General features: G+C 42.2%; 1 protein-coding gene across 1 annotated transcript; it reads right to left on the bottom strand.

The window, feature by feature from the left end:
- Nucleotides 1-12236: 12236 nt before the first annotated feature.
- Nucleotides 12237-59969, bottom strand: LOC141134033 (vomeronasal type-2 receptor 116-like). Its single transcript, XM_073623653.1, has 4 exons — nt 59229-59969; nt 38171-38389; nt 27036-27159; nt 12237-13129 (listed from the first exon to the last, which is right to left on the bottom strand). Exons 1-4 carry the CDS (start codon nt 59967-59969, stop codon nt 12237-12239), a joined length of 1977 nt encoding a protein of 658 aa, XP_073479754.1.
- Nucleotides 59970-72089: the final 12120 nt, after the last annotated feature.

Raw genomic sequence — 72089 nt, 5'->3', positions numbered from 1 at the left:
CAGCAGTGAAATCTATGAAACTAGGTAAGGCCCCAGGACCTGATGGTTTCACTGCCCAATACTATAAAGCCTTTCTCCCCATCTTAGGCCCACGGCTGGTAGCCTTTTTCAATGCCCTGGGAGAAGATGCTAAGTTCCCGAGTGAGACTCTAAAAGCCCATATCTCTTTGATTTATAAAGATGGGAAAGACCCGAGCGCGTGCGGAAGTTATAGACCCATTTCCCTCTTAAATTTGGATCTAAAATTATTTTCCAAGATAATTGCCACCAGACTAGCACAACATCTCCAAAACCTAATACACTTAGACCAGGTTGGGTTTATACCCTCCAGAGAGGCAAGGGACAACACCATCAAGGCCCTCAATCTTATCCACGTAGCAAATGATAGCAAGACCCCTAGCATATTTGTAAACACCGATGCCGAAAAGGCCTTTGACAGGGTGAACTGGAACTACATGTTCTCAGTTCTCCGTCATATTGGCCTAGGAAACAAGATGTTGAAGTGGATCCAAAATATCTATTCCAATCCCTCTGCCCAAGTAAAAGTTAACGGTGTGCTATCAAACCCCTTTTCTATTGCCAATGGCACTAGACAAGGCTGTCCCCTTTCCCCCCTTCTATTTGCCCTATCCTTGGAACCCTTTTTATGCACTATTAGAGCAAACCCAGACATAACAGGACTTCAAATAGGTGACTCCCACTGCAAAATCTCAGCTTATGCTGATGATCTACTATTCTCCCTAACTAACCCTAGAATATCTCTGCCAAATCTCATGCAAGAATTCAAAACTTATGGAGCCATATCTCATTTAAAGATAAACTTCTCAAAGTCAGAAGCAATGGGCATTTTTATACCCCCCCTGACACTAAGGGACTTACAGTCTAATTTCAATTTTAAGTGGACGGATACTGCCCTAACATACCTAGGTACAAAGATCCCCTCTGACGTGTCACGTACGTTTGACCTGAACTTCCCACCCTTGCTGATTAAAACCCGGATTTTGCTAGAAAAGTGGAACGCAGGTTTTCACTCCTGGTTCGGGAGATGTAATCTTCTGAAAATGTGCGTTCTACCTAAACTTACTTACCTGATCCAAGCACTACCCATTAATATCCCATCCTCATTCTTCAAGCAGGTCCAATCCCTCTTCACCAGATTTATCTGGGCTCATAAGAAGCCCCGCTTAAAACACTCACAGCTCACGCTCCCCAAAAGAGAGGGAGGAATAGCATTACCTGACATTCGCCAATATTATCTAGCCTCTCACCTAGGACGAATACTGGACTGGAGGAGAAATAAAGCATTTAAACTCTGGGTCCTACTGGAACAGAACCAAACACTGATACCTTTAAAGAGTGCACTATGGTGTTTTGATGCCCTCCCACCTAAATTGAGGTCACATCCCTTGATAGGCACCACCCTGAGACATAGCTACCAAACAGCCATGCAGACCTCCCTCACAACAAAAAACTCGCCCCTACTCCCCATTCTTGGCCACCCAAACTTCACTCCGGGATTACATACCGTGGACTACAACAACCTTAGAGACTCAGGTAGAGACCACGCAGCCAAATTTATTGTAGAAGGACATTGGCCTTCCATACAGGACTTAACCAACCCGGCAGGTGACTACCATCTCTGTTTCTGGAAAGCTGCCCAACTGCACCACTTCCTCCACTCCCTTCCAAAAACACAAACGTTCGTCCGCCAACTAACAACGTTCGAGGAGCTCTGTTCAGGAGAAGGCCCATTGGCCCATATTCTATCCCAAACCTACTCACTACTAATCTCACCAAACGAACAACCCCCACCTCCTTACTTAGCTAGATGGGAAAGAGACCTGAACTGCTCGTTTTCAGTAGCACAGCGACAACGCATACTCACACTTGCCCTTAAGTCCTCGCTTTGCACTAAAATTCAGGAAACAAATTTCAAGCTCCTCACCCGTTGGTATTTGACCCCCTCCAGATTACAGAAATGCTTCCCTACCTCCTCGAGCCGGTGCTGGCGCTGCGCTGAGGAGGAGGGAACCTTGATTCACATTTTTTGGTCATGCCCGAAGTTGAAGGACTTCTGGGGAGAAGTCAGACAGATAACACAAAAATGCACAGAGTATAGTATCCCAGACGAGGCCGCGTTCTTTCTTCTACACCTTTCCTCGATCCCCATCAAGAGATATGAGAAATCTCTCACGCGTCACTTGCTCAATGCTGCGAAGACGTGTATCCCACTTTGCTGGAAACAATCCTCCCCACCAGCCCTCTCGTTGTGGCTGCGGAGAGTAGAAGATATAAAACATATGGAAGACCTGATCCTTACTGCTCAACATAAACAAGAAGCCTTTAAAAAAACTTGGGACATCTGGAACGCATTTATTTATTCCGAGGAAGGACAACGCTTACTTGGCTTATAACTTCTTCCCCATATGTATTGGGTAGACTCCGTTGAGCCCGGTATGCTGGCTTAACTACCGCCATGTCTCCTTCTTCTCTCCTCCTTCTCCCTCCTCCCATTACTTCTCTATTATTTCTCTTTCTTTCCCTAAACCCTCTCCTCTATCTCTCCCACCTCTTCTCTGGTCTAGGGACTTCGGTCCCTATTTTTCTATAGAAAATATGGAAAAAGTCGGGAGGGGAATACCCCGGAGCCGTAGATATCAACACTTTGTCTCGGGTTTCTTTATTTTTTATCTAAAGTATGCATATACTAGGAAGTCTCAAGCCTAAAAGTGTACTGTATTATACTCTGTACTGATTCAACCCTTGTATAACGACCATGACAAAGTGCTTTTTGTTTATGTTTCTGTATCGGGGCCCCACCCCTGTTTGGAGTTGAATAAACTTGATATTTGAAAAAAGAATGGAGACAGGCTAAACGTACTTTTGACCTTTGGGCAGAACAACATGAAGCGGCCAAAACGTCATACTCTAAGCTACATTTTCACAGATTTGGTAACAAGGCGGGCAAGCTGCTGGCCAAACTATGCTCAGGACCTAGACATCCTACCCACATCTCTACCCTCAGAGATGCGGCAGGCTCTCTGGTTACCTCGCCTGCCGAGATTAGTAAACTACTTGCAGAGTATTACACTAATTTATATAAAGCCGACCCGACTGACCAGCTTACTGCTGACGCTCTGCTGGCCAAAATACGTCTTCCCAAACTCCAAAATGCACAATTAGAGGCACTCAACGCCCCTATTACTGTAAATGATATCCGACTCACGATTAAATCCATGGCCTCGGCCAAAGCCCCAGGACCCGACGGATACACAGCAGAATTTTTCAAACTGACCAGCGACTTTATTCCCGATACCCTAAAACATGTATACGCAGCCATGTGGGATGGAGGGCCCTATCTTCCCACAGGGACGCAGGCTCACATCAAACTAATCTCCAAGAAAGGGAAAGATCCCCTTTTGCCCGGATCTTACCGTCCAATTTCTTTGATTAACGTTGATGTAAAAATCCTGTCTAAGATAATTGCATCGCGCTTAGCTCTCCTACTTCCATCTCTATTGCACCCAGCCCAATCTGGCTTTGTTTCAGGGCGATCAGCTACCCTAAACATTTGCAAGGTTTTAATGGTTTTAGAATATGCTAAAACCCACCCTGACCAAGACGTTGCCATTATGTCCCTCGACGCGGAAAAAGCCTTTGACAACATCAGTTTCTCCTGGCTTTTTAGAGTGATGGAACAATTTGGATTTTCGTGTCAAATTATGCGATTTTTATTGCAAATGTATGCCTCCCCAACTGCGCGTCTTGTCACCCCTGACTTTGTCTCTGACACGATCCCCCTAGCAAAGGGAACGAGATAGGGGTGCCCCCTGTCCCCGTTGTTGTTTAACATAGAGATCGAACCCCTATTTAGAATAATAAACTCGGATAATGGGATCAGTGGCATCACTTTAGGCGACCACACTCTTCGCTCAGCACTGCTTGCGGATGACATACTCCTATTCTCTACCAATCCCATATCAAACTTTGACAGACTCAAACAACTTTTTACAGACTTCCGACTCTGCTCGGGATTCTGCATTAATTTTGACAAAAGTGAGGTCTTAGCATTACACCCACACCTTTCCACTAAATGGAGACATCTATCTCCGCTAGCCATGGCCACTCAACATATTACGTACTTGGGTATTCAAATAGGACGTGAACAATCTTCTTTATATTTACTTAACTACCCCCCATTAATAACCAAAATTGTAAAGGAGCTGGAGGCTTGGGGGGGCCTTCCTCTCTCGCTTTTTGGGAGGTGTCACCTTTTTAAAATGGTGTCTTTTGCACGCCTGCTTTATCCAATGCAGACCATACCTCTCCTACTGAGACACTCTGATGTTCAAAAAATCCAGAAAGCCTTAACTGCTTTCATAAGGTCCTGCAAAAAACCACGCATCGCGCTGCAAAAATTATGGCTCCCGAAGAGCGAGGGCAGGGCGGGACTACCCAATCTGCGTTTCTATAACCTAGCATGTTTACTTAGACAGGGCCTAGATTGGTTAACTGGAGGATCTAAATATTCCAACTACACACTGGAGGACGCTATGGCGTACCCTTATGACCTTTCAGCCATCCTTCATTCCAATCCCAATGCTTTGCCCCCCCACCTCAAAACTAGTGTACTTATCAAAGATACGGTCATTGCCTGGAGAGAAGTCAGAAAGCTACTCAGACTGCCATCCAACATCTCCCGCCACCTGAAAATCCAAGGCAACCCTATGTTCCTCCCATCTACTTTACATAAAGCTTTTGGCCAATGGAAACTCAGGGACCTTACCAATGTCACATCCATTTATCATAACAAGCCTGGCGAATTTAAACCCTTTCAAACCTTGATGCGGGAATTCTCACTACCACCAACTCACGTTTTTTTCTATCATCAACTCATCGATTATCTGAAGTCTTGTTATGGTTCTAAGTCTCATCCTCTTGAAACATCTTGTATTGACACTCTTCTTAAAAGCAATAATTATTCTATCTCCAATATCTATTCATGTCTCATACAACACCAAGCACGGAAGTATTGTCTCAAACCTTTTCAAAAATGGTCTCACTTACTGGGAGACAACGACCTGCCAGAAAAAATCCTTGAGGGCTACAGACTTATCCACAATCTTATCACATCCGAAACATGGAGGGAGACGCAATCCAAAATTATTCACAGGGCCTATTTCCCATTTCGCTTCAACAAAGCGGACCCAACTCAAGCGCAATGTCCCTGGTGTGCCTTACCTCGCCCCACCTTGCTCCCCCGTCTCTGGGACTGCACTAAGATCATTACTTACTGGAATGATGTGATAGCCTACATCAACAAAATCCATAAAACACAGTTGACTAAGGACTGTCTCTTCTGCCTGTTCAGTGTACCTCCATCACCCCCATCGTCAACGATGGACTCACAAAATATTCCACAATGGGCTCATCTGTGTCTCCTAGTTGCTCGCAGAACTATTATGTCTCATTGGATCTCAGCAACACCACCTACTTTATCAGCGATTAAAAAAGCCTTGGCATCACTCTTCTATCTGGAGAGACTAGATACCATCACCCTTAATTTTCATTCTATCTCACGCTTTTTTAAGAGATGGAGAAGATACATGGAAGCTACATTCACTCAACAAACAATGATAGATATAATGCACCCATTCCGGTTCACAGATTGGTACCTAAGGAGAGATCTCACCAATTCCCTTGGCAACCTCAAAATACCTCCCACCTCTGACCCCTCCACCTTCAAGCCGCCGTAAGATGCCCACAAGCCCATATTGCTCTTTAACATTCACTATTTCCCTTTAATTATTTTTTGGTAATACCAGTCAGTTTTGCTGTTTTACCCAGACCAATGTATCTCATCTCTAGCCAGGTATACCCAGACGCTGCCTCCACTCCTGAAGGTACTAAGGTGTTAAGTTTCATTATCTCAAGCAATGTTTTGCTCAATAACGTTGATAAGACGGTAAATGTGAATTTTTGACCCCCCCCCCACCTTCCCCCCCTACCTGTATCTCAGTAGAAGATTTTCTTGCTGTTTGGAGACCTTACTTGTAATTGATTAATAACCGTCTTATACTCTGTTGTATACTACTGTATGCTATAAAACTCAATATATACATAAACACAAACTAAAAAAAAAAGGAAAACACAGACACAAAGAACATAACAGCAATTCAAATATAAATATACATGTACAATATGCATAAAGAGATGCATTCTGCAGACTGTTACAATGCAAAATATCAATAAAGGGTTCCCATCACAACCACCAAGCACCCCACTGATTTAAAGATCCTTCTTGCACACCCCAGATTCAAACCCTTTCAAAAAGGGTCTGTAACTTAATTGGGTATTGAGGCCAGGAGGTGAAGTGGCATTGAGTTCCACAATCCATCGGTCTTTACGCTGTAGGAGGAGTTTGTTCCAATCTCCTCCTCTCGGATTTTGATGGATACCAGAGGCGTAACTAGAACCTTCAGGGCCCCGGTGCAAGAAACTATGATGGGCCCCCCTGCCCCCCCTTCCATCCGAGCCCCGGGCTTCCAATTTTGGGAGGGTGTCCATGGACATCCTCCCAAAACCGTGCTACCCGCATGACCCCTGGGACATGCATCCAGCTCAATCACAGAGGCCCTTTACCATGTGATCAGCTGATCACATGTAAACAGACTTGCCGGTTATCCACAGCCCTTTACTCCCACGCTGTGTCTGTGTTAGGAAAGGACTGCCATTAACTGTCAAGAATGTCAGTAAATTGTTTACATTGATAATCAGTGTCCTAATCATCAGTGCCATCTATCAGTGCCCATCAATGCTACCTATCAGTGCTCATCAATGCCGCCTATCAGTGCCCATCACTTCCACCTACAAGTGTTACCTATCAGTGCTCATTAATGCCCCCTATTAGTGCCCATCAATTCTGCCTATCAGCACCACCTATCAGTGCTCATTAATACCGCCTAACAGCATCCATCAGTGCCACCTATCAGTACTCTTCAATTCTGCCCATCAAAGCCCATCAATACTGTCTGAGTTCTGCCTATCAGTGTTCCTCAGTGCCCATCAGTACCACCTATCAGTGCCCATCAATGCCTCCTATCAGTGCACATTAGTGCCTCCTATTAGTGCTGCCTATCAGTGCTCATCAATGATGCCTATCAGTGCTCATCAGTGCCTCCTATCAGTGCCCATCAGTGCCTCCTATCAGTGCCAATAAATGCCTCCTATCAGTGCCCATCAGTGCCTTCTATCAGTGTCCATCAGTGCCTTCTATCAGTGACCATTAGTGCCTCCTATCAGTGGCCATTAGTGCCTTCTATCAGTGCCCATCAGTGCATTTTATCAGTGCCTCCTATCAGTGCCCATTAGTGCCTTCTATCAGTGCCCATTAGTGCCTTCTATCAGTGCCTATCAGTGCCTCCCATCAGTGCTCATTGGTGCACATAAATTCCTCCTATCAGTGCCCATTAGTGCCTCCTATCAGTGCCCATTAGTGCCTTCTATCAGTGCCCATCAGTGCCTTCTATCAGTGCCTATCAGTGCCTTATATCAGTGCTCATCAGTGCCATCAGTGCCTTCTATCAGTGCCCATCAGTGCCTTCTATCAGTGCTCATCAGTGCCTTCTATCAGTGCTCATAAGTGAATGCTTTTAATTTCCATCAGTGCCATCTGCCTTCTCAGGACAGCACGGATCTGAGCGGAGATCGGTGTCTGTCATGGAACAGTAGCACAGAGACACCGGCATTAATGTTCTATTTGCCCGTCCGTCCTCTCTGGCAGGGGATGAGAGAGGACACACAGCTGATCTCACTGCTCTCCCTTCTCCCCCCTCCCCTCTCCTGTGTGTTCTGCGGGCAGTCAAGTATGAAGCTAAGGAACTCACATTTCCCACGGAGCACACAGGAGAGGGGAGGGGGGAGAAGTGAGATCAGCTGTGTGTCCTCTCTCATCTCCTGCGAGAGAGGATGGACGGACAAATAGAACGTTAATGCCGGTGTCTCTGTGCTACTGTTCCATGACAGACACCGATCTCTGCTCAGAGCCGTGTGTGAATAGCAACCCTGCTGGGCCCCCCCCCACAGTGGCGGAATACCAGGCCCCGTCACAAGTGCGACTGTTGCGACCCTGGTAATTCTGCCACTGATGGATACGGTCTAATATTAGAAAGTGGAAACTAGGGCATATTCTAGCATGGTGATGGCAAACATGTCTCCTCAAAGGGACTTCTGGGTTTGCCGTCAACATGCTGATGATGTGACGTCTTGCACATATGTGAAATTTCAGCTTATTTTTGCCAATGTAGAATCTGCAAAAACTGTAAAAGCAAAACTAAGCTGGAATTTTGCAAACGTGCAAGAGGTCACATCATTCCATAATTTCATTAACTATGACCGTGAATTAATATGTATTGTGGAATTATGATATTGGTTTTTATTAAAAATCACCTAGCATTAAATGCTATTTCTGTGATAATGTGAATTATGTCCTTTGGACAGTTATATACGCTTAAGCTCTGTACTCATAAAATTAATTTGTTCTTTTTTTAGGGTTGTTGCTCACTCTTTGGGCATTGATCATCACTTTCAATGCACAGCAACACCACCTGGGACTGCGCTGTGGTTATAAGAGCGGTGTACTTGTCTTTCTGATGTTCACCATTTATTTTATTATATTATTTTTTTTTATGAGTACGAATATCTCCTCAGGTTTCTTACTCATTCAGACTCCTCTGCAGCAGTCTAGTCCGCTTCCATCTTCGGCTATATACTAGGTGGTAGTCCCCTTTTGCATATCTGATACTTGACTTGTATGTTTGTTTTTACTTGACTTCAACGATGCTCATTTCTCTGACCCCGATGTTAATTTTGACGTGTGACTTTGTCTTATTATAGAATATCAATATACTACTTTGCATGAAATGCCCCTAAAGAAAGGACTTTACCTAGATCCAGAAACGCGTTGGGCTTAACATTGAAGGATTTGATACATATGATATATGATTCTGTTCTTGTTTTTTTTTTTGCATTTGATTATGGTGATGTATGCACCACATATTTTATATGAATAAATTTATATTTTCTAAAAATAATCCATTTGTTAGTTTCCCCTAAAGTCCCTGGAGAGTACTCCATATCTTCTATTGTCTAATTTGGGATGTTAACTATAAACGACAGATATTCTGCGCAGATAGACTAAAAATAATTGTTACAATTAAATCGAGGAATGCTAGCTGACACTTAAGGATAATTCAGAACGCCTCAATCAGATATTAAAGAAAATATAATGCAGAGCAATCAGATTAAACTAAACAGTCCATATCATCATCTATTGATGGTAAAACAATCTTGTATGTGAACGGATATGAAGTGCTGAAGAAGTCCTGCCCACAGGACATAACACGTACAGGGAGTCGCCATCTTCCTGGTTTGAAACCTGTTGTATGTATTACATGCTTGTTTGCTAACACTCAGCTGGAGTGCTTTGCTTGTGAGTAGATTTGCTTCTTTTTTATTATTTAATTAAATATTCAAACATTACACTAGATTGCCCCCTTCTTTTTCGTTCATATGTGTGATGTGACCATCGGCTGGATCATAAGCGATCAGTATCCCAGGTGTGGGTTAAATGCTGTATGATCTTTTACAGGTCGAGTCTATGAGGTGAGAGGCTGGAGTATCTGTGGTGGATGGGCTAAAATCACCGCTTTACTGTCTCTGTCCATGATTGCACCTTAGGAGGCTCTTCATATCCATTTACATACAAGATTGTTTTACCATCAATAGATTATGATATGGACTGTTTAGTTTAATTTGATTACGCTGCCTTATATTTTCTTTAATTTGGGATGTTGGCAACCTGTGGGTCTTCTCGGTTGGATCTCTATACACTATAGAGGGATGTGCTTTGTTATTTTTCATGTTCGAGGTTTACAACCACTTAAAATGTTTGTATTTAAAGCATAACTCCGAGCAAAATTTGTATTTCACCATGCAGTTTTATCTGTAGCCTTACTGCATGGATAAATAATTTTTTTTCTAGGGGTGAGCACAAAGCTCTAACTCACCTGACTCACCAATCTGCCAGAAAATTGCGCTCCCCCACAGTCCAGTTGAGGACTGATCCTGGATATGGAGCATGCTGACATCAGGGACAGTCCATTTTCAAGACCGCTGGACCACGGGGGACAGGAGCCAAAGGGAATGAACAAAACAAGCAGTTAACCCATTCAGTGCAGGCACAGACCCACTGCAAGGCAAAAAAATTATTTCTAACTTAACATGTTTTTTCTCAATACACCAGCAAAATGCTGAAATTAAGAATACTAGAGATAATGCTATAACTACTCCCACGCTGCAAAGACATGCTGATAGGTTAATTGACTCCTGTCTAAAATGGACCTAGTATATGTATTCATGTGAGTTAGGGATCTTAGATTGTGAGCTCTTTGAAGGTAAGGGACTTATGTGAATGTTCAATATATATAAAGTATCTCACAAATATGAGTACACACCTCACATTTTTGTAAACATTTTATTATATCATTTCATGTGACAACACTGAAGAAATGACACTTTGCTACAATGTAAAGTAGTGAGTGTACAGCTTGTATAACAGTGTAACTTTGCTGTCCCCTTAAAATAACTCAACACACAGACATTAATATCTTAACCGCTGGCAACAAAAGTGAGTACACCCCTAAGTGAAAATATCCAAGTTGGGCCCAAAGTGTCAATATTTTGTGTAACCACCATTATTTCCCAGCACAGCCTTAACTGTCTTGGGCATGGAGTTCACCAGAGCTTCACAGGTTGCCACTGGAGTCCTCTTCCACTCCTCCATGATGACATCACGGAGCTGGTGGATGTTAGAGACCTTGCCCCCCTCCACCTTCCATGTGAGGATGCCCCACATATGCTCAATGGGGTTTCTGGAGACATGCCTGGCCAGTCTATTGCCTTTACCCTAAGCTTCTTTAGCAAGACAGTGGTTGTCTTGGAGGTGTGTTTGGGGTCATTATGTTGGAATACTGCCCTGCAGTCCATTCTCCGAAAAGAGGGGATCATGCTCTGCTTCAGTATGTCACAGTACTTGTTGTTATTCATGGTTCTCTCAATGAACTGTAGCTCCCCAGTTCCGGCAGCACTCATGCAGCCCTAGACCATGACACTCCCACCACCATGTTTGACTCTAGGCAAGACAGACTGGTCTTTGTACTCCTCACCTGGTTACCAACACACACGCTTGACACCATCTGAACCAAATAAGTTTATCTTGGTCTCATCAGACCACAGGACATGGTTCTAGTAATCCATGTCCTTAGTCTGCTATTCTTCAGCAAACTGCAGGCTTTCTTGTGCATCATCTTTAGAAGAGGCTTCCTTCTGGGATGACAGCCATGCAGACCAATTTGATGCAGTGTGCGGCGTATGGTCTGAGCACTGACAGGCTGACTCCCCACCCCTTCAACCTCTGCAGCAATGCTGGCAGCACTCATACATCTATTTCTCAAAGACAACCTCTGGATAAGACGCCGAGCAGGCTCATTCAACTTCTTTGGTCGACCATGGCGTGGCCTGTTCTGAGTGGAACATGTCCTGTCAAACCGCTGTATGGTCTTGGTCACCATGCTACAGCTCAGTTTCAGGGTCTTGACAATCTTCTTATAGCCTAGGCCATCTTTATGTAGAGCAACACTTCTTTTTTTTCAGATCCTCAGAAAGTTCTTTGCCATGAGGTGTGATGTTGAACTTCCAGTTACCAGTATGAGAGAGTGAGAGCGATAACACCAAATTTAACACACCTGCTCCCCATTCACACCTGAGACCTTGTAACACTAACAAATCACAAGACACTGGGGAGGGGAAATGGTTAATTGGGCCCAATTTGGACATTTTCACTTAGGGGTGTACTCACTTTTGTTGCCAGCAGTTTAGACATTAATGGCTGTGTGTTGAGTTACTTTGAGGGGACACCAAATTTACACTGTTATACAAGCTGTACACTCACTACTTTACATTGTAGCAAAGTGTAATTTCTTCAGTGTTGTCACGTGAAAAGATATAATAAAATTTTTACAAAAATGTGAGAAGTGTAATCACTTTTGTGAGATACTGTATAGATGTGTAAAGCACTGTGTACAATTGACAACACTATATGAGCACCTGTAAAACATAAATAAATAAATATATAAGTAAATGCAAACAACTGATAACCCAGTGTTGCTCCATACATATTAGCGGAGAATTTTTTTTGTATTCAGGTCAGGTCTGAACAGAATTATGTAACTTTTTGGGAAAAATATACAGCCAAGAAGTCCAGAACTTGAGGCCATTATAGCAAAAACCTCCACAGCCACCATGTATTTCCCTCTGGTGCTCAAATAGGCTGGGATCATGGCAATCCAGACACTGCAGAACACCAGCATGCTGAAAGTGATGTACTTTGCCTCATTAAAACTGTCCGGTAATGTCCTGGCTAAAAAAGCTATAATGAAACTCACAGCTGCTAGAAGCCCCATATATCCCAGGACAGAGTAGAAGCCGATAACTGAACCCTCATTACACTGAATGATGATCTTCCCCTGATAAGAGTGAGTGTCCAGATCCTGGAAGGGGGGAGAAATAGACAACCAAGTGATGCAGATTATTACTTGAACCAGTGAGAAGACACAAATTATAAACTTAGGCAGTTTGGTTCCCATGAATTTCCTCCAGTGACTCCCAGGTTTGGTGGCTTTAAAAGCAATACACACCATGATACTTTTGGCAAGTAGAGAAGAGATGGTAACTGAGAATATGACACCAAAAGAGGTTACACGCAGCATGCAGGTTACATCTACTGGATGGCCGAAGAACAAGAAGACACAGAGGAAGCTCAGCATGATGGAGACCAGGAGAAGATAGCTCAGGTTCCGGTTATTAGCTTTAACAATGGGGGTGTCCTGGTAATGTATAAATATCACCAATATTAAACCAGCAAAAAGACAGCAGAGGATGGAGACAGCTGAAAATACTGCAACAATGGTATCAGCAGTGTATGAGAGAAAGTCCATCAATTTAGGAACACACCGATCCTTCTTCTCATTTGACCATTCTTCATCAAGACATTTCATGCAGTTTTCACTGTCTGCATAAAAAACAATGCAAACACAAAGAGCATCGGGGTCAGAGCTTCTGAGAAAATGAATTGTCTTGTGTTGCATCACAGCTAGCAATGGGATTTCCATCAGTGCATTGTGGAAGAGTAAAAGAAAATATAATACATAATAAATAACATATACTGTAAAGAAAATACAAATATAAATATAGCCTAAATATAAATTATAATGTAACAAATTACCTAAATATATAATCAATAAAATGTTAAAGAGATTAATTAATTTAAGATATAGAGATGGGGGACTGAGCTGACTGCCAAGTAGATGGCCGTGGTCAGCTCTGGAGTTAGACTCGCAAACATCGACTTACACAGCATCAGGGAAAGCCTGGAGCAATCGCCCGCTGCGATACAAGCTCCTCTAGCACCCACAGCACCAATGAGGAAACAAAAAAAAACAAGACGGTCCCCATAAATTAACTGACTTTATCCCGGTGGCTGGAGCTTCTACCCTGCAATATGGCACTCCAGTATGGCACTGGCAGATCTCTGGCACATAACAGCAGTGGGACGCCTAATGGAGGGCATGCAGGAGAAGACCTTCAAAAACTTCTGGAAAAGGTAATACCCACTTCTCAAATCACAGCACCCCATGCTCCAGCCAGAAAAAGCCCAAGTTTAAGCAGGTTAACTACTAGATAGACACTGAGAGGCATGCTCAAGAGGAGTGCAATTCCCAGGATGATACAAGGGAACTGCTGGAACCGATAGAAGAAATCCCTACCAGGCAGACTATCTTAGATACTACCATGAAGGAGATGTTGATCTCCCTTAGAGGCACTATTCATACAGATATGATGTCCTTTGAATCCCAAGTGAGAAAAAAGGTGGCAGAACTGGGGGACAGAGTTTACCATGTAAAAAATAAAATGGGTGTAGTGCGTCCTCTGCACAGTGTGCACCTAAAGCTACCTGAAGAAAATAGGTAGTGTTCTTCTGATCCTATTAGTACCACAGGCAGGCAGCTGCAGTATTTACAGTTAGTGTAGTGCGTCCTCGGCACAGTGTGCACAGTGTGCACCTAAAGCTACCTGAAGAAAATTGGTGGTGTTCTTCTGATCCTATTAGTATCACAGGCAGGCAGCTGCAGTATTTACAGTTAGTGTAGTGCGTCCTCTGCACAGTGTGCACCTAAAGCTACCAGAAGAAAATTGGTGGTGTTCTTCTGATCCTATTAGTAAAGCAGGAAGCTGCAGTATTTACAGTTAGTGTACTATGACCTCTCCACAGTGTGCACCTAAAGCTACCTGAAGAAAATTGGCGGTGTTCTTCTGATCCTATTAGTACCACAGGCAGGCAGCTGCAGTATTTACAGTTGGTATACTGCGTCCTCTGCACAGTGTGCACCTAAAGCTACCTGAAGAAAATTGGTGGTGTTCTTCTGATCCTATTAGTACCACGGGCAGGCAGCTGCAGTATTTACAGTTGGTGTACTGCGTCCTCTGCACAGTGTGCACATAAAGCTACTTGAAGACAATTGCTGTTGTTCTGATCCTATTAATACCACAGGCAGGCAGCTGCAGTATTTACACTTAGTGTACTGTGTCCTCTGCACAGTGTGCACCTAAAGCAGCTTGAAGACAATTGCTGGTGTTCTTATACTAATAATGCTACAGGCAGGCAGTTGATTCTGCTAGCTGCACTATCAGTATATATACACATCCCAGCTTTGTGCAGCTACATCTTACTGCAGGCCATTGGTATGTCTGGAAGGCCAACAAGGAGAGGCAGACAGTCACAAGCCAATAAAAGAGGGCAAGCAGGTTCTGTGTCTAGAGGCAACAGTGCTGGTCATGGAGACGGTGCATCCTCATCAGCACGTGGCCATGGGACACGCTTTTTTTCTGTCAGCTCTGCAGGGGCAGGTTCAGAGGTGGTTGACGCCATGCCAGCTTCAGGCAGGTAAGGGGGTTTGCAACAATGGCACAAACCTCCTCTCCGCCCTCTGACCGGGACAACTGACCCATGTGCCCTGTTTGGCTCACGTCCTTAACTTGGTGCAGTGGTTCTTGGGCAGGTACCCGGACTTACAGGATGTCCTGAGGCAGGCCAGGAAAGTCTGTGTGCATTTCCATAGATCATATAATGCCAGTGCTCGGCCGGCTGACCTCCAAAAGGAATTTAACCTGCCCAAGAACTGCCTAATCTGTGACATGCCCACCAGGTGGAACTCAATGTTGGCCATGCTGCAGCGGCTGCACACGCAGTAGAGGGCCATCAATGAGTACCTATGCAACTATGACACCAGGACAGGGTCAGGGGACCTTGGTTTTTTCCCCACGCCAGTGGGCTATGATCAGGGATGCATGCACTCTCCTGTCACCATTTGAGGAGGCCACGAGGATGGTGAGCAGTGACAGTGCATGCATCAGTGATACTGTCCCTCTTGTCCACCTGTTGGAGCATACGCTGGACAGGGCATTCGAGGCAGAACAGAGGGAGGAAGAGGAGAACTTCCTTACCTCTCAAGGCCCCCTTTATCCAGACAGTGTTCATGCGTGCCCGCCGATCACACAGGAAGAGGACGAGGTAGAGGAGGAGGAGGATTGTGTTAGCATGGAGGTGGAGCCTGGCACTCAGCATCAGCAGCAGTCTTCAAGAGATTTTCAGTCCCCAGAAACCCATGGACCTGTAGGTGGCAGGGAGGAGGTGGCTGCGGATCATGTCGCTCTTAGTGACCCAGAGGACTCTGGATCGAATGCATCAGAAAACCTATGCTGCATGGCCTCCCTGATCCTGCAAAGCCTCTGGAAGGATCTTCGTATTCATGGTATCAAGGGGAGGGATGATTACTGGCTGGCAACCCTCCTTGATCCACGTTACAAGGGTAAGGTTGCGGACCTTATCTTGCCGTCGCAGAGGGAGTAGAGGATGAAACATCTTCGGGAGGCAGAAAGGTTTGTGCAACGTGTTTCCAGAGCCAACGTGTTGCTGATGCTGTCTGACCGATGCGTTCAGACAATTTTTTAGTCGCAGGCCCAATTTCTGATCGGTTCCAGCAACCATCACCAGCGTCTGATTCACATGGTGCAGCATTACCTAGGGGCAAGATCAGACTTGGACACCTTTCCCACCGAAAATCCTCTGGGTTACTGGGTCTTGAGGATGGATCACTGCCAGAGCTTGCACAGTATGCAGTTGAGCTACTGGCCTGTCCTGCATCCAGCGTTCTTTCAGAACGCACATTCAGTGCTGACCTTCATAAAAATGAATCAGTCTTGGATCACCAGCTACCAAGCCCCTGCTGCTGATGTAACCGATTGATTTTTTTTAAATGTGAGATCCCTTCAAGACTGCCTATGCTGATGCTGCGTCAAAATCCTCTTCGTGCTCAATTTTCATACTGATAGCTTGTAAGAACATTTTTGGTTCTGGGCACCGCAACCAGTGGCCAAGGCCCAATTTTTCTGCCTCTGTTTAACAGGGGCATTCCTGCACTCCAACTATAGTATCTGTGAGGGGTTACAGTGTTGTGGCACCAGTGCCCCAGGCCCAATTTTTCTGCCCCTGTTTAACAGGGGCGTGTAATTACAATTTTTGATGCAATACTTTGCAGCAGGGCTCATTCCTGTGCTCCAACTAGAGTATCTGTGAAGGGTTGCAGTGTTGTGGCACCAGCATCAGTGCCCAAGGCCCAATTTTTCAGCCCCTATTTAACAGGGGCGTGTAATTAAAATTTTTGATGCAATACTTTGCAGCAGGGCTCATTTCTGCGCTCCAACTAGAGTATTCGTGAGGGGTTCCAGTGTTGTGGCACCAGCACCAGTGCCCAAGGCCCAATTTTTCAGCCCTTATTTAACAGGGGCGTGTAATTAAAATTTTTGATGCAATACTTTGCAGTAGGGATCATTCCTGTGCTCCAACTATAGTATCTGTGAGGGGTTGCAGTTTTGTGGCACCAGTGCCTAAGGCCCAATTTTTCTGCCCCTGTTCAACAGGGACATGTAATTACAATTCTTGATCTAATATTTCACAGCGGGGCCCATTCCTGCACCCACCAAGAGTAACTGTGAGTTCTTACAGTGTTGTGGCAGCACCACCACCACCACCACCAAAGGCCCAATTTTTCTGCCCCTGTTCAACAGGTGCATGTAATTACTATTCTTGATATAATATTTCACAGCAGGGCGCGTTCAAGTGCCCACCAAGAGAAACTGTGAGGACTTACAGTGTTGTGGCACCAGCACCACCACCACCACCACTACCAAAGGCCCAATTTTTCTACCACTGTTCAACAATGGCATGTAATTACAATTCTTGATCTAATATTTCACAGCACGGCCCGTTCCTGTGCCCACCAAGAGTAACTGTGAGGGCTTACAGTGTTGTGGCAACCTAAGGCCCCAAATTCTGCAGAGTATATAGGGCAGGCCCCTACTTTCAAATATCCAACTTACAAATGACTCCTACTTGCAAACGGAAGGAGACAACAGGAAGTGAGATGAAATCTACCCCTAGGGAGGGAAATTCTCTCCTGTAAGAGTTAATATGGGAAAAACGTGTCTCCTCTTCACTGATGCTTTATCACCAATCCTTGTTTCACTAAAAACCCCAAATTTTCAAAAAAAAATTGTCATTGGGACAGAAAGTGAGGTGAAATCTTCTGAAGAGGTGCACAGAAAGCAAAACAAATGTTACAGGGGTGATAACCCTTCCCTATGATTTCCAAAAAGCTTAAAATAGATTTTTTGGCTGGAGCTACACTTATACTTAACAACAAACCTACAGTCCCTGTCTTGTTTGAACCGCCTGTATACTGCTGTTCAGAGTATATAGGGCATGGTGGCCCCACGCCTTTCCTTTTTTTAATTTGGTTGCGGGGCTCCCCTTAATATCCATACAAGATCCAAAGGGCCTGGTAATGGACTGGTAATGGACAGTTTTTTTTTTATAATTGTATGTTTATTGAAGTTTTCAACAAAACAGGAAAAAACAAACACATTATAGAGAAATATCACTGTTATCTTATATTGAAAGGAAAAAGCATCTCTTAATGAACAATGTCATAGTCAGGAAAAGAAAAGAAAAAAAAAAAAAGAAACAAGGGGAGGGAGAATACACCATGGATCCTGTCACAGCATATATATAATAATAGTGGATATAAAAATAATATTATTCAGGTTAATCATTCAAATATGAAAGAGCTAGTTGCCTCTGGAACACTTGACAGCAGTTTAGGATAATGATTCAGGATTGAAAGAGGACTTATCCCAAGCATCCCATATCTTTGAGAATTGAGGCAAAGAATCATGTATTATGTATGTATTACTCTTTTGGCGGCTAAGAGAATATATGACAGCAGCTTATTGGCTTGTTTAGGTATTACAGGGACTGGAAAGCCTAGCAAGTAATGAACCGGGTCCTTTGGAAGGTCCATCTCCAATACAGAGTGAAGCACTGATTGGACCGAGGACCAAAATGGCAAGATTAACGGGCATTCCCAAAATATATGGTAGTGTGTTCCCATATCTCGTGAACATCTCCAGCATTTCTGAGATATAGAGGGGTCATATTTATGGATAACCTCCGGGGTCCTATACCAGAACATAAGGACTTTGTAAGCTGTCTCTCTCTGCTTCACGCATCTGGAAACTTTAGATATAGAAGTCCAGATCTTCTGCCATTGAGGGAGGGATATAGGGGTAGGAAGTAACTTGGTCCATTTTCGCATGTAAACATGAGAATCCATCGTAAGCTTTTTGGAATCATGGAGGATCTTATATATACAAGAAATGAGAACAGGTTGGTATGGACCTTGGGCACATAAAGCTTCAAAAGCATTGGGTTTTTCTAAGGTCAAGGCAGGTGATATAGAATGGAAGTAGTGTTTAAATTGAAGATAAGAGAAAAAGAGCTTTTTGGGTATATCAAATTTGGTTTGGAGTTCTTGGAAAGAAAGTATTTTGCGAGTTACAGGATGTACTAGGTGACGAAGCTGAAAAATGCCTGCTTGGGACCATGGATACATATTATTGTAGGAAAGACTATCCGGAATTTCCGGGTTGAAAATAACATTCAAGAGAGGTGGGCATGGAGAAGAGGGAAAGAACCCCTTTTTACATTTTTTCCAGATGGAGAGAGTAAACAACATCGGTCCTAAACAAATATGTCTGAGCTGAGATAAAGAAGTAGTTAAGTCAGCCCATAGCATTGACCAAGGGTGTACAGGGCTAGTAACTAGACATGTGCACACTGAAATATTTCGTTTCGGAATTTAGTTTTCGTCCAAAAAATATATTTATTTAGTTACTCCCGAAATTCGTTTTTATTTATTTCGGTTTTCGTTAAAAATTGCATTCGTCCAAAAATCCTAATTAAGGTCGAATCTGTCATTGAATGCTTATGGTGTCTGTCGAATGTTCAAAGAAGATTCGACGGAGCAGCTAAACTATGCGACGCCGTATAGTTTACCTGCTCCGTCGAATCTTCTTTCAACAGACACCATAAGCCAAAGTACGTGTGTACTTAGTTCTAGCTATTTTACTGCTCCTCCTCTTTGGTTACAATCAGCCAATAACATTCATCATCATCATTATTTTTATTTATCTTTCCTCCCCTACGTCGAATCTTTCCTCCCCTACGTCGAATCTTTTCTCCCCTACGTCGAATCTTTCCTCCCCTACGTCGAATCTTTCCTCCCCTACGTCGAATCTTTCCTCCCCTACGTCGAATCTTTCCTCCCCTACGTCGAATCTTTCCTCCCCTACGTCGAATCTTTTCTCTCTACGTCGAATCTTTCCTCCCCTACGTCGAATCTTTTCTCCCCTACGTCGAATCTTTCCTCCCCTACGTCGAATCTTTCCTCCCCTACGTCGAATCTTTCCTCCCCTACGTCGAATCTTTCCTCCCCTACGTCGAATCTTTCCTCCCCTACGTCGAATCTTTTCTCCCCTACGTCGAATCTTTCCTCCCCTACGTCGAATCTTTCCTCCCCTACGTCGAATCTTTCCTCCCCTACGTCGAATCTTTCCTCCCCTACGTCGAATCTTTCCTCCCCTACGTCGAATCTTTCCTCCTCTACGTCGAATCTTTTCTCTCTACGTCGAATCTTTTCTCTCTATGTAGAATAATCTTGGACTAATAGAGCTAAGGTTAGGCACATTCGACCACAGGTTTGATGGACAGATTGTTATTGTCATCATCATGTCGAATCTCCTATCTATATCAAACTGTTGTAGCAACGAAAATGAAAATAAAGCATTTATTTATGTTGGATCTTTCGTTTTTCGGACTCTGCACTTTCGTTATCGTTTGCTAAAACAATAACGAAAATACCTGAAATTCGGACCAAAATGCATTCGGACGAAAACGAATGCACATGTCTACTAGTAACACTCAGTTCCAATTCCAACCATCTGCTTGTCGCAAAGCGCGATGACCAAGAGATGATCGCTGTGAGATGGGTAGCATAATAGTATTTGCTAATATCAGGTGCTCCCAACCCCCCCTGAGAATGAGGAGCAAATACCACTGTGCCAGCAATCCTGTGTGCTTTATTGCCCCAAATAAATTTAGTGAAGGCCCGTTGAATATTTCAAAAATGTAACATAGGGAGTGCAATTGGCAGTGTTTCGAAAAGATACAAGAACTTCAAGAATATAGCCATCTTGAGGACATTTATCCTACCTAGAAGAAACAGAGGAAATTCCATCGATTGACGGAGTAAGCCATGTGTTTCCGAGATTAAGGAGAGGAAGTTAGCTTGATATAGATTGGAATAAGATGCTGTCAAATGTATACCTAAATATTTAAGGGAAGTAGAGCACCAATGCTAAGGGAAGTTATTTTGTAACGTTTTAAGGAGCGTAGGGGGAATATGTATAGGAAGAGCTTCTGTCTTGGCTTTATTAACTTTATAACCAGAAATTTTACTGAATGTATCTAATAAAGCATGGAGGTTGGGAAGAGAAATATGCGGTTTCGTTAACGTTAGCAACATATCTTCTGCAAAAAGAGACAGTTTGTATTCTCTCTGTTGCAGATAGACCCCGCTGGTGTATTCGGACGGCTTCAGCTAGGGGTTCAAGGCATAATATGAACAATAAGGGGGATAGGGGGCATCCTTGCCTAGTGCCATTACTATGCGAAAAGGATGGGGACATAAAAGACGCTAATTGAACTTTGGATGTGGAATGAGAGTATAAGGTCTGAAGAGCTGATATAAAGGAGCCTGTGAACCCAAAGCGCGTAAGTATGGCAAACATATATGGCCAGCAGAGCCTATCAAACGCTTTCTGAGCATCTAAGCTCAAAATAAGAGCAGAGAGGGAAGTTTTATCAAGTAAGTCAATCAGATCAATGGTGCGTCTAGTGTTGTCGCCTGCACGTCTGCCTGTGACAAAGCCTACCTGATCATTATGGATAAGGCTAGGTATTATAGGAGAAAGCCTATTAGCTAAAATTTGTGAAAATTTTTGAAAATTTTATAATCCAAATTAAGTAAGGCTATGGGCCTGTAGTTATCTGGTAATGATGGGGGTTTGCCAGGTTTCGGAAGGACTGTAACATGGGCATGTAAAAATTGAGAATGAGGGATATCGCCTCTTTGCAGAGAAGTAAAAAAGATCTATTAAATATGGGCTTAAAATTGGGAGAAAGTTTTTGTAATAAATATAGGGTAAACCATCTGGTCCTGGGGATTTATGCAAAGGCAGCTCCTTGACGACTGCAGCTAGCTCTTCTGACGTTATAGCAGCGTTAAGGTATCTACTTGAGATGACGACAGTTTGGGCAATTTCAAAGGGTTACAGAAGGAGTTAAATTACTCTTGGGAGAATAGGTGTTTGGGGTCTGTGTTTAAGCAATTATATAGCTTATCATAGAATAACCCAAAGACTTTAGACATTGTTTGTGGACAGTGGGTTGGAGTTCCATCAGCTTGGATAAGAAATTCGGGGTAAGAGTGAAACGGACGCAGTTTAAGCTTATTTACTAGCATCCTTTGAGGTTTGTTAGCGAATTCGTAGAATTTCTGTTTAGCCCAAAGTAAGGATGTGTGCAGACGTGCCACAGTGGGAGAGGCAAGTAGCAGACCTTCTGCTTTTCGTAGCTGGGAGAGAATATCGGATCTCTGAGCTGCAGAATCCCTCTTTAAGCGGGAGCCCGCTGAGATACACAGGCCTCTAAAGTATGCTTTGTGGGCCTCCCACAGGGTAGACACGTCTGCCACAGAACTGTCATTTAGTTGGAAGAATTTAGTTAAATTCTGAGATAATTGAGTTTCAATGATAGGGTTTTGAAGGAGAGAGTCATTAAGTCTCCAATGGCAGGTTCTAGGTGTAGATGAGGAGATCAAGCTGGACAGAAGCATGATCTGACCAAGTTATAGGGTTTAGTTCTGAGGCTACAGAGGATGTCAGTAAAGGGGCCGTGACAAACAAATAATCCAATCTGGAATACATCTTATGTGGAGGGGAGAAAAAGTAAAATTGTTTGTGGGCGGGATGTTTCATTCTCCAGATGTCCAGTAAGTTATATGATCTGATGAGTCTGCGGAAAGAGATAGATTGACGTTCTACTTTAGCCAAAGGGGTGGAGGAGAATAGTGTGCGTCTGTCTCTTCTAGGAGACAGGGTCATATTGAAATCTCCCCCAACAATCATAAAAGGCTGAGCATATTTGCCTAGTTTCCCAAATACATCAGTGAGAAATTGTAGTTGACCTGAATTGGGGACATAAACATTGATCAAGGTGAAAGAGCGTGACAGATAATCGCAGTCCAGGAAAATATACCTGCCCTGAGGGTCCATAAATGAGGATTTTACTCTTAACCGGTTCAATAAAGGGCATTTTCACCCCCTTCCTTCCCAGACCAATTTTTAGTTTTCAGTGCTGTCGCACTTTAAACGACAATTGCGCGGTTGTGCAACGTTGTACCCCACAGATAGAGCTTTCTTTTGGTGGTATTTGATCACCTCGTCGGTTTTTATTATTTGCGCTATAAACAAAAGAAGAGCGACAATTTTGAAAAAGACATAACATTTTTTACTTTTTGCTATAATAAATATCCCAATTTAAAAAAAAAAAAAAAAAAAAAATTTTTCCTTAGTTTAGGCCGATATGTATTCTTATACACATTTTTGGTAAAAAAAAATCGCAATAAGCGTATATTGATTGGTTTGTGCAAAAGTTATAGCATCTACAATATACGGGATAGATTTATGGCATTTTTAAAAAAAAAATATTTATTTATTTTTTTCACTAGTAATAGCGGCGATCTGTGATTTTTTTCATGACTGCGACATTATGGCGAACACATCGGACACTTTTGACACATTTTTTTGACCATTCACATTTATACAGCGATCAATGCTATAAAATTGCATTGATTACTGTATAAATGTGATAGGCAGTGAAGGGGTTAACCACTAGGGGGACACGAGGGGTTAAATATGTTTCCTAAGGGAGTGATTCTAACTGTAGGGGGTGGGGACTCACAAGGGGAGGAGACCAATCGGTGTTCCGCTGTACTGGGAACACAGATCGCTCTCCTCTCAATTGACAGGACGTGGATCTGTGTGTTTACGGTCCTGCTCGGTTAATGGGCAATCGCGGGTGCCCGGCGGACATCGCGCCCGCAGGGGACATGGACCGGGTCCCGAGCAACGCGGACGGCGCTCGCGCGCCCCCTAGACGGCCGGGAAGCCCAGGCCGTTATATGACATCCACCCAGGATGGGAGATCACATCTGTGGACGTCATTTTACTATGGGCGGGTAGTGAAGTGGTTAAAGGGCAAGATTTTCTAATCAATATAGCCACCCCTGCTTTGCCAGAGGGGTCAGAAGCCATAAATGAAATAGGAAAATGTTTTGCAGCAAATTTAAAGGATCCCCCTGAGCGGACATGCGTCTCCCGGACTAAAATTATGTCCGCCTTTGAAGATTTGAACTCCGTCAAGGCTAACCAGTGTTTATGAACCGAGTTCAAACCTATCACATTATAAGTAAGGACTCGTAAAGCCATCACTGTGAAGCATGGTTAAGCTATGGTGACCATAAAAGAAAAGCATTATCCACAAAGACATAGATATACAAAATGAGCAAAAAAGTCCATGGTGTATCTTAAGGAGGGAAGACCTGACATTAACAGTAGTGAGGATTGACAATGGTAAAAGACGTAAGTAAAACAAATAAGAGATAAAAAATAGGTAAAAAAAAAAACCTAAAAAAACAAAAAAAATTTGAAATATAGCCTGGGGGGTAAAAACCACCCAGGAGTCCACAGCCGTGGCTGTGGATCGAAAGGAGGCACACGAGGAGCTCCAACTTCTCTGGAGTGATCCCCGCCGTCTTCTGACATAGTATAAAAAAAGAAAAAGCACAAACTCGGTAGAAAAATTGAACTATAGTTCACAGAAAAGGCATCTCATGTATATGGGTATAAACTCCCCAATTTAGGGGAAACTCAGTGAGGTAAGGGCCGAAGCCAAATTGAACAAACTGCAGAAAGGATATCTTTCAAGGTGGGAGTCTAGAGAAAGGGTGGTGCTGAGGTGTGGAGTAGGTCTTCTGTGACTTCTGACGAGCAGGGGTCCAAATCTGGCCTGGGATGTATGCGGGTTTAGGTGTTGTCGGGAGTGGTATGGGGTCTTCATCTGGTAGCGGTGGAAGACCAAGATTGCGTATGAATGCATCACTCTCCTGAAGATCCCTCATGGAATATTGGACACCATCCTTCGAGGCAGACAGGCGGAAGGGGAATCCCCAGCGGTATGGAAGATAGTGGTTTTGCAAGAGCGTGGTCACTGGACGAAGGCTGCGACGTTTAGCAAGGGTTATAGGAGACAAGTCGCTAAAAATTTGTATTTTAGCTCCTTTGAATTCCAGCCGAGATCTATTGCAGGGGGCCATGGTCAAAGCTTCCTTGCTATTGTAATAATGAAAGTGTACTATAATGTCCCTGGGGTTTGCTCCTGCTGGAGGTTTAGGAGCTAGTGACCTATGTGCTCTATCTAGTCTCCAATCAACGTCCGGTATCAGAGGGGAAATTCCGCCAGCAAAAGTCTGATGGAGCATACACACGGTCGGAATTTGCGACCAAAAGCTCACATCGGACTTTTGTTGGCGGAATTTCCGCTCATGTGTACGGGGCATAAGAAATGAAGAGTCAATATTCAGATTATTGAAGTCCCCCATGATAAAAATATTGCCCGGCTTTGCCACCATTTTCATCTGTTTGAGAAGACTGGTCTCATCTTCCATTTTCAGGTTAGGGGGCCTGTAACATACATCCATTATGAACCTCTTGCTGACTCGCTCCTGTAGATAAATGGCAAGCTGGCAGCATGTACAGGCACATTCACATACCTGATCGTCGCTGCCTGTTTCAAGGTTGGGAGCGCAATTTTCAAACCCACCTACTTCCTTTTGATTTCACACAGTGAGTCTGTCAACAGATCCTGGCCAATGATTCACCGGCTGGGACCTGTTGATCAGCTGTGTCACATTACAGCCCACAGTAAGTTGGTAAACACGGAACTGTATACAGTGGGACAGATCGCTTTATCCCTGCAAAACAGGGAAAAGAAACAAATTGATGTACAAAAAAATCAGCAGTCAGTGAACACATTAACACTTCCTAGGCACACAGTTAACCCTTTGATTGCCAGAAATGTTAACCCCTTCCTTCCCTAGTGTAATTTGTACAGTAATAGTGCATATTATTATCATTGATCACTGTATTAGTGTCACTGGTAATGTCAGTGTCAGTTAGTCAGTTCCCACTCAGTGTCAGTTAGCTTTAGATTGCCCGCCGCACTATCACAGTCCCAATATAAGTCACTGATCGCCACTATTACTGGTATTAAAATAAAATAAATACAAATTCCTGTATATTTGCTATAGTTTGTAGATGCTACAACATTCATGCAAACCAATTAATATACATTAAAAAAAAAAAAAAAGACATGTAGCAGAATACATGTTGGCCTAAATTTATGAAAACAAAATGAAAACAAAAATGAAATGAAAAATGATTTTATTTGTTTTATATATATATATATATATATATATATATATATATATATATATATATATATATATATATATATTATATAATATATATTTTATTTTAAATAAAAAAAATAAAATAAAAAAAACTGTGGCGATCGAATACCACCAAAAGAAAGCTCTATTTGTGAGCAAAAAATGTATATCAATTTAATTTGGGTATATCATTGCATGACTGTGCAATTGCTTTAATTTTACCATGTAAAAATACCTTTTGATGCTGTCAGAAAAAAATTAGGAGAGGGGAGAGAATTAGTAGCTTTGTAGTAGTAATAGTGATATTAATAGTAGTAGTAGTGGTAGTAGTAGTAGCAGTACTGGTAGTAGTGGTATTAATAGCAGTAGCAAAATACATGTGAACAGGGCTGATACCATTTCTTTTTATTTTAGTCAACAAACTACTGTGTGTTGTCAGAACACAGCAGGACTTAGCCCCGGTTCACACAGGGGCGGCACTGAGGCTACCTGCACACGACTTCCATGGCGACTAGCAAAACGACTTCTGTACAGAAGTCTATGCAAGTCGCCTCAAGTCACCCCCAAAGTAGTACAGGAACCTTTTTCTAAGTCGGAGCAACTTGCGTCGCTCCTATTAGAATGGTTCCGTAGTACAGAATGGGAGGCGATTTGTCAGGTGGCTAGGTCGCCTGACAAGTCGCCCCTGTGTGAACCGGCAGTTAGGAGCTGAGTGCATTTCTTGCAGGATCAACAGGTATCTTTCTGTACTTGCAGGGTCTTTAGAAGGTCAAAACATGGGGAAATGTACATACATTGCAGAGATATGTCTTATTCGCTGACATCCACTTTAACTACAGCGTTAATTCCTGCCCAGTCCAACAATAACTTACTAACAAATACAAACTCTACCAGAAATGTTGGATATCTCTCCTTCTGGACATGAGATGCACTCATAGCAGCATGTAAGAATTGTTGATCCAAACTTTTTTCTGCTTCCAGGTAAACAGGGATCTGAGCATCGAGATACTGGAATCTGAAATCAGATATTATCATTATTATTACTATTTTGTAAATATCCATCATATCCAATGAGGCTATATAAATTAGGTGTTACAAATAGGGATGAGCCGAACACCCCCCAGTTCGGTTTGCACCAGAACTTGCGCACAGGCAAAAAATTTCTCCAAACTCGAAAACACTGTTAAAGTCTATGAGACACAAACATGAAAAATCTAAATGCTCATTTTACAGGCGTATATGCAAGTTATTGTCATAAAAAGTGTTTGGGGATGTTTATGTATCAATGCAAAAAAAAGTTTGACTATGCCACAGCAAAATTACGTTTCTGAAGGAAAAAATTTCATTTAAAACTGATTGCGGCTGTAATGTATTGTCTGATCCCGGCAATATAGATAAAAATCATTGAAAACAAACGTACCAAAATTTAAAAAAACAATTGAGTGGGGGTCCCCCCCAAAATCCACACCAGGCCCTTCAGGTTGGTATGGATATTAAGGGGAACCCTGTGCCAAAATAATAAAAAATATGGAGTAGGGGTCCCCCCCAAAACCCACACCAGGCCCTTCAGGTCTGGTAGGAATTTTAAGGGGAACCCCAAGCCAAATTTTTTAGAAAATGGCATGGGGATCCCCCCAAAATCCATAACAGACCCTCGTGCAAATGCTCGGTATTGGCACTAATACTGATACTAGTATCGGTATCAGTGCAACCCTAAAGTTAACAGTTCCTCCATAACACTTCCTCCAGGTCTTATATACTGTATTTTTCTCTCTCTTTGAGGGCAGGATAAATTCTACAACTTTCCCCTTGAAGCGTTACATAGTTGGTATGGTTGAATAAAAACACCAGTCCATCTAGTTCAACCAGTGTGGGTGTGTGTATATGTGTGTGTATATGTGTGTGTGTGTTTATGTCAATACCATTTTCAATATCCCTTTATATTGTGTTTGCTAAGGCCTCCATCTAATGTTTTTTGAAAATATTGACATTCCTTGCTGACACCACCAGCTGTGGAAGGGAGCTCCAAATCTTTGCTGCTCTAACATTAAAACACTTTTTGTTCAACTTCACTGAGTGGCCACATGTCTTCTTAAGCAACCCGAAACCAAAAATTTTTTGCCGAAGATAGAATCACTATTTAGATATTTATAAATTGTGATCATATTCCTTCTTAAGCATCTCTAATAAGTTTGATTCTATACACATTTTATAGGTGAGGTCCTCCAGCCTCATTAATTGCTTTATTGCCCTTCTCTGGACTTTCTCCAGCTCCAACACATCTATCCTGAGGATAGGTGACCAGAACTGCATGACATATTCTAAATGTGGCCTAATAAGAGTATTTTAAATTGATAGAAGTATAGTTTTAACTCTTGAGTAAATTCCCTTTAACTGCTTGCTGCCCGCCAATGTCATATGATGGCTAGGTGGCGCGGCTCTCGATCTGGGAGAGCGCAATCGCGCACGCCTGCCATGTCACTGGGCACCCGATGCGCGTGCCCGGCGGCCGAAATGTCCGCCGAGCACCCACGATTGCCCGTTAACACGGCAGGACCGTGGATCTGTGTATGTAAACACACAGATCCATGTCCTGTCAGAGAGGAGAGGAGACCGATGTGTGTTCTCTATATAGAGCAACACCGATCGGTCTCCTCCCCTTGTGAGTCCCCTCCCCTTCAGTTAGAAACACTCCCTAGGAACACAGTTAACCCCTCAATCACCCCCTAATGTTAACCCCTTCCCTGCCTGTCACATTTATACAGTAATCAGTGCATTTTTATAGCACAGATCGCTGTATAAATGTGAATGGTCCCAAAAATGTGTCAAAAGTGTCCGATATGTCCGCCACAATATCACAGTCATAATAAAAATCGCAGATCGGCCCCATTACTAGTAAAAAAAAAAATAATAAAAGTGCTATAAATCTATCCCCTATCCCCTAGGGGTGAAAGTGCACTGTATTGAGATGGTTAATGAATGCTAATACTCTGCTAGCCTTATGCCGCACACACACGAGTGGACTTTTCGACAGGACTGGTCCGACGGTCTATCCGACGGACTTTCGGCGGACTTCCTTTTTTTTTTTTTCATTTTATTTATTTTAAACATAGGACATGCTCGAGAGCATACATAAGAAAAGAAAAAACATTAACATATTTAAACATACTTAAAACATCATTTTATATCATCCAGCAGTAAGTTGAATCTGTGTCTAAAATAACTCTAATGCCCTGTACACACGATCAGGCATTGATCGGACATTCTGACAACAAAATCCATGGATTTTTTCCGACGGCTCAAACTTGTCTTGCATACACACGGTCACACAAAGTTGTCAGAAAATCCGATCGTTCTGAATGCGGTGACGTAAAACACGTACGTCGGGACTATGAACGGGGCAGTAGCCAATAGCGTCTCTTAATTTATTCTGAGCATGCGTGGCACTTTGTGCATCGGATTTGTGTACACACGATCGGAATTTTCCGACAACGGATTTTGTTGTCTGAAAATCGGTTGTGAATAACACTGCGCTAACCCAATAAACAATAGTGAAGCTGCTACATACAAATATGACCAATATTAAAAACATAAATGAAAAATCTTCAGGTCTGTGTTTCATCAGCATGAAAATCTCGAATGACAAATAGATTGAATACTCTTACCAGAGACGGTGGATTCGGATGCCAGTGACACCAAATCAAACAGTCTTAGAGATCCAAGATGGAGGTGGTTGTCCAAGGAACCACGGATCTCAGGGGGCATCCCCTCTCCGCTTTACCGATCAGGATGAAGACGGCCAATCAGGAGGGACCACGGGGGAATGATGAAATGTCCAAACCTCATGGGAATTCCCGGAGTGTAGGGAAGCAAATAAATGTAATGCGCCAATAGTGCAGATCAAAAAGGTATATTTATTGGGTCACACCAATAAACAAAGCAATTAAAAAGCGTGATCACATGGATAAAATCAAGTGTAGGGAAGAGTGTAGCTCGACCGACGCGTTTTGTCCAATTGGACTTCAACTGGGGCATCAAACTCATCCCCTACACTGCTAAAATATATATATATATATATATATATATATATATATATATATATATATATACTACACAAATATTACAACCAATCAAACATTGACAATCTGGTCACATGATGAATTAGCTGATGATAGGGCAGAGAGGAATCAGCTGGTGCCAAAAACGTATAAGGTAAAATATCCCCAACCAATAAGAAAGAGAGGCCTGTATCTGCCAGCCAATAATCTGCTAGTTAGTGAGGAAGCCACAAAAACAGGAAGTAATAGTAACCTCCGCGTGTGGAAAGCCCGCAAAAAATATACATCGGCTGCAACTGGAGACATCTCTGCCCAATCAGACAGCCGGGAATGTGCACATGAACGGCGTATTTCTCCGCCGTACATGAATTTAAACAGAAAGTCACATGGCCACGTCTATCAGCTGCGGTCATGTGACTGAGAACGTCAGCGCTGCGGGACTGCATACAGCGCACTGAAGCATCCAGCAGGGATCGGAACAAAAGAACACGTGACCCCATCTGCTGACAGGGTCGCATGGTCTTATGAATACCAATGGGGAAACTCCGCAGAATGGCCCGGCCAAAGTAATACGCCGGGCACGTAACTTGGCAGAATTACGTGTACACCTTCCAAGTCTTGGCCAGGGGACACCCAGAAGCTGTCACAGATAAATCTGCCGCATACCAGGGTGTCACCGCATAGGACCTCATAACAGACCGATTATAAAAAAACAAGCAAAAAACTTGAAATATACATAAAACAATATAAAAATAAACCATATTGGCATCAACATTGTGAAAATAGTGATGATAATATATAATATGATTCTGGAAAGAACACATATAAAATTGTAATAAATATATGTATATATAAAGGAGAACTCTGGATAGAAAAATAAGTGGTGTAAGTGGAAATGAGTAGAAAAAATTTATTTTAATAAGAAACCTTCCCTGGCCTATAAAGGCTGCCAAATCTAGGAAAAAGAGGGGAACATATATATCTTGTAAGTTTTAATATCCAAGGGATAATGGGTGTCATGGACAATCAAGATGAAAAATTGAACAGTATGGAATGGAGGTCCACCTTGTGAGAAAAGGCTAAGCCTGATTGATAAAGGAGTTGATGTCCCACTCAACATTCATCCCGTATGGCGAATAGGACCGCAAATCAAATATCCAATAGGTCTCGAGTCTGGAGACACCCTGAACTCGAGATTCTCCCCTCCAATTGGTGATGAATTTGTCGATCACTAGAAATTGGGTACCAGTGGGGTCCCGATTGTGGTGAGTCAGATAATGTCGTGGGACTGTGTGGTTAGTCTTGCCCGCCTGGATGTTGGTAAGATGCTCGCCTACTCAAACTGAGAAAGTTCTTTTGGTGCGACCCACGTATTGTTTTTTGCAGGGACATGTTATAAGATATACTACATATTGTGTGGCGCAGGTGGTGAAATGTTTCATGGGGTTTGTTCGTTGGGTAACTGTGGATTGAAAGTTCTCAGTTTTTCGTCTACCGTTTGTGTTATGGAAACATACCCTACACTTCCTGAATGGAAAGAAACCTTTACAATCCTGAAAAAACAGCGTATTTTTAGGTGGATCAATAATATTGGGGGCAATTTGTCCCTGAATGGATCTGGCTCCCCTGAAAACAATTCCTGCTTGTTCAGGAAGGACAGGACTCAGAAATCTATCATTTCGAAGGACCCCCCAATGTTTTTTAACAATACTACAGATTTGTCTTGCTTGAACAAAGTAGGTGGTGAAAAAAGACCACTTAGATTTGTCATTATTGATCTTCCTCAAATTGGTCGCTAATAAGGACCATCTGTCTATAGATGCAATCCTTTTGATCTCAGCATCCAATTCGATGGAAGTGTAACCCTTTTCTATTAATCTGTTTTTGAGGGTTTGAGATTGGATAAGATAATCCACCTCGTTAGTGCAGTTACGTCGCAGTCGAAGGAATTGGCTGCGAGGCACAGATTTTAACCACTGTGGATGATGGCAGCTATCCACTGGGATGTAACCATTTCGGTCCGTGGATTTGAAGTATGTCTTGAACTCAAAGCGTCGGTTAAGGACATTAATCTCTAAGTCTAAGAAATGTATGGAAGTAAGACTAGCTTCATATGATAACTTAATGCCCCGATCATTGAAGTTCAGGAAAGTTATAAATTCCTGTAAAGAGGAGAGATCCCCATTCCATAGGAGGAAGATGTTGTCTATGTAACGGGCTTTCCGCATGTGGAGGTTACTATTACTTCCTGTTTTTGTTGCTTCCTCACTAACTAGCAGATTATTGGCTGGCAGATACAGGCCTCTCTTTCTTATTGGTTGGGAATCTTTTACCTTAGACGTTTTTGGCACCAGCTGATTCCTCTCTGCCCTATCATGAGCCAATTCATCATGTGACCAGATTGTCAATGTTTGATTGGTTGTAATATTTGTGTAGTATATATATATATATATTTTAGCAGTGTAGGGGATGAGTTTGATGCCCCAGTTGAAGTCCAATTGGACGAAACGTGTCGGGCGAGCTACACTCTTCCCTACACTTGATTTTATCCATGTGATCACGCTTTTTAATTGCTTTGTTTATTGGTGTGACCCAATAAATGTACCTTTTTGATCTGCACTATTGGCGCATTTCATTTTTTTGCCTCCCTACACTCCGGGAATTCCCATGAGGTTTGGACATTTCATCATTCCCTCATGGTCCCTGCTGATTGGCCGTCTTCATCCTGATCGGTAAAGCAGAGAGGGGATGCCCCCTGAGATCCGGGGTTCCTTGGACGACCACCTCCATCTTGGATCTCTAAGCCTGTTTGATTCGGTGTCACTGGCATCCGAATCCACCGTCTCTGGTAAGAGTATTCAATCTATTTGTCATTCGAGATTTTCATGCTGATGAAACACAGACCTGAAGATTTTTCATTTACTTTGGATTCACTATTTACTCTCCATGATGGGACTCTTTTTCGCTTATTTTTGTTGTGGCTTAGTTCAAATATACTATAGTCATTGAACTTTATATATCCATTTTTCTTTTTATGTCTCAGTGAATTATACCCACTGATCATCACATCGCTCTCTTTTTTTGTTCATTTCAGCGCTACATTTTTATTAGAACACAGAAAATTTTATAGCAAGCTCTTAAACTTTGTGTGTCGGAAATTTCAATGGAAAATGTGTGATGGAGCCTACACACGGTCGGAATTTCCAACAACAAGGTCCTATCACACATTTTCCATCGGAAAATCCTATCGTGTGTACAGGGCATTACTCAACCAATATCCTGCCTCCCTTATAGTGTCGAGCCTGTCCCAGTCAATTTTTTACCCTTATATACTAACCAAACAAACCAAAAAAAAAAAAAAAAAGAGCCAATCCATAGAGATACATCTCCAGTACAGCTGCATCCCATAAAAAGGATGAAGGTAAAATCCTTAAATTACTACTTTAACTATTCAGATTACTATCAAAGAGGGTGCTTCCCTCCTCCGAGGCCAGAAAAGTATTCCAAGGGGACCAGGTCTCGGAATATCTCTCTTGTTGGTGTCGTGCAGAGAGAACCAAATCTTCTAATTTGCTGATCTCTTTCACTTTACGCAACCACATCTCTATCGTCGGTGGTGACGTCGATCTCCATGTCAAAGGAACACAGGCCTTAGCAGCATCTAAAAGATGACGTATCACAGATTTCTTATATACCTTTTCTGTTATATGGGATACATGGAGAAGAAAAAAGGCCGCGTCTTCTGGTATCCTATAGTTAGTGATAATCTGAAGAATACGTCTGATCTCTGCCCAGAAATTCTTTAATTTAGAGCAATCTCAAAAAATATGCAACATTGTACCTCTTTCTGCCTGACATCTCCAGCAAAGGTCTGAAGAGTCGGGGAAAAACTTCTTCAATCTCTCTGGTGTTCTGTACCAACAAGTCAAAATTTTAAAATTATCCTCCTGAGTTTTCACAAAGACGATTCATGTGTAAACCTAAGAATTTGTTGTAACTGTGTTGTGCTGAAGTCCTTCCCCAACTCTTGTTCCCAATCACGGACATAGTTCACAGGGTCAATTTCCCTCACTGCAATTAGTATCTCATAATTGGCTGATAGGGTATGTGATTTTGCTCCCCTCTCTGAGCACAACTTCTCAAAGCTATTAGGAGGCCTTTCAATCTGTCCCGGGGCAGGAAGGGTACTGAGAAAAATGAGAAATCTGGAGACCACTCCAGAATCTTAGTCCGAATAATTCCATCATCTCCGTGACTGTCCGCCATGTCCCCCCTTTTATGTATTTGGAAACTTGTGTTCGGCCCATATTTGATAAATGTTTGAAAGCCCTGTCCTCAATCCCTGGTGGAAATAGGGGATTCCCCAATATTGGATATAGGGGGAAGTCTCAGGTATTATACCAATAATAGGGAGCATAGCCGCACAAATTTTAAGAGTATTTCCTATCAGAGGATGTTTAACAAGCTCTTTGGAAATGTGTGCAAGACACCAGGAGGCTCTTCCTAATTAAACAGATGACTGGGCGTATTCCATCTGTACCCAAAGTTTAAAATTAATATGTCTGTTCCAATCAACAACCCGGCTAAGATGTATAGCTTGATAAAATTTGCGTATATCTGATTGGGTCACAACGCCACTTCCGGTTTACTTTAGCAGCTAATGATAACTTCTAGCTACTCTACAGTAGGTGACCGTGATATTGTGTCAATCTCGCCGCATTTCTCGGCGAGATTTGACACCTGCGAGCTCCGTCGCAGGAGCCAGCTCCGAGATGGCTCGCTCATCGGGAAAGGAAAACTTTGTTTTCCTTCTGCGATGAGTGACAGGCAGTGCTGACAGCTGTGAATCCTATGAATCCTGAGGGGGAACGCCGCGCCAAATTTTAAATGAAAAAACCGGCGTGGGTTCCCCCAGGCCCTTAGGTCTGGTATGGATTGTAAGGGGAACCCCCTAGGCTGAAAAATCGGCGTGGGGGTCCCCCCAAAATCTGTACCAGACCCTTATCCGAGCATGCAGCCCGGTCGGCCAGGAAAGGGGGTGGCGACGAGCGAGCGCCCCCCCTCCTGAGCCGTACAAAGCCGCATGCCCTCAACATGGGGGGGTGGGTGCCTTGGGGGAGGAGGGCACCCTGCAGGGCCCCCCACCCCAAAGCACCTTGTCCCCATGTTGATGAGGACAAGGGCCTCTTCCCGACAACCCTGGCTGTTGGTTGTCGGGGTCTGTGGGCGGTGGGCTTATCGGAATCCGGGAGCCCCCTTTAATAAGGGGGGCCCCAGATCCCGGCCTATGTGATTGAGTATGGGGTACATGGTACCCCTACCCATTCACCTAGGGAAAAGTGTCAATAAAAAAAACACAGTACACAGATTTTAAGAGTAATTTATTAGGCAGCTCCAGGGTCGTCTTCTGACTTCGGGGGTCTCCTTCTGACTTCTCCCAGTGTTCTGCCTCTTCTCCCGGTGTTCCGCCTCTTCTCCTGGGCCCCGCCGCTATCTTCTTCCAGCTCTATTGCCAGCGAGGGGCCCGGTCTGCTGCCGCTGTGCCGCTGCCGCTGTCTCACCTCTTCTTCTCTTCTTCCGATGTTGACACAACGCTCTCTCTGGCTGGAATGTTTTGTGCGAGCTGTGGAGCCATTTATATAGGCGGTGACCCCGCCCCCTTGTGACGTTATGTTCCCAGCATGCGCAGGGACTCTGGCGTCACGCCCCCTTATGACATCGTCGGTCTAAGAGGATGAAATGCGTCGGGTAGGACACCACTCCCGCCATACTTTTACAGCGCTGATTTTTAAAAATTTTCATGTGAGTGTATCTCTTATTTTAATAAATTTGGTACTTGTTTTATGGAATTACACTATGTGGCCTTTTTCCTTCCTGCCATACATCATTGGGCGTATGTCCTCTTGGGTCTACGTGATCTGGTAAGCCTTCTTATTGTCGGTGGTGGTGTGCTTCTTCTGTCTTCACTCCAGATGTCACGCATTTAATTTGTTCCTCACATGAAGTCACTGAATCTATATAGACCATTAGTGTTCATGAGTCTTATAAACATGGAGGACTTTCTTCTAATTTTTTCTTAGATGTTTTTCACTACTGGTTGGACTACATTGTTCTTATGTTAAACTTTAAGTTTTTTTAGCGCTACACACTTTTTTGTCTTACTGTTATATGCTTATATCCTATTGGCCGTGTTAGCTGCTTACTCCCCTTTTTTTGGCAGCGCAGAATTACTTGTTATCTTTCCAATCTACACACAGAATCTCTGGAGCTCAGTCAGAGTAACCATTGAGTTCTTATTCAACTCTCTTACTAAAGCCTTTCTCCCCCGATTGCTCAGTTTGGCCGGGCGAGCAACTCTTGGAAGAGTCCTGGTTGTGCCATTCTTTTTCCATTTGAAAATTATGAAGGTCACTGTGCTCTTGGGACCCTTCAGTGTGCCAGAAATTTTTCTGTAGCCTTCCCCAGACCTGTGCCTTGCAGTAATCCTGTCTCTGATCTCCGCAGGCAGTTCCTTTGACCTCATGGCTTTGGCTTTGATACATTATACATTGTCAGCTGTGAGGCCTTTCATATAGGTGTGCACCTTTCCAAAAAATGTCCAATCAGTTTAATTTATCACAGCTGGACTCCACTCAAGGTATAGAAACATCTCAGCAATTATCAAAAGAATGAGAAGGCATTTGAGCTAAATTTCAAGTGTTGCTGCAAAAGGTCTGAATACTATGCTAATGTGGTATTTCCGTTTTTTCCTTTTCATACTGTCAGGGACGTGCTGGCCATAATGCTGGTGAAGCTTTGAGGTGCACACAGATGCACAGGCAGAGGCCTGTAGATGCTCATCTTGTAGTGCATGCACATGTACGTGCACAGGTGTGCACACATTTGCCACTGATTCTGGTGACTAGTGCAGCAGTTGCACCAGCTGGTTGATGTCTGATCTGCAGCTCTTCCTGTGTCCCTGTGGCTGTTTCTTCTCTGGATACCCGTGATTGACCCAGCTCATCCTGACTTCGGCCTGTCTTTAGATTTTGTTTGTCTCTTGCCCATCTGCCTTCTCCTGTGTTGCTGACCTCTGCTTGTGTTCCGACCATCCTTATGCCTGTTGTCAATGACTGTACCTGACCGTTTGTTGCTGACTTGGCTTGTCTGACCCCGCTTCCCGTCTGCCACAAGTTACCTGTTTTTTCTGCACCTGTGAGTGGACACCTGTACATTAGCTACTGCGGGCCTGCCATCTGACAAGTCCTGGGAAGATGCTGCTGCTGCTGCTTCTGCTACCATCCACTGTACTGGTCTTCTCATTCGTTCCTGTGTGGCACCTGCTTTTCATCTGTGTGGTCTGCTGGACAATCTACAGGCACTAGTACCTCACTGGGCTTCCCTAAACTCTGTCTCACTACCAGTGGTTCCTGAGTTGTGTTGGCCTCCCACATCAGGTTCAACCCTCGGGGATGTGGCATATAATATATATATATATATATATATATATATATATATGAAACCATGGACCAGTATGTATGCTTTTTTAAAATTAGAATGTATGTACAATTTCCTGTTTTTATTAATAAGCAAGTATCAAACCAATAAAGGCAGCACAAGGGTCATTGGTTCAAATCCCACCTTAGATTGTACGTTCATTGAGGGCAGGGACTGAAATGAATGTGAAATATATACAGTATATATATATATATATATATATATATACTGTAAACATGTAAAGAGCTGTGTACATTGAGATAACTATATAGGTACCATGAATAAATAGATAAATATAAATATACTGTATACTAAATGCAAACTACAGGATTGTACAAAATTACTCCATGAATAGAAAATTACTTCGTGAGTTACCCCTTTCACTTACAGGCATGTAATATCATAAAATACAACAAAAAAATTTCCTATAAATCCTAATTGTGGGCCTCTTCAGAAACAATACAAGCAGAAAACAATCAAGTAATGTCTTACTTTGCCTCTTTTCCAGAAGATAGGATTGTTCATATTGGTAAGCATTTCCGGCACAGAGTCTGGTCTTATAATAGAAATTACATAAGTGGAATATAATGTTCTGTTAACATAAGCCCAGCTTTCTAAAATAAGATCAGTTGGAACTTCTCTTCTCTCATTGAAGTAGGTCTTGACACCGGATGGTTCCATGTAATGAACATTTCTCACGTATTTGTGCAGCTTTTCATGGAAGACAGAAATACACACATTACCATATTACCATAATACCAATTTAACCACTTCAATACAGGGCATTTATACACCTTCCTGCCCAGACCAATTTTCCAACTCCCCCTGGTCCCATTCAAAATGTCACTCCTCTGCCACCCTTACATAATTTTTTACATATAGACACACCCCTCCCCCTCTTCCACCTTCCCTGTCTTTCCGATACAAGGAATATCCCTGTATACTTGTCAGCCAATCGTGTAAGTTGTCAAACCAAGTTTCAGTTTTTCCCACAAAATCTATGTCCTCCTCATGTAATAGCAGCTCCAGTTCCTCCCTCCATTTTGTTAGCTGGACTCCTAGCATTTGTGTAATATACATTTGTGTAATATACACTGATTTGGGTTATTTTTATCAAAAACATGTAGCAGTATACATTTTGGTCAAAATGTATGAAGAAAAATTGCTTATTTGTAAAATCTTATAACAGGAACTAAAATAAACGTGTTTTTTTTGTTCAAACTTTTTGTTTTTCTTTTTATTTATAGCGCAAAAAACTAATGAAACATTTTATATGGGTGCAGTGTTGCACGATTGAGCAATAGTCATTCAAAATGTGAGGGCAATGAAAGGTGAACATTGGCCTGGGCAGGAAGGGGGTGAAAGTGTCCAGTATTGAGTTGGTTAACCACTTCGATACTGTCTCATATGACATCCACCCAGATTGACAAGAGGTTCCTGCCGGCATCATTATGCCATTGGATGGGCGGGAATTGGTTAAACTGAAGCATTGCACCCATGATCAGCAGTTTGCTGATGCAATGCCGGGCTCCTGCAGACTCCTTAATGTATTTGTCTCCTCGCACCTCGTACAGGAAGGCGGATACACACAAAGGAGGAATCAATGAACTACCACAGTAGAACTTCAAAGAGAAGAAGGAAGTGGGAAATGAATAGTGGGGGTATGTTTTAGGCCACCCAACCTGAAGTAGGAGTGGGACCTAATATCACAGTTAGAAATGGCAGCTAGGCAGGGAAATATCATCATAATGGGGGACTTCAATTATCCAGATATTGACTGGGCAGGGACAGCTCACTCACTGAAGTCCCATCATTTCATGAATGTCTTACAGGACAACTTCATGTCCCAATTTGTGGATTCCCCAACTAGAAACAATGCCCTGCTAGATTTATTAATTACAAATGATCCTAGTCTGATCTCAGATGTGGAAATACGGGACAACTTGGGATCTAGCGATCATAGGATGATCACATTTAACGTAAAACATAGAGAAAGGAGGGAGGAGGGAAGCACAAGAACACTAAATTTCAAACGGGCCAATTTTTTTGAACTGCCGTCATTACTACATGACATCAATTGGGACCAATTCATAGGAAACACTGAACAAAGAAGGAAAATGGGAATGCTTTAGGAGTATATTAAACAAAGGTATCACACAGTGCATTCCAATGGGCAATAAATATAGAAGAGTGAAGGCTAAACCTGATTGGCTAAACCGTAATGTAAAAAGCCTCATTAAAGGGAAAAAAATGGCCTTGAAACAATATAAAGGGGATGGGTTGCAGTCAGCATTCAAAGACTACAAAGAATGCAATAAGAAGTGTAAGAACGCAATAAGGGCAGCCAAAATAGAATATGAGAGACACATAGCGGAGGAGAGTAAAAAAAATCCAAAGAAATGTTTTAGATATATTACCAGTAAAAAAGGAAAGATCAGAGCACATTGCCACATAAAAGACGAGGTAAGGAGGATGGTTACAGAAGGCATAGAGAAGGCAACTGTACTAAATGCCTTCTTCTCATCAGTTTTTACACAGGAAAAGGAGGGGTATACTGACCACGGAAGTACTGTTGGTGACACATCATAGGGCATAGCCTTGTGGCTAACAGAGGCCGGAGTGAAGGAAAGACTAGATAAACTTAATACAAATAAATCACCAGGACCAGATGGCTTACACCTGAGAGTCCTCAGAGAACTCAATCAGGTTATAGCCAGACCATTGTTCCTGATCTTTGTGGACAGCATACTGACAGGATTGGTACAAGCTGATTGGAGAAACGTCAATGAGGTACCAATATTCAAAAAAGGACAGAGACAAATCCTTGGGAACTACAGGCCAGTTAGCCTAACATCAATCAGTAAATTATTGGAGGGGATGATAAGGGACTATATCCAAGAATTTACTGAGGAAAATAATATCTTAAGTAGTCAAGTTGTAATTTTTTCCCACAATTCATAAAAAAAAATGTTTTTGTCCACAAAATGTTCACAGCAATGCCACGTACACACGATCACACATTCCGACAACAAAATCCATGTTTTTTTTCCGATGGATGTTGGCTCAAACTTGTCTTGCATACACACGGTCAGACAAATCTTGTTGGAAATTCCGGACGCCAAGAGCGCGGTGACGTACAATACGTACGACAGCACTAGCAAAGGGAAATTCAATAGCCAGTGCACCGCCCTTTGGGCTCCTTCTGCTAATCTAGTGTTAGTAGAAGTTTGGTGAGAGACAATTTGCGCTTTTCAGCCTCGTGCTTTTCCGATCGTTACTGCTCTTCAGTTTGTGCTTGTGGGTTCGTATCTGGCTTTCAGTGCTTGCCCCCCCCCCCCAAAGCACACGCAAGGTCCGTGTAAAATGTATAGAGTACTTTGCAGGTAGGAGGGCCATTGATATGCCAGAAAATGTTTAATAAACATTTAAAAAATTTTTTTTTTTAGTTAAACTAATATTTCCTTAGATTTACTGCTTGTGTTTCTTTTACCTGTCTCCTAGGTTCCAGTGGGCTTTTTTTTTTGGCCATTTTCTTCAATAGTGCAAACGTAAGTTATTTGATACATGAGGTGACAATCTCATGTCACCTCATGTTGTGGGTCTGCTACACACACACCTTGTTTTTGTTGTTAACCACTTGCCGACCGCCGCACGACTATATACGTCGGCAGAATGGCACGGGCAGGCAAAAGGACTTACATGTACGTCCTTGCCTGCCCGCGGGTGGGGGGTCCGATCGGACCCCCCCCCGGTGCCAGCGGCGGTCGGCAAATCTCCCCCGGCGATCGGAGGTGAGGGGGAGGCCATCCATTCGTGGCCCCCCCCTCGCGATCGCTCCTGGCCAATGGGATCATTTCCCTGCCTCTGTATTGTACACAGAGGCAGAGGAAATGATGTCATCTCTCCTCGGCTCGGTATTTTCCGTTCCGGGCCGAGGAGAGAAGACTGTAATGTGAGTGCACAACACACTACACACACAGTAGAACATGCCAGGCACACTAAACACCCCGATCCCCCCCCCGATCGCCCCCCGATCCCCCCCCAATCACCCCCCCCCCTGTCACAAACTGACACCAGCAGGTTTTTTTTTTTTTTTTTTTCTGATTACTGTATTGGTGTCAGTTTGTGACATTTACAGTGTTAGGACAGTTAGTATTACCCCCCTGTAGGTCTAGGATACCCCCCTAACCCCCCCTAATAAAGTTTTAACCCCTTGATCACCCCCCGTCACCAGTGTCGCTAAGCGATCATTTTTCTGATCGCTGTATTAGTGTCGCTGGTGACGCTAGTTAGTGAGGTAAATATTTAGGTTCGCCGTCAGCGTTTTATAGCGACAGGGACCTCCATATACTACCTAATAAATGTTTTAACCCCTTGATTGCCCCCTAGTTAACCCTTTCACCACTGATCACTGTATAACCGTTACGGGTGACGCTGGTTAGTTTGTTTATTTTTTATAGTGTCAGGGCACCCGCCGAATAAAGATTTAGCCCCCTGATCGCCCGGCGGTGATATGCGTCGCCCCAGGCAGCGTCAGATTAGCGCCAGTAACGCTAACACCCACGCACGCAGCATACGCCTCCCTTAGTGGTATAGTATCTGAACGGATCAATATCTGATCCGATCAGATCTATACTAGCGTCCCCAGCAGTTTAGGGTTCCCAAAAACACAGTGTTAGCGGGATCAGCCCAGATACCTGCTAGCACCTGCGTTTTGCCCCTCCGCCCGGCTCGGCCCAGCCCACCCAAGTGCAGTATCGATCGATCACGGTCACTTACAAAACACTAAACGCATAACTGCAGCGTTCGCAGAGTCAGGCCTGATCCCTGCGATCGCTAACAGTTTTTTTGGTAGCGTTTTGGTGAAATGGCAAGCACCAGCCCCAGGCAGCGTCAGGTTAGTGCCAGTAGCGCTAACACCCACGCACGCACCGTACACCTCCCTTAGTGGTATAATATCTGAACGCATCAATATCTGATCCGATCAGATCTATACTAGCGTCCCCAACAGTTTAGGATTCCCAAAAACGCAGTGTTAGCGGGATCAGCCCAGATACCTGCTAGCACCTGCGTTTTGCCCCTCCGCCCGGCCCAGCCCAGCCCACCCAAGTGCAGTATCGATCGATCACTGTCACTTACAAAACACTAAACGCATAACTGCAGCGTTCGCAGAGTCAGGCCTGATCCCTGCGATCGCTAACAGTTTTTTTGGTAGCGTTTTGGTGAACTGGCAAGCACCAGCCCCAGGCAGCGTCAGGTTAGTGCCAGTAGCGCTAACACCCACGCACGCACCGTACACCTCCCTTAGTGGTATAGTATCTGAACTGATCAATATCTGATCTGATCCGATCAGATCTATACTGGCATCCCCAGCAGTTTAGGGTTCCCAAAAACGCAGTGTTAGCGGGATCAGCCCAGATACCTGCTAGCACCTGCGTTTTGCCCCTCCGCCCGGCCCGGCCCAGCCCAGCCCACCCAAGTGCAGTATAGATCGATCACTGTCACTTACAAAACACTAAACGCATAACTGCAGCATTCGCAGAGTCAGGCCTGATCCCTGCGATCGTTAACAGTTTTTTTGGTAGCGTTTTGGTGAACTGGCAAGCGCCAGCGGCCTAGTACACCCCGGTCATAGTCAAACCAGCACTGCAGTAACACTTGGTGACGTGGCGAGTCCCATAAGTGCAGTTCAAGCTGGTGAGGTGGCAAGCACAAGTAGTGTCCCGCTGCCACCAAGAAGACAAACACAGGCCCGTCGTGCCCATAATGCCCTTCCTGCTGCATTCGCCAATCCTAATTGGGAACCCACCGCTTCTGCAGCGCCCGTACTTCCCCCATTCACATCCCCAACCAAATGCAGTCGGCTGCATGAGAGGCATTTTCTTTATGTCCTCCCGAGTACCCCTACCCAACGAACTCCCCCAAAAAAGATGTCGTGTCTGCAGCAAGCGCGGATATAGGCGTGACACCCGCTATTATTGTCCCTCCTGTCCTGACAATCCTGGTCTTTGCATTGGTGAATGTTTTGAACGCTACCATTCACTAGTTGAGTATTAGCGTAGGGTACAGCATTGCACAGACTAGGACACACTTTCACAGGGTCTCCCAAGATGCCATCGCATTTTGAGAGACCCGAACCTGGAACCGGTTACAGTTATAAAAGTTACAGTTACAAAAAAAGTGTAAAAAAAAAAAAAAAAAACACAAACAAAAATATAAAATAAAAAATAATAGTTGTCGTTTTATTGTTCTCTCTCTATTCTCTCTCTCTCTATTCTCTCTATTGTTCTGCTCTTTTTTACTGTATTCTATTCTGCAATGTTTTATTGTTATTATGTTTTATCATGTTTGCTTTTCAGGTATGCAATTTTTTATACTTTACCATTTACTGTGCTTTATTGTTAGCCATATTTTTGTCTTCAGGTACAGCATTCACGACTTTGAGTGGTTATACCAAAATGATGCTTGCAGGTTTAGGTATCATCTTGGTATCATTCTTTTCAGCCAGCGGTCGGCTTTCATGTAAAAGCAATCCTAGCGGCTAATTAGCCTCTAGACTGCTTTTACAAGCAGTGGGAGAGAATGCCCCCCCCCCCATCGTCTTCCGTGTTTTTCTCTGGCTCTCCTGTCTCAACAGGGAACCTGAGAATGCAGCCGGTGATTCAGCCAGCTGACCATAGAGCTGATCAGAGACCAGAGTGGCTCCAAACATCTCTATGGCCTAAGAAACCGGAAGCTACGAGCATTTTATGACTTAGATTTCGCCGGATGTAAATAGCGCCATTGGGAAATTGGGGAAGCATTTTATCACACCGATCTTGGTGTGGTCAGATGCTTTGAGGGCAGAGGAGAAATCTAGGGTCTAATAGACCCCAATTTTTTCAAAAAAGAGTACCTGTCACTACCTATTGCTATCATAGGGGATATTTACATTCCCTGAGATAACAGTAAAAATGATTAAAAAAAAAAAAAATGAAAGGAACAGTTTTAAAATAAGATAAAAAAGCAAAAAAATAATAAAGAAAAAAAAAAAAAAAAAAAAAAAAGCACCCCTGTCCCCCCTGCTCTCGCGCTAAGGCGAACGCAAGCGTCGGTCTGGCGTCAAATGTAAACAGCAATTGCACCATGCATGTGAGGTATCACCGCGACGGTTAGATCGAGGGCAGTAATTTTAGCAGTAGACCTCCTCTGTAAATCTAAAGTGGTAACCTGTAAAGGCTTTTAAAGGCTTTTAAAAATGTATTTATTTTGTTGCCACTGCACGTTTGTGCGCAATTGTAAAGCATGTCATGTTTGGTATCCATGTACTCGGCCTAAGATCATCTTTTTTATTTCATCAAACATTTGGGCAATATAGTGTGTTTTAGTGCATTAAAATGTAAAAAAGTGTGTTTTTTCCCCAAAAAATGCGTTTGAAAAATCGCTGCGCAAATACTGTGTGAAAAAAAAAAATTAAACACCCACCATTTTAATCTGTAGGGCATTTGCTTTAAAAAAATATATAATGTGTGGGGGTTCAAAGTAATTTTCTTGCAAAAAAAAATAATTTTTTCATGTAATCAAAAAGTGTCAGAAAGGGCATTGTCTTCAAGTGGTTAGAAGAGTGGGTGATGTGTGACATAAGCTTCTAAATGTTGTGCATAAAATGCCAGGACAGTTCAAACCCCCCCCAAATGACCCCATTTTGGAAAGTAGACACCCCAAGCTATTTGCTGAGAGGCATGTCGAGTCCATGGAATATTTTATATTGTGACACAAGTTGCGGGAAAGAGACAAATTTTTTTTTTTTTTTTTTTTTTTTGCACAAAGTTGTCACTAAATTATATATTGCTCAAACATGCCATGGGAATATGTGAAATTACACCCCAAAATACATTCTGTTGCTTCTCCTGAGTACGGGGATACCACATGTGTGAGACTTTTTGGGAGCCTAGCCGCGTATGGGACCCCGAAAACCAAGCACCGCCTTCAGGCTTTCTAAGGGCGTAAATTTTTGATTTCACTCTTCACTGCCTATCACAGTCTCGGAGGCCATGGAATGCCCAGGTGGCACAAACCCCCCCCAAATGACCCCATTTTGGAAAGTAGACACCCAAAGCTATTTGCTGAGCGGTATAGTGAGTATTTTGCAGACCTCACTTTTTGTCACAAAGTTTTGAAAATTAAAAAAAGAAAAAAAAAATTTTTTTTTTTTGTCTTTCTATATTTTCAAAAACAAATGAGAGCTGCAAAATACTCACCATGCCTCTCAGCAAATAGCTTGGGGTGTCTACTTTCCAAAATGGGGTCATTTGGGGGGGGTTTGTGCCACCTGGGCATTCCATGACCTCCGAAACTGTGATAGGCAGTGAAGAGTGAAATCAAAAATGTACACCCTTAGAAATCCTGAAGGCGGTGATTGGTTTTCGGGGTCCCGTACGCGGCTAGGCTCCTAAAAAGTCCCACACATGTGGTATCCCCATACTCAGGAGAAGCAGCAGAATGTATTTTGGGGTGCAATTCCACATATGCCCATGACCTGTGTGAGCAATATATCATTTAGTGACAACTTTGTGCAAAAAAAAATAAATAAATAAATAAATTGTCACTTTCCCGCAACTTGTGTCAAAATATAAAACATTCCATGGACTCAACATGCCTCTCAGCAAATAGCTTGGGGTGTCTACTTTCCAAAATGGGGTCATTTGGGGGGGGTTTGTGCCATCTGGGCATTTTATGGCCTTCAAAACTGTGATAGGTAGTGAGGAGTAAAATCAAAAATGTACGCCCTTAGAAATCCTGAAGGCGGTGATTGGTTTTCGGGGCCCCGTATGCGGCTAGGCTCCCAAAAAGTCCCACACATGTGGTATCCCCATACTCAGGAGAAGCAGCTAAATGTATTTTGGGGTGCAATTCCACATATGCCCATGGCCTGTGTGAGCAATATATCATTTAGTGACAACTTTTTGTAATTTTTTTTTTTTTTTTTGTCATTATTCAATCACTTGGGACAAAAAAAATGAATATTCAATGGGCTCAACATGCCTATCAGCAATTTCCTTGGGGTGTCTACTTTCCAAAATGGGGTCATTTGTGGGGGTTTTGTACTGCCCTGCCATTTTAGCACCTCAAGAAACGACATAGGCAGTCATAAATTAAAGGCTGTGTAAATTCCAGAAAATGTACCCTAGATTGTAGGCGCTATAACTTTTGCGCAAACCAATAAATATACACTTATTGACATTTTTTTTACCAAAGACATGTGGCCAAATACATTTTGGCCTAAATGTATGACTAAAATTGAGTTTATTGGATTTTTTTTAGAACAAAAAGTAGAAAATATCATTTTTTTTCAAAATTTTCGGTCTTTTTCCGTGTATAGCGCAAAAAATAAAAACGGCAGAGGTGATCAAATACCATCAAAAGAAAGCTCTATTTGTGGGAAGAAAAGGACGCAAATTTCGTTTGGTTACAGCATTGCATGACCGCGCAATTAGCAGTTAAAGCGACGCAGTGCCAATTTGTAAAAAGTGCTCTGGTCAGGAAGGGGGTAAATCCTTCCGGGGCTGAAGTGGTTAATGTATGTAATGCATTACTGTTAAAAATATACATAATTTTCAGCACCATGAATGAATTTTGCAGAGTCACGAAAATGACATGATTGTGGCAAATTATAAAGCACTGCGGGAGTTATTTACTAAAGGAAAATCCACTTTGTGAATAAAAGTGTAGCTCTGGTGGTGAATAATAAACTGAGAATAATCAGAATGTGAATCTGTATGTCAGGTAGTGCCTTAAACACTAATGTGACACTCAAAAAAATAAATAAAATAAAATAAAAAGGGATGTATGTAGTCAAACATATATCAAGTTGCAACGATGCGATTGTGCCCAAACTCAGAGTCACACAAATCACTCTAAAAATATAATATAGAACATAGAATACCAGTATTCAAACGTATGATGTGCATAAATGGTATTAAAAATACTTGTGACAAAAATGCAACTTCAAGACCCAATGAGTCTCACACATTCAATTGGATGTTCAAAACAAGTATCATATGTTCCGAATCCCCATGATACAGGGGTGTGAGCCCTCGGTGATAAATGCAAACAAGTGTGTAGACCAGTGTCTATTAAAACACATAAAATAAAAAACCTAAAATGTGTGGAAAAAATGTGTGATAAAAAATAGAAGGGAAGCTATTGCAGTAGCTCTCTATATGATGGCAATAGTAGAGGTCACCAAATGCCAAATGTGGAAACATGGATAAACAAATAACAATATGAACAATAAATGTCCAATGTTTCAAAACTGGTAAATGTCCCAAATTGAATTGTATCATGCAGACATGGTATTTAGCATATAAAGTCCATGCTATTATGCAGAGTGAAAGTTCATATAGATGAGGATATTATAATAATAATATCCCAAATCTCTGTATGCTTTTCGCACACTGAATCAAGTTTGCATTTCATTCTAGTACAAACCCATCTAGACAACAATGTCATAAACTTATTTTATTACAAATAGGCCTGAACAAATATAGTTAACCTGGATCTGCCAAAAACATTGTATTAGTGGGCCAAAGAACGATGTTTACTATGAACGATTACTGTGTCCACGAACCTGAAAGTTGCCATTTTAAACTGTACAACAGTAAAGAAAAGCACATGGAGCAGCATGCAAGTAATAATAATAATAGGAACACACGACAACTACTTACTTTTTTGAAGAACTCTCTTGATCTTTCTGTACTGATCCTGCTCCATCAATTTCAGGACCATTGTTTCCTCAATTGATCCTTGGATCATCGTACCCCAAAATTCCTGTGCAGTCTTTTCACAACTTTAGCCATGATCTTGGCCTTTCTGACATTTGGGTTTGGTTAAGGTCCATGCTTCCCATCATAGTCGGCCCTCTTCAAGATGTCCTCCATCTCCACCATCTCTTTAAAGGACATATTTGAGGCCTTAACTCTCCTCTGGGATCGGGACGTTCATGGTTCCGGGCTTTCATCATTGCTGCTCTTCTCTGCATGCACCTGCTCTTTCTCCGCCATGTGCTCTCCCACTGCGCTGAAAGACGAGGGGCGGGAAATAGACTAGAAAGAACGTCAGGGGCGGGCGGAGTATCACGCATGCGCAGTGTATATGAAGCCTAACACATGTGCGTCGTACGTACGATCTGTGAGAGGAGGAAGGAGTATCGGTAGCGCTGATTGTTAGAACGAAGGTACAATTTTAACTTGGTGCATTAGTGGCCTATACTACTTATAGATTGAGGCCTATATTGGGTCACGATTAGGAGAGTTTAGCCTGACATTAGGGTTTGTCTTGTGTTGTGTCTTGCAGAGAAAATGGATCTATTCAATGATGAGGACTTTATCCCCATATTTATTGATATGTACAGGGTGCTGCCCTGTCTGTGGCATATAAACCACCCCTTTTATAACAATCAAACAAAGAGAAAGGCAGCTCTGGATCAATTGCTGGAATTTGTGAAGCCAGTGATCCCCATGGCAGACATCCCCTATTTGAAGGCCCTAATTGGCGGCATGAGGAGCACTTATAATAGGGAGCGCAAGAAGGTCCAGGATTCCGAGATCAGGAGCAGCAGTAGATGACATTTATATCCCTAGGCTGTGGTACTATGACAGACTACATTTTCTGGCAGGCCAGACTGAACCCAGGCCAGCACTCTCCAGTCTTCCTTCAAGGCTTCCTTCCACCTCCCTCAGCTGAGGCTTCTGACGTCCAACCTGGGCCTTCCAGCCAGGAAGAAGTAGAGGACCCCAGCTTGAGCCAGGTATAGCATTGTTCAACATGTTTCTAGTCAAATAATTAATGATGTTAACTAGTTGTTATTAATGATCAGTAATCTCTGAGTTTACAAAGTGGTTTACATATCAATCAACAGTAGTGGCCACAAATGATTGGGACAAGAATGAAAAATGCTGGGGTCAGAATGATAGTCTTTTCTATTTATTAACATTCAATTTGCAATAGTCATGAGCTGAAAATTCTTTGTGATTGATGAACCAAAAACTAAAACTATGTCCCTTTTTCATACACAGGAAAGTCTCAGCCAGGAGGAGGCTGTGGAAAGTGGCAGCCAGGAGGTGGCGGGGGTAAGTGGCAGCCAGGAGGTGGCCAGGCCCAGTAGCATGCCTGAATTCCAGGCCCCTCCCCTCCGTCTTCCAAAAAAAAAGTCCCAGGAAGAGCAGTAACCTGGAGGAGGCAGCACTTGGCCTATTTCGGAAGGCTACTGCGGCCCTCAGAACCCTCCCCAATAATCAAGACGACTATGCCTACATGGCAGCCTGCAAAATGCAGGAAATGGAGGAGGGCCAATGCCTCTTATGTGAGAAAGTTATCTTACAAGCCCTTAATAAGGGGTTGAGAGGCGAACTCACAAGCCAAAGCCACGTTTGTGAGTTCAACCATGGTCCTCCTCCTCCTTCTCCACCTCCTACCACAACTCCAACATCAGAGCCACAGCCTGGAAGCAAGTGTGGAAGGAAGGGTGGAAGGAAGACAAGAAAGTGATGACCTGGGTTCAGTCTTGTAAGACCACAGCCTGGGGACAGATATCTGCTGCTGTTCCTGATCTCTTGTAGTCCTGGACCGGATTGTGCTCACTATTATAAGGACTCCTCAGGCCACCAATTTTGACTGTAAAATAATTGATGTCTGCCCTGGGGTACAAAGGCTTTGCAAACTTCACCAGTTTCTCCAGCTTTGCTTTCCTCTTTATTTTGTTATGACCCATAATAAATGGCTATTTATTTTTCACAAATACTTGCCTATGCGTTTTACTTCAAAAAGAACAGTTTGTTTGTGAGTAGGCAGGTACATTTCAAAAATACAATGCCAAATTAACAAGGGACACCAACACCAACCTCCTTGAGGTTAAAAAAATTCAAGATAATAATGGTGTTATGGTAACTTGACACAAAACGAAAGAAAAAATTATGGAGATCACTATTAAAAAAAAATAGATCTGGATAAAAAAAAAAATAAAAAAACTATAAACAAAAATTCTAAATATTATTATGGAGATCTGACGAAAAAAAAAATATATATATATATTATTCATGAGATCACGAGAAATAATAGTCCAAGTGATGTTTTTCACAGTGTAAAAGCCAGGAATCCTCAAAAGGCTTCAAATAATCTCAAAAATTGTATATAATACACACAAAAAGTCTTTGTATATATACACAACAGCAAGTCCCAAGTGTGGCAAAATCCCAGATTAATATAAAAAACCAAAAGATACCGTGGTAAAAATAAAAGAGTATATTGGTGCAAAAAGTTTATATGGGAAGCTCCAAAATGGGCAAATGTCCAGAAGCATTCAGGTGACTTTTGTGCTCTGCAGGAAAAAAAAACAGATGACTCATGTGCTCCCCCTGATGGGTCCCCACTCACCAGCTCCCTACACCCCTACAGGGGTAATAGGCATTCAGGGTAGCTTTGGATGATGTTCCTTGGTGGCTTCACTCGAGGACCGTCTCCAAGTTGTTGTAATCTGTACGGTCTCCGCAATGCTGTCCACCCCACAAGGGCATCCAGAGGGGTTTCACCGGTCATTTGTTCCAAAGATTTTGTCAGAGATGGATCCTCATAGAGAAATATAAGGCTCCCATAGTGTAGTCTAAGAATACTTTTATTTAAAATAAATTTAAAAGCAAAGAATAAAAACATTCCATCAACAAGGAAGTGTTCCAATGGTAAGTAGTATGTAGGGCTCGCCGGTTCATAGCATGCGTGTCAGCTGTGTTTCAGCCCCCTACTTCCGTGACAAGGATGACATAAGAGTGTAGCCCCACCTTACGCGTTTCGTCATTGGACGTTAACAAAGGTGGTACAACCCTCTTCCGTCTAACATCTAATATAGCGAGCGATCATGCAGGACTCCTCCCCCTCCCACAGACCTAACAAATAGCAACTGTGGTTGCCATCAGGGGGCGTGCATACCAAATGAATCTCTATATGGCTTATGAAATGAGTTTGCGCGCATATTAGCGGCATCATCCAGCAAGTAAGGGCAGGTAAAGTTAGATTTAAAAAACCTCCTGCGTCTCGCTCGCTTAGTAGGAATATCAAATAGGGATAGGAAGAACATCTTAAACGGTCATAAATATGAATAACAGGTACAGTCATACATGTGAATGCAAAACTATATAAGGATGAACAGAGAAACATCGATACACAGGTCCCAAGTGGTGGTCTAAGATAATGCAATATGAGACGTCCATATACAGGTCCCAAATGGCGGACTGAGGTAATACAATATGAACAATACCAGATATTACCTGGTAAAACCATAATAAAAAGCATAATAATAACAAATAAAAACCTAAAACCAGATGGTATGTGAAATTAGAAATAGAGGTTAAAGTCTCATAGTGATATAAGGGGATGTGTGGATGTAAATAAATATAGAAGACGTATCCTAGACCTAAAAACAAGTTCTAATGTGGGTGGATGTATCAAAACACTTACTAAGTAAATAAATTATATAATATAAAACCTGAAGCATCCAGGCAAGATCTACACCATTAACCCCCCATACTTGGGGTGAAAGGTGGCAGTGCCCCCTAAGTGCAATAAAGTTAGTAAATTGTAAATATAGAAGTGTACTGGTACTACCTGGTAACATACCAACCAAAACCACCCCCCTACCCATAAAGTACATAGTGGATTCAGAAAAACTTATTATGGTATGGATCTGATGCAATGAAGGCCTAAGGTTATAGATCTATATGTAATCATACATTAATAAATTGGTAGAGTAAAGAGTGGAATGGTGACAAAGGCCACCCATAAGGGCAGCAACACACGGAGCAATGGTGACCCACAGTGCAAAGTTACGGATTGGCTAGGAAGCAATTTAGATCTATGTCTAAATTCAGCCTTTTAGGGGCAAGAGACACTAACTGGTATATAAAGCTAGTTTCATTTCTGGAGATAAGGGTTTGTTTGTTTCCCCCCTCCAATGATCCTTAACCATATCAATGCAATAGAATACAAGTCCACTGGTGTCTCTATGATGTCAATGTCTCGATAAGTTATGCTTAGGAAATCCATTTCTTATATTTTGAATATGTTCCCTTATGCGGACAAACAGCGGTCGAGTGGTTCTGCCCACATACTGGAGGTGGCATGGGCATTCAATGACGTATGTAACATGGGTACTATGGCATGTGATTAGTTGTTTAATCTGGTATTCCCTATGGTCAGTGAGTGATTTAAGCGATTGCTTCTTCTTTGGCTGTTTTTTGCTGGCTTTGCAAGGTAGATATCTTTGGCATCTATAAAAACCTTTCAAGTCAGGAAAAATATTTATCGGTTTAGGGGGATCAATGACATTGTGCACCAAATGGTTTCACAGAGTAGGTGTTTTTCTATACACAAATTTCGGTTTATTGGGCAAGATGTTAGATAGGACACGGTCCTCTTTCAAGATGGGCCAGTATTTTTTCACAATGCGCTCAAAGTCTTTGTATTGGCTATTAAACCCAGTAATGAAAGCTATATCCTTCTGGTTGCTAACCTTCCTACTTTTCTTTCAGATTAGATCTTTTCTATCCATTCTCAGGATTTCCATTTTGAGCTTGACAAGGTTATCAATTACATATCCTTTTTCATAGAATCTTTCTATCAGGATGTCAGCCTGTGTGTTAAAGTCTTCAAGTGAATCACAGATCCTGTGTATCCTTAGTAGTTGGCCTTTAGGAATGTAGCATTCCCACTTGGGGTGATGGCAGCTGGATGTGGGGATGTACCCGTTCCGATCCGTTGTTTTAAAAGAGGTATGGGTACATAGGGCATCCCCCACCTTAAAAATCTCTAGGTCCAGGTAGTCAACTTATGGTAATTCCATTTACCCGTAAGAGTAATACCGTATCTGTTGGCATTTAGATCTTCAAGGAAACTTTCAAAGCTATCGGGTGTGCCATCCCACATTATAATCAGATCATCTATATACCTCCTAAACATTTTAATTTGGGGGATATTCCTGTTGTAAACATATCCCTTCTCCCACATGTTCATGAACAGGTTTGCTACGCTAGGAGCATAGCGGGCTCCCATAGCAACCCCTTTGGTTTGTACAAAGCATTCTTTGTTATACCAGAAGTAGTTGCACTTCATGGACAATTTAAGGCCTTCTAGGATATAATCAATCTGTACTTGTTTAATCTCTGTATTCTCATGTAATGCTTTTTCTACTCCAAGCAGCCCATCTTTTTGCACAATGCTTGTGTACAACAAACTAACATCTATAGTTGCCAGCAACCAATTCTCTGCACCTTTTATATCTTGTAGTTCTTGTATGAGTTGCAGGCTGTCGCCTGAATATGATTTGCCTTGTTGCACCAGTGGTTTCAGATATTTATCCAGATATTCCCCCAGCCTTGAGAAAAAACAATTTATTCCACTGATAATGGGCATACCAGGTGGTTTATCCAGTCTTTTGTGAATCTTGGGTGTATAATATGTAACTGGAGTTTTAGTGCAGTTAAAGACCAGATATTCCGCTTCTTTGGGATTCAATATACCCATGTTCTTCCCTTTATCAACATACGTCCTTACTTTCTTTTCGTACTTCTTCTTTGGGTCCCTGTTAACCTCCTATACGTTTTATCAACGTTTAATAGATTCTCCATCACTTCTTGGTAATCTTTCTTATTCAGGATCACCATCCCTCCCCCCTTATCTGCCGGGCGTATTACTACTTTGTGCTGTTTTGCTATTTGTTTAATGGTTCTCCATATGTGTTTAATTTTCTTGCTCTTCTCCTCCATATTTCTCAAGTCCTCCTCCAGCATCTTCTTAAATGCGCTCATGCATTGATCTCCTGGCATTTTAGGGTTGAAGATGGAGTTATTTCTAAGATGTGTTTGTACATATTCTGGAGTCATCTGTATCCTGTTATCCGTGTTCATAGCATAATGAACTTTTGAAGGTCTAGCCGATGTGACTACAAGTGTTGTGGATTTTCGCATATGGACTTAAGTGGAAGAGTTTATGATAATGCTATGGCACAAGTACTGGTTTGTGAGTATATTCACCTATATTTTATTTATTTTTTTTAAATGTATTGAAGATAATGCGCTAGGCCCACACGGCCTCTGTGTTCTTCTATGCTTTCAATCCTGAGATCTTATTTATGATTCCGCTCACTTCTTGACTTGAGCATGAGAAGTCAGCATGGCTCAGTATGTGCAGCTTGGGCTCCAGTTGGCTGAGTATATAGTTAAAACTCTGAGTCCCCACTTGTTGGATACAGTGGTACACTACCAACATATCTATTTCTTTTACTAGCAAAGTATGTCTATGGACTTCAAATTGAGGGGTTTAATCACTTGCAGAGCATAGAATGTTCATGCACCTGCAGGCATCATCCCGGTATGACATTTTTCAGCCAGAGATTCCCTCTGATTGCAGAAGTGATTTGAGTGGCTGAACAGCCACTCAATCACTTCTTGGGGTGGCAGAAGGGGGTCCCCCCTCCCGCCCCCACATTTTTGGGGCTCTGCTGTCCAATCATAGAGACCAGGAGCGATGCTACTGGTGACAATGGCTGCACAGAACAGAGAGAGAGGAACTGATGTTGCTCCTTCCTGTCTGTGACCACAGAAACAGGAGTCAACAACTATGCTGTCACTTCCAGTTCTGCCTCTCTGTTTACCTGGCTGTTAGCGGCCAGGAAAGCAGCCAATCAGATCAATATAGGTCAGATTCACTACATTGGAGGCCAGAGGAGAAATATCTGGAGTTAATAGACTCCAAATCTCTGCATAAAGAGGACCCGTCATGGCCCATGCTGTCACAAGGGATGTTGTTCATCCCTTGTGATTGCAATAAAGTTAATAATAAAAATAAAGACAGAGTAAAAAAAAGTTATATAAAATAAATACTTTTTTTTTTTTTAAAGCGCCTCCGTCCCCATTGGTTAAGCTCAAATGCGAACACACATGTTTCTTCTGCAAGCATATGTAAATGGTGATCACACCACACATGTGAGGTATTGTCTTGAACATCAGAGTGAGAGCAATAATTCTAGCACCAGGCCTCCTGTTTATCTCTAAACTGGTAACCTGTAAAAGGTGTTTAAAGAGTTGCTTATGGACAATTTTAAGTACGGTAATTTGCTGCCATTCCATGGGCGGATGCAGTTTTAAAGTGTGACATGTGAGGTATCTATTTACTCAGCGTAACATCATCTTTTTTAGTTTAAAAAATGTTTTATATTGTGATTGTGTGCTGCAAATGGGTCTTCTTATGGATTTCTTTCAACAATAGCTTTCTTCTTGCCACTCTTCCATAAAGTCCAGATTTGTGGAGTACATTACTAATAGTTGTCCTGTGGACAGATTCTACCACCTGAGCTGTGGATCTCAGAAGCTCCTCCAAATTTAACCTGGGTCTCTTGGCTGCTTCTCTGATTAATCCTCCTTGCCTGGGCATGTCAGTTTAGGTGGATGGCCATGTCTGGGTAGATTTACAGTTGTGCCATACTCTTTCTATTTTCGGATGATGGATTGAACAGTGCTCCGTGAGAAGTTCAAAGCTTGGGATATTTTTTTTTATAACCTAACCCTGCTATAAACTTCTCCACAACTTTATTCCTGACCTGTCTGGTGTGTTCCTTGGCCTTCATAAAGCTGTTTGTTCACTAAGGTTCCCTAAAAAATCTATGAGGGCTTCACAGTGACTTCTAAAGCCAATTGGTTCCACTAGATTTTAGTTAAGGGTGTCCTAGTAAAGGGGACTGAATACAAATGCACGCCACACTTTTCAGATATTTATTTGAATCATTTTCCTTTCACTTTACAATTAGGTGCCACTTTGTGTTGGTCTATCACATAAAATCCCAATAAAATACATTTTCATTTATGGTTGTAACATGACAAAATGTGGAAATTTTCAAGCGGTATGAATACTTTTTCAAGGTACTGTATGACTGTCCAATGGTGACATCACTTTATCATTAAACCTTTTTTGGGCCAACCAAATACAAGCTGTCATCCTCACGTGAAGACCACCCCTCTCTAATACATTTCAGTCTTATGGGCTTAGTTCTACAGTCAGGAATGGTAGGGAGAAGGATCCTTATACAAAACACATAACCAAGATGCACAAAATCTTTCAAGAGACACTCTAAATAAACACTTCAATCTTCTATACTTTTATTTGTTGTAGAACAGACCTAATCAGAAATGCATAGAAACATAAGCATACACAAATATATTTAACCCCTTAGCGCTGACCGTACGCACATATGCGGCCTCGACTTTCAGGCATCACCCCGGTACCGTTTTTTTACAGCAGGTGGTCGTCTCTTTAGGGATAACAACCGAGGCGGCTAAAATCTGCTCGGCTGTTATCCTGAAGGAGCGAGAGGGGACGTCCCCCCTCCCGCTGCTTTCTGCCGCTCTTCCCGGGCCTCCCGTCGATCCGCGATCTGGCACTTCCAGCTTGAGAAGGACTAAATCAAAGCTGAAAATGGCTTTGATCGAGTCTCCTATGTGTAAACACGGAAGTGACATCACAACATCACTTCCAGTTTACTCGGCTGCCAAAGGAGCCAATTTAAAAAAAAAAAACTACAGTATTCAGAATCGCTGTTTTTGGCAATCTGAATACTTTAAAGTGCAAGGGAGGGATCGGGGGTCTTTTAGATCCCTCCATAAAGCATACCTGTCACCACCTATTACTGTCACAAGGGATGTTTACATTCCTTGTGACAGCAATAAAAGTGATCATTTTTTTTTACAGAGACAATGTAAAAAAAAATAAAAATAAATAAGAAAAAAAAATGTAACTGCTTGCCAACCGCCGCTTGTACATTTACGTCGACAAAATGGCACGGCTGCGCAAATTTGCCACCGTGCCATCGCGTGCGCGCCGCCAATCTGTGAGTAGGATCGCGGGTCCCGCGGACTCGATGTCCGTGGGGAGACCCGCAATTGTCTCACAGAGAGGAAGAACAGAGAGATGCTAATGTAAACAAGCATCCCCCCCGTTCTGCCTAGTGACACTGTCACTGATTACAGCTCCCTGTAATCGGGAGCGGTGATCAGTGACATGTCACTCGTAGCCACGCCCCCTAACAGTTAGAATCACTCCCTAGGACACACTTAACCTCTTCCTAGTCAGCTAGTGATTAACCCCTTCACTGACAGTGTCATTTTTACAGTAATCAGTGCAATTTTATAGCACTGATCGCTGTATAAATGTGAATGGTCTCAAAAATGTGTCAAAATTGTCCGATGTGTCCGCCATAATGTCGTAATCACAATAAAAATCGCAGATCGCCGCCATTACTACTAAAAAAAAAATATTAATAAAAATGCCATAAAACTAACCCCTATTTTGTAGACGCTATAACTTTTGCGCAAACCAATCAATAAACGCTTACTGTGATTTTTTTATCAAAAATATGTAGAAGAATACGTATCGACCTAAACTGAGGAAAAAAAATGTTTTTTTATATATTTTTTGGGGATATTTATTACAGCAAAAAGTAAAAAATAATGTGTTTTTTTTCAAAATTGTCGCTCTTTTTTTGTTTATAGCGCAAAAAATAAAAACCACAGAGGTGATCAAATACCACCAAAAGAAAACTCTATTTGTGGGTAAAAAGGACGTCAATTTTGTTTGGGAGCCACGTCGCACGACTGCGCAATTGTCAGTTAAAGTGACAGTGCCGAATCACAAAAAAGTGCTCTGGTCCGGGGCTTAAGTGGTTAAAGCACCCCCGTCCCCGCGAGCTTGAGCAGCAAAGAAAACGCATACGTAAGTCCCACCCCCATATGTAAACAGTGTTCAAATCACACATGTGAGGTATCGCCACAATCATCTGAGCTAATGCAATAATTCTAGCACTAGACCTCCTATGTAACTCTAACCTGGTAACCATTAATTGTTTTTAAAGCATCGCCTATGGAGATTTTTAGGTACCGTTTGTCACCATTCCATGAGTGTGCTCAATCTCAAAGCATGACATGTTAGGTATGTATTTACTTGGCGTAACAACATCTTTCACATTGCACAAAAAATTGGGCTAACTTTAGTGTTTATTTTTTTTTTATTTATGAAAGTGTCTTTTTTTCCCCAGAAAATTGTGTTTGAAAGACGTCTGCGCAAATACCGCGTGACATAAAATATTGCAACAATCCCAATTTTATTCTCTAGGGTCTCTGCTAAAAAATATATATATATAATGTTTGGGGGTTCTAATTAATTTTCGATATCTAAAAATATGGATTTTAACTTGCAAGCAACAAACGACAGAAATAGGCTTAAGCTTGAAAGGGATAAGGTATAAATATATAGAATATACCTGCATATAAATATATACAGCACAGATAAAATACATTTTTCTAAATTTAAAACCTGTATAAAGAAATCAAAGATTTTTGATGATTGCAGATCTCCTGATCCTGATTTCCTCCCAGGAAATGAGAAGGAAGGCAGAGATAGCCATCTATTCACATAATTATTATATGATCTAGGATTGGATCATAGTAATATAAACACTTATTATCCAACTTACTCTGTGCTGGAATCCATGTTGTTCGGATTTATTTTTCTTCATGTACATTCCATGTAGAGCATGGGCCAGAACATACACAGCCCTGTATGCATAGTAGGGCAGAGTTGTATAATCATCAAATACCTTCCAATATTTTACACCTCTACAAGGTTTTGCAGAAATATTATAGAATGATTTAAAATGTTCATTTTTGCGTGTGTTTGGGGAAAGGCAGTGAAACTCATAAATCCAAACATCTTCTAGTATTGGGTCAGTAAAGCAGCGGGAGAGGCTGACAGTAAGATCAGAATTATTGAATTGTACGTAGATTTTTTGTGACCACAGAAATATGAAGCTGCAGTTGATTGCTGTAAAGTCATCATATAGTTTATTTCTTAGCTTACTCCATGAAGGCGGGAAAATAAATGTGATATTTTCTAAAACAGAGGGCATGAAGTGAGCAAAAGAATACCAGTACCATGTGTAAGCTCCACACACTATGATAACCTTAGCTGTTGATTTACGAATACACTTCAATCCTTCAGTATTACTTACAACATCTAGAGTGAGTTGAATGGTATAATCTGTGCAGATCCCATGTTGGCTCATCATCTTGCTCAGTTCTTGGGTCTCATCATCACTGCTGCCATCCCATGATGTTAATATTCCAACCAAGTTCCACCCAAAATGCTGCAAAAATTGTATGATAGTTGTAAAATGGGCACGATCATCTGGAGTCATATGGAATAAAGTTGGATACATTTTTCTATCACTCAGGCGAGGGTCAGTGACTCGATAACTGATCTGGATGATATGTTGGGAAATATTTTAATGAGGATTTTATTATTCATACAATGAAAATATGAGAAATGCAATTTATAAAAGATGGGCAAATATCTCGTTATCATATTTATTTTTCTGTTCTAAAAAAAAAAAAAAAATAAGTACTTGTCAGAATTTTTTTTATAAAGATTATTTAATACTTTTACAGTATAAACAAATTAAAGCAGAGCTCCAGATTCCCCAAAAAATGTAAAAATCATTTTACATTTGTTAAAGTCTATGGGACAACCAAAACCCAAAAGTGTTCATTTTAAAGGCTTATATGCAAGTTATTGTCATAAATAATGTTTGGGGACCCGGGCCCTGCCCCAGGGACATGTATCAATGCAAATAAAAAAAAAAAGCTCCTTTCGGGAGCAGTGATTTTTTTTAATGCTTGAAGTGAAACAATAAAAATGAAATATTCTTTAAATACTGTACCGGGGGGGGGGTGTCTATAGTATGCCTGTAAAGTGGTGCATTTTTCCTGTGTTTAGAACAGTACCACAGCAAAATTACATTTCTAAAGGAAAAGTTGTCATTTAAAACTGATCGCGGCTGTAATGAATTGTCGAGTTTTGGCAATGTAGATAAAACTCATTGAAAAAGAGGGAATGGGTCCCCCCCAGTCCATTACCAGGCCCTTTGGGTCTGGTTTGAATATTAAGGGGAGCCCCAAACCAAAAATTAAAAAAAAATGCATGGGGGTCTCCCCAAAATCCATACCAGGCCCCTCAGGTCTGGAATGGAAATTAAGGGGAACCCTGCGCCAAATAAAAAAAGTTGGCGTAGGGATCCCCCCCAAAATCCATAAAGACCCTTCAGAACTAGTATGGATTTTAAGGGAAACCCTGCGCCAAAATTAAAAAAAAAAAGGCGTAGGTCCCCCCAAATCTATTCCAGACCCTTTTCCAAGCACGCAACCTGGCAGGCTGCAGGAAAAGAGGGGTGACTAGAGGGAGCCCCCCCTCCTGAACCATACCAGGCCACATGCCCTCAACACCCCCAAAGCACCTTGTCCCCATGTTGATAGGGACAAGGGCCTCATCCCCACAACCCTTGCCCGGTGGTTGTGGGGGTATGCGGGCAGGGGGATTATTGGAATCTGGAAGCCCCCTTTAATAAGGGGACCCCCAGATCCCGGCCTCACCCCCTATGTGAATTGGTAACGGGGTACATTGTACCCCTACCATTTCACAAAAAAAGTGTCAAAGTTGGTAAAAAAAGACAAGAGACAGCTTGGGATAAAAAAAATGTCCAGCGATGTAAATTCATGCCGCCCGACAGATCGAAAAAATAAGCCTCAACCGTTCTGCCTCCACGGGAGGCTCACGCCGACTGATGCTTCTTCTGAGTGACAGTGGTTATATAGCTGAGGGCGGAGCCACCTGGTGATGTGAACAGGTGACCCCACCCCCTCTGACACCACGGGGGCTTCCCCGTGAAACATGAAAGGAAGAAACCGGAAAGAAAAGGGGTGGAAAATGGGAGAGGGAGTGGACAAGAGACTAGTGAAATATCAGTAATGGAAAGCCTATTACCTTAATCACACACGAGGCCCAACTGCCAACACATTTTTTTTTTTTTTGAGGAAAAAGTGAGAGAAAGACGAATTGATTTTCATTTTCTTTTCCCAGCCAGTTTCAGGGAAAAGTAAATGTATGTATTTTGAGAGTCCCTATGCGGTTTTATACACAAAGGAAACTTGCTGGAAAATTAAAATTACCTGTCATTATAATAGCATTTTTTTTGTAAATGTGACTAAATCCTAGAGATGCGCCACTTCATAGGTAGGTTTAGGGGACCTCAAAAGTTTTTTTGTTTTTAAAGATTTTAATATTTCACTTTAAGCAATATTAAAACCACTGCTTCTCTGAAAACCCTTCTCTTTAGAGAATCCTATTGCACCCCGCCTAACAACTCTACTTTTATTTTCTTCATCAGCTCATCCCCCACATTTTTTTACCCTTTTGTATCACTTGACCCTCCCCCTAGATTGTAAGCTCTAACAAGCAGAGCCCTCTGATTGCTCCTGTACTGAATTGTATTGTATCTGTATTGTCTGACCTAACATTGTAAAGCACAGCACAAACTGTTGGCGCTATATAAATCCTGTAAAAAAAATAGTAATAATATTTTATATTTCATTACTAATAATGTGGCTCACTAATGAATTCTAAGCCTCCAATCTCAGTTAAGGAGGCCAAATAAGGACATAAGTATGGCTTTACCTTATACCACAGGAATGTTATTGTTAACTGAGCAGGAGGTGGCCGAATCCATTTTCTTCTCAACGATTGGCTATTCCTTGCATTCAAATTCGATATTATCACAGCCAAAACTGGTAAGGCTAGGTTCACACTATTGCAAATTGGATGTGGGTTGCCCTCATCCAATTTGCAATAGCAGGAGATTTTGACCGGCTCTCTATGGCGTCAGTTCACTTATCTCCACCGTGGCTTCGGTGCAAATTTGCACACAGGTCTTGTGTGTCTTGGTCCAAATCAGGTCCAAATTCAGCCCAAAATTTGGGCTGAAATAAGAACTTAAACGGTGAACGAGGATGCACTGGACCTCTTCTGTGAGCCGAATGCGAAGATAGTGTGAACTTCGGTGACAGGCAGATGGAAGCGTCACTTGCAGTTGCCATGGGAAACTGGCAGATTTGAGGCTTGGAAAACTGGGTTTCGGGCAGCCATCTGGGTTTTCGAGCAGTAGCAGGCTTTATCTTTTCTTGGAACCCTTCTGTGATCGAGTTCATTGGGCGGTGGAGGCTTAACAGCGCAATATCCCTGGATGACCAAAGGCCCCGGCTGGGTACATAGCCACAAATGTCTGAGAACTCAAGTAATAGGAGGTCTTAGGAGCTGGTAAGTGGACATTTTTTTGAGATGGAGGTGTTTCTCTGAACTGTCACGATTTCTTGGTGAAATTATCCACGATTAAGGGATCCTTCGTATATATCACGTCACTATATGGGCTTTCTTGCTTTTTAAGCATATAGACTTTCTTATCCACATTTTTATTTTAGCACAGTTTATTTTTGATTCATTGTTTATGGTGTGTGTATCTCACATGAAAATTGCAGCTTGCACTGTCGCAGTATTTTTTATCACTCACATATTGCATTCTTTTTGATAGCGCTGTATTATTTTTTCATTTCTATTTTAGTGTGAATCCAACCTTAGACTTGTCTCATCCAGAAGTGATATGAGGCATGTGTCTGGTTCTGATCCACGGTGCCATGCCATATAATGGTGGGGCCCATGGCAGAAACAGCATCTTTAGTTAAGTATTCTTGTTTTCTTGTTTTTATCTTTATCTGTATCTGTCATTATCTTTAATAAATGTTATACTTTTAAGTTTCTGGGTGATCTCTCATTGCAAATATCAAACACAACCCCAAAAACATGACACAACACTCCCCATTGGCTTTTTTTTACTAATCTCTTGCCTATTAGCCTTAAGAATGGGAATAATTGATTCTACAGATTCAGCTCCTATAGACCTCAAAGAGGTTTTGATTCAGCATCCAGCTTGGTGAGAGGTGGACAACAGTTGATGTGATTATTCACAAATGGAAGAAACACAAAATAACTGTCAATCTCCCTCGGTCTGTGACTCCAAGCAAGGTCTCACCTTGTGGAGTTTCAACGACCATGAGATTGGTGAGGAATCAGCCCAGGACACGGGATAATCTTGTCAATGATCTCAAGGCAGCTGGGACCGTAATCACCAAGGAAACAATTGGTAACACACTATGCCATGAAGGATTGAAATCCCGCAGTGCCCACAAGGTCCCCTTGCTCAAAAAAACACATGTACAGGCCTGTCTGAAGCTTCAGAGGATTCAGATGATTCAGAGGAGAATTGGGTGAAAGTGTTGTGGTCAGATGAGACCAAAATTGAGCTCTTTGGCATTAAATGAACTTTCCGTGTTTGGAGGAGGCCGCCTATGCCCCAAAGAACACCATCCCCACCGTCAAACATGGAGGTAGAAACATTATGCTTTGGGGGTGTTTTTCTGCTAAGGGAACAGGACAATTTCACTGCTAGGGATGAGCCGAACTAATTTATTGGCTTATATGCAAGTTATTGTCATAAAAAGTGTTTGGGGACCTGGGTCCTGCTCCAGGGGACATGTATCAATGCAAAAAGAATTTTTAAAAACGGACATTTTTTCGGGAGCAGTGATTTTAATAATGCTTAAAGTGAAACAATAAAAGTGTAATATTCCTTTAAATTTCATACCTGGGGGGTGTCTATAGTATGCCTGTTAAGGGGCCAATTTTCCCGTGCTTAGAACAGTCTGACAGCAAAATGACATTTCAAAGGAAAAAAAGTCATTTAAAACTACTCGCGGCTATTAATGAATTGTCGGCCCGACAATAGACATAAAAGTTCATTGATAAAAACTGCATGGGATTTCCCCACAGGGGAACCCCGACCCAAAATGAAGAAAAAAATGCATGGGGGTCCCCCTAAATTCCATACCAGGCCCTTCAGGTCTGGTATGGATATTAAGGGGAACCCTGCACCAAAATAAAAAAACTGGCATGGGGTCCCCCTCAAAATCCATACCAGATCCTTCAGGTCTGGTATGGACTTTAAGGGGAACCCCCGCCAACATTTTTTTTAAAAATGGCGTGGGGTCCCCTCAAAAATACAAACCAGACCCTTATCCGAGCAGGCAATCTGGCATGCAGCAGGAAAAGAGGGGGGATGAGAGAGTGCCCCCCCCTCCTGAACCGTACCAGGCCACATGCCCTCAACATTGGGAGGGTGCTTTGAGGTAGCCCCCCAAAGCACCTTGTCCCCATGTTGATGGGGAGAAGGGCCTCATCCCCACAACCCTTGGCCAGTGGTTGTGGGGGTCTGCGGGCCGGGGGCTTATCGGAATCTGGAAGCCCCCTTTAACAAGATCCCGCCCCCCCTGTGTGAATTGGTGATTGGGTACAAATGTACCCCTACCTTTTCACAAATGAAGTGTCAAAAAGTTTAAAAAACACAAGAGACGGTTTTTGACAAGTCCTTTATTAATTTCCTCTTCTTTCGGCTTCTTCTTCCATCTTCTTTCTTCTGGTGTTCTTTTGATGTTCTTCTTCTTCCTCCATCTTCGTCTTCATCTTCTTCTTCTCCATCTTCTTCCGCTCTACTCATCCTGCATCTTCCTCCAGGCCTCTTCTCCACTCCGTCCGCACGATCCATCTCAGTGGGAGTTCTCAGCCGTGTGACGCTTGGCTTCTTCTAACATTTCTTATATAAAGGAGGGTGGGGCCACCCGGTGACCCCGCCCTCCTATGACGCACAGGGAATTCACAGTACTTCCCTGTGCCTTTCCCCGTGTTGTCAGAGGGGGCGGGGTGACTACTGCCCCTACAATGTCATTTAATTTTGTCAATCCCACAAGAGATCAGTAGACTAGGATCCCTATTATGATGGAGTCTAACGTAGTTAGACACACTATGTTTGGGAAAGCCATTTTTGATGTTATTTATGCGTTCGCTTATTTTGACACCTAATTTCCTTGTGGTGCGACCCACATACTGCATTCCACATGGGCAATTCAAAAGGTAGGTTACATGAGTGTTTTGAAGGGTTAAATAATTTGTCAATTCTATACTCCCTATTCGTATTGTTTGACTTAAAAGAGGAGTTTTTTCTTTCTCTATTCCTTGCTGTTTTGCATAAAACACACACCTACCACAAAAATTGTGAAAATGCAGGCAGAAATAGTGGTTTATCTTGCCTCATTGGTAACAGAGGATAATAACTATTGCTGTCTGGTATTGAAGGAGTGGGCCAGGGATCAACTTTTAGAGTGTGTCCATCTGGCTCATTCCGTGAAAAAAAATATGTCCAAAGACACCGCGCTTACTCAGTAATAGCAGCTCACACAACAAAAAAAGGAAATTTGTAAATAGTGCAGGTATATATAGTGTAGCGCTAGTTTGAATGACAAAAGCTAATAAGATAGCAAAAGAGGATGTATTAAACAGTTGTTCATAACACCATGCGTTCAAACTGGTACTGAAAAACACTTCAATATGTATCTATTATATAGAAAATCTGATGACCAAAAAAGTCCCAAACAGATGGTGGTGTTCATACACCACATAGATGAAATGGAAAGAAGTAATACACAATAATTGGATCCCCCGTATGGAAGCAATGCAGGCTTACCGGAACCATTGGACTCATAGAGACATATGTCCCCTGAGTCGGTAATGCTTGTATTGCCACCAGGCAATGAGATGGGGTCTCTCAGTGGAACAATATGAAATCCAGATGTTGTTTCTAAGGCACCCGGCACAATTCTCCCGTGTATAGCCCAGTTTCATAGTATCTCATAGAAGGTAAAAAATGGGCCACATAGTATAATACCGTTTTTATAAAATAAAATTTAATTAAAGTAAAACACTTACATTCTCCATGTTAAAAAAGCGCTTATAGTAAAACAAATGGCAGGCAGTGGAGTCTCTCGACGCGTTTCGTCTACTCAGACTTCATCTGGGGTACTCTACCACTGCTGCCATACTCACTTATATAGGAACCAAGACCCCCTTTGATGAGAATCCGGCATGTGCCGCTTGTTTACATGCACTTCCGGGTATCGCCAAAATGGCGGCCCCGCGTGCGTTCCAGGCCTCTCTCTAGTAACCAATATGCATTCCAGCCCTTCCTTATAAGTATTATGTATGAAAAATAAAGAAGGAAAATATACCCATTTGCCAAGAAATTCCCAAGTGATATAAATATTAAGTATTAAGTATGTAACATATAAAAAATAGTGAAGAAGTGCTGTGGATGAAAAAAGAAATCGTCCGGTGATCTCACAGGAAGTGAGTAAAGCCAAATGGCTGCTCTTCATGACGCAAATAGCATCATCCTCCGCCCGAGTGGAGCGCAAGCTAGGCGGCCGTCCGCCGCATGCATACCACGCCTCAATGTAGTAATAAACACGGCGCGATGTCGTCACCAGCGGTCTGGTCATACAGCCCGCCCACCGCTAGATATGTGACGTGCCATAGCGCAGCACGCACTGTGTGCCATATAAATAAACAGCTATGTGTATTAAGTAGCCTAATGATTATTTTAATGTTTATTTTAATGTTTATTTTGATGTGTATAAAAAATGTGTGTAAAAAATAGAAAATAGAAAATGTGTAAAATCCCTCATTATGAGACTAGTCATAACGTGGTTGTGGAAACAAAAAATTTTAGTAAAGGTGCAACAAATGTGTATCAGCTAATAATGATCTGTCTGCAAAATAATAGCAGATATATATGTTGCACTGAAGCAACAATTTAGGTGTATGTATTTATGAATTTTCTCTTTTATATACTTGGTGTGACTGACTGCTTTATGTGCACTATTGATGTAGACTACAAAAATAAATTGTGACTCAAAAAACAGTAACAAAAAATCTTCTGTGATACAAGGTCACAGAGATATAGGTCCAAAACAGATTCTCAATGGGTGATCCACATTATATAAAATTACATACCTCATAAAAATATAAATATATAAAATGCAAATCAAATGGTGACATGTATGAAAATGCACATAGGAATGAAATTTCGTATGTGTAGTACCTATTTGACTAAATGAATATATCTAATCCCACCAACTTGTATACTCAAAATTCATTAATGAGAGTATTAATACAATAGGTAGTACCTATTTGCCTCTAAAAATGAACCTACTCCCATCGATTCTAAGATTCATTAATGAAGGCATTAATGTCCAAATCCACATTCATACCCCATGGATGGAGGGACCGTAGTTCGTGGATCCAGAACGTTTCTAGACGAGAAACGCCTCTGGTCAAGGCCCCGCCTCTCCATGGGGGAGTGTATTTGTCAATTATCATAAATAGTGAGCCAGTGGGGTCGCTGTTATGACACTCTTTATAGTGTCTGGGGACACTATGTTTTGAGTCTCTACTTTTGATGAGGCTGATGTGTTCACTCACTCTTATCGTAAAAGTTCTGGTTGTTCGGCCCACATATTGTTTGCCACAAGGGCAAACAATTAAATACACTATATATCTGGTATTGCATGTGCAGAAGGGTTTGATAGCATAACTCTTCCCTGTGACCGTTGATGTAAATTCTGTTTTCTTCTTACATCCTCCTCCCACTCGGCCATGAAGAGATTCGCAAGGCTTGGAGCGAACTTAGCTCCCATGGCTACACCGCGCTGCTGAAGATAATAGCACTGGTTGAACCAAAAATAGTTGTGTTCCGTTGCGAATTCTAAAAGTTCTATCACATAGTCACTCTGAAAAGATGCCAGGGACTGTTCCCGATCCAGGAAGTGTTTAACCGCTTCTATGCCTCTTTCATGTGGTATACATGTGTACAAAGATGCTACATCTGCTGTCGCTAAGATGTAGCCATCCCGCACATCTGTACTCTCAAGGAGTTTAATTGTGGAACCCGTATCCTTCAAAAAGGAAGGTGTTTTCTTGACTACAGGTTGCAAATAAAAAATCAATATATTTGCCAATGCGTGAGGTAATAGAATTAATGCCACTCACGATGGGCCTACCTGGAGGGCAGGTCGGGTTTTTGTGAATCTTTGGCAAAAAAAATTCCACGGTCATATCCTTTATTCACCAATTTTTTAAGTTGTTTTTTATATATGTTGGTGGGATTATTGCCGAGTTCAATATAGGTACCTGGTTCATTTAAGATCCGGTACATCTCCTCCTCATATTTATCTTTATCTAAAATCACTATGCCCCCACCTTTATCTGCCGGGCGGACAACTATATTTTTCCGTGAACATAGGGACTGTAGTCCCTCTTTGGATATTGGGGGGTGTCTGATGCGTTTCTCGGGTAGTTTTGCAAGGTCGTCCAGTACCAGATCTCTGAAGATCTTAACAGCAGGTGCTATGGGGACGGGAGGAGTAAAAAGAGAAGGATTGGAGAGTCCAGAGTGCACAGTCCCTGAAGTGGCTGCTGGATAATCTGTCCTCACAGGCTTAGTAACAAGATATCTCTGTATGTTGATTTTACGTATATACTTATGGATATCTATATAAGTATGAAATTTATTTAGCTTGTTTGGTGGGGCATATTTCAGGCCTTTGTCTAATACTGATATTTCTCCCTGAGAAAGTGGCTGGGTACTTAAATTAAATATACCCTGCCCTGCTACACTCTTTTTCTCTTTTCTCCTCTGTAATTTCTTGCCTCCCCGGCATCCTCTCTTGGGTCTGGACCTCGTTTTCTGGGGAGGCGGTCCTTGCTATAGGTGTTAGGACCATATGTGTATGAATGGTCTCCATGGCCACCCCTCCTATCGCTAGAGTTGTCTGCGTCTCTGAGAGGTGAATAACGGTTATGGGTGGGGAATGGAGAAGAAGGGTAGCGGTAGTATGAATTTTCTTCATAATAGGGATCTTGCCATGTCCCTTGTCCCCCCGAGGGGTGGTGATAAGGCTGGTTTTCATGATTTCGGTAAGGCAAACTCTCATAGTCACGATGGGGGCGAGTGTCTGAGTATTGGGTATTACCTCTAAAGTTACCCCTATTTCCACGTTTAAAGATAAATATGAGGAGGAGATGTACTGGATCTTAAATGAACCAGGTACCTATATTGAACTCGGCAATAATCCCACCAACATATATAAAAAACAACTTCAAAAATTGGTGAATAAAGGATATGACCGTGGAATTTTAAATAAAAAAGAAAAAGCATTTATGATACCTAAGGCACCCAGAATTCCCACTATCTATTTTTTGCCAAAGATTCACAAAAACCCGACCTGCCCTCCAGGTAGGCCCATCGTGAGTGGCATTAATTCTATTACCTCACGCATTGGCAAATATATTGATTTTTATTTGCAACCTGTAGTCAAGAAAACACCTTCCTTTTTGAAGGATACGGGTTCCACAATTAAACTCCTTGAGAGTACAGATGTGCGGGATGGCTACATCTTAGCGACAGCAGATGTAGCATCTTTGTACACATGTATACCACATGAAAGGGGCATAGAAGCGGTTAAACACTTCCTGGATCGGGAACAGTCCCTGGCATCTTTTCAGAGTGACTATGTAATAGAACTTTTAGAATTCGCAACGGAACACAACTATTTTTGGTTCAACCAGCGCTATTATCTTCAGCAGCGCGGTGTAGCCATGGGAGCTAAGTTCGCTCCAAGCCTTGCGAATCTCTTCATGGCCAAGTGGGAGGAGGATGTCGTCTATGCCCACCGCACCACATCATTGGTGTTGTGGGCAAGATATATAGACGACATCCTCCTCCTATGGAGTGGTACCTTTGAGACTTTGGCAAGTTTCTTTGAAGATCTGAACTCCAATAACAGAGGCATCTCTCTTACATACGAAGCCAGCAAAACGGGGAACCATTTTCTGGATCTGGAAATTAAAATTGTGGATGGTCAATTTAAGTTTAATACTTATTTTAAATCAACAGACCGAAACAGTTTTATCCCCAGAGATAGCTGTCATCACGACTCCTGGCTCAATGCTGTCCCTCGGAGCCAATTTCTAAGGCTCCGTAGGAATTGTACCGATGTAGATACATTCATTACACAAGCAGAGGTCTTGAGACAGAGATTTCTAGATAAAGGGTATAATCGAGCAGATCTGGATACCGAACTCCAAAGAGTGACCAATATAGAGAGAAATACTCTTTTAATAACAAAACTGGAGAGAGAACCAGATACCACATATAAATGGGCATTGTCTACTACATACTCAATACAACACAAACAAATCAAGAGTATCATGAAAAAACACTGGGGGGTGTTAAGACAAGATAATATCTTGAAAAAGATATTACCGGAACAAGCCAAGATTATATTTAGAGGAGCACCATCCCTACAGGGACAGGTAGCACCTAATATCATTAACCCTCCAGTACGTCCATCTTTTTTTCATGACTGGACGGGGTTCTATCCCTGTAAAAAGTGTGTTGTTTGTCGACACAATATGCCAATAAGAAGAAAACTAACGGAATTTACATCAACGGTCACAGGGAAGAGTTATGCTATCAAACCCTTCTGCACATGCAATACCAGATATATAGTGTATTTAATTGTTTGCCCTTGTGGCAAACAAAATGTGGGCCGAACAACCAGAACTTTTACGATAAGAGTGAGTGAACACATCAGCCTCATCAAAAGTAGAGACTCAAAACATAGTGTCCCCAGACACTATAAAGAGTGTCAAAACAGCGACCCCGCTGGCTCACTTTTTATGATAATTGACAAATACACTCCCCCATGGAGAGGCGGGGCCTTGACCAGAGGCGTTTCTCGTCTAGAAACGTTCTGGATCCACGAACTACGGTCCCTCCATCCATGGGGTATTAATGTGGATTTGGACATTAATGCCTTCATTAATGAATCTTAGAATCGATGGGAGTAGGTTCATTTTTAGAGGCAAATAGGTACTACCTATTGTATTAATACTCTCATTAATGAATTTTGGGTATACAAGTTGGTGGGATTAGATATATCCATTTAGTCAAATAGGTACTACACATACGAAATTTCATTCCTATGTGCATTTTCATACACGTCACCATTTGATTTGCATTTTATATATTTATATTTTTATGAGGTATGTAATTTTATATAATGTGGATCACCCATTGAGAATCTGTCTTGGACCTATATCTCTGTGACCTTGTATCACAGAAGATTTTTTGTTACTGTTTTTTGAGTCACAATTTATTTTTGTAGTCTACATCAATAGTGCACATAAAGCAGTCAGTCACACCAAGTATATAAAAGAGAAAATTCATAAATACATACACCCAAATTGTTGCTTCAGTGCAACATATATATCTGCTATCATTTTGCAGACAGATCATTATTAGCTGATACACATTTGTTGCACCTTTACTAAGTTTTTTTGTTTCCACAACCACGTTATGACTAGTCTCATAATGAGGGATTTTACACATTTTCTATTTTCAATTTTTTACACACATTTTTTATACACATTAAAATAAACATTAAAATAAACATTAAAATAATCATTAGGCTACTTAATACACATAGCTGTTTATTTATATGGC

This window comes from Aquarana catesbeiana, linkage group LG01 (assembly GCF_042186555.1).
Source record: "Aquarana catesbeiana isolate 2022-GZ linkage group LG01, ASM4218655v1, whole genome shotgun sequence".
NCBI lineage: Eukaryota > Metazoa > Chordata > Amphibia > Anura > Ranidae > Aquarana > Aquarana catesbeiana.
This window is presented reverse-complemented; position numbering and strand designations above follow the sequence as displayed.

Excerpts from the sequence above, each read along its gene's own strand:
- LOC141134033 (XM_073623653.1), bottom strand. The coding sequence starts at position 59,969 with ATGTATCCAACTTTATTCCATATGACTCCAGATGATCGTGCCCATTTT. Across the intron at positions 38,390-59,228 it reads AACATGGATTCCAGCACAGA|CTGCACAAATACGTGAGAAA; the intron begins GTAAGTTGGATA and ends TTCCATGAAAAG. Across the intron at positions 13,130-27,035 it reads AGAGATATCCAACATTTCTG|ACAGTGAAAACTGCATGAAA; the intron begins GTAGAGTTTGTA and ends TTTTTTATGCAG.